The following is a 72,089-nucleotide window of genomic DNA, read 5'->3' on the forward strand; positions in this document are numbered from 1 at the left end:
CAGTGGGTTCGTCCTCTTTGTATTCTTGCTCTTTTCTAAGGGTAAAGGCTCTTCATTCAGTGGGGGACAGTAGTGCTCTTCTATGTCCACACTAGTTTACCTGTACTGGCAAAATGCTCCCAATATAGACGTGGCCTCAGCTGGAACATTGAGTAACTTCCCTCCTGTTTCAGAAGGGTTACATTAACTGCAAAGACTTAAGCTCTAGCGCAGGCAGAGACTTATCATAGAATATCGGGGTTGGAAGGGACCTCAGGAGGTCATTTAGTCCAACCCCCTGCTCAAAGCAGGACCAATCCCCAACTAAATCATCCCAGCCAGGGCTTTGTCAAGCCTGACCTTAAAAACCTCTAAGGAAGGAGATTCCACCACCTCCCTAGGTAACCCATTCCAGTGCTTCACCACCCTCCTAGTGAAAAAGTTTTTCTTAATATCCAACCTAAACCTCCCCCACTGCAACTGGAGACCATTACTCCTTGTTCTGTCATCAGCTACCACAGAGAACAGTCTAGAGCCATCCTCTTTGGAACCCCCTTTCAGGTAGTTGAAAGCAGCTATCAAATCCCCCCCTCCTTCTTCTCTTCTGCAGACTAAACAATCCCAGTTCCCTTAGCCTCTCCTCATAAGTCACATGTTCCAGTCCCCTAATCATTCTTGTTGCCCTCCGCTGGACATTTTCCAATTTTTTCACATCCTTCTTGTAGTGTGGGGCCCAAAACTGGACACAGTACTCCAGATGAGGCCTCACCAATGTCGAGTAGAGGGGAACGATCACGTCCCTCGATCTGCTGGCAATGCCCCTACTTATACATCCCAAAATGCCATTGGCCTTCTTGGCAACAAGGGCACACTGCTGACTCATATCCAGCTTCTCGTCCACTGTAACCCATAGGTCCTTTTCTGCAGAACTGCTGCCGAGCCTTTCTGTCCCTAGTCTGCAGCGGTGCATGGGATTCTTCCCTCCGAAGTGCAGGACTCTGCACTTGTCCTTGTTGAACCTTGTCAGATTTCTTTTGGCACAATCCTCCAACTTGTCTAGGTCCCTCTGTATCCTATCCCTACCCTCCAGCCTATCTACTTCTCCTCCCAGTTTAGTGTCATCTGCAAACTTGCAAACACGAATCCATGCCATCCTCCAGATCATTAATGAAGATACTGAACAAAACCGGCCCCAGGACCGACCCTTGGGGCACTCCACTTGATACTGGCTGCCAACTAGACATGGAGCCATTGATCACTACCCACTGAGCCCAACAATCTAGCCAGCTTTCTATCCACCTTATAGTCCGTTCATCCAGCCCATACTTCTTTAACTTGCTGGCAAGAATACTGTGGGACACCGTGTCAAAAGCTTTGCTAAAGTCAAGGAATAACACATCCGCTGCTTTCCCCTCATCCACAGAGCCAGTTATCTCATTATAGAAGGCAATTAGTTTAGTCAGGCATGACTTGCCCTTGGTGAATCCATGCTGACTGTTCCTGATCACTTTCCTCTCGTAAGCAGAATCGGGATGAGCTCCACCCTGACATCTGGTGGTGAGGTGTGGCAAGTTGTGGAAAAGAACTTCAGGGGCCGATCTCATTTGCATAGGCACACCCAGCCCGCCTAGAATGAGGCCATAGCTGCCCAAATGGTCACTTTGGCTGCTGTGGGATCCCCATTGCCTCTGTTATTGGGGCAGGAAGAATAAATTGTTATTACCCTGATTATGGGAATCAAGGACAATGGAACTGTACTTGGCCTTTTGTTATGATGGAGGGACTCTCCATCAACTAAGTTTCACTCGCTAGGCAAGGAACATGGGTTCCAAAACTCTGTGAAGGGAGAGAGGCTGGGGACAGGTATTAATACTTGGTGGTATGCCCCCCCCCCCCGCCTTTCGTGAGGGCCTTACATGCTAATTGCACTTCTTCCTCTTTCCACTATAATTTTGATTCCATTAGGAGTCTAGTTACAGGCTGCTGAGCTGAATTCACTTTGGGCTAATGGTGCACCCACACTGAGGCTCCCCTACTAGAAGCTGAAATCATGAAAGAGCTAAACTTACTAAGAGCTGAAATCACTGAGTGTTGTGTTAAGTAGTGGGGGAGGCTGAAGACATATGGTGGAGCAGTTGCGGGATGGCGAGCGGAGCAGAGCGGCTCGGGGAGCAGAGCAGTTTGTTGGATGCCGAGAGCAACTCATGGGGTGGCTGGCAAAGCAGAGCCCCATGGAGAGGTGGGGCCATCAGCTTTGGACCATGTAAGGTGCCCCTTAACCCCAGTCTCCACCCAGGTTGGGAGGTAAAACTCTGCAGATAAACTTTTGAACTCTGGGGCTGCCCTGACCAGGGACAGAGACTTTTGGGTCGTTGGACTTTCGGGACTTTGGGTGATTTTGAGTTGCTGAACTCAAGAACCAAAGGGAAAGGACATGCCCCAATTTGCTTGGGGTGGGGTTTTTGCTCATGGGTTGTGTTATGAATCCTGTTGGTGGTGTTTCCCCAACATAATGCCACATTGTTTCTCTCTGTTATTAAAAGGCTTTTTGCTACACTCAGACTCTGTGCTTGCGAGAGGGGAAATATTGCCTCATGGAGGCGCCCAGTGGGGGTGGTATATATTTGTCCCAGGTCACTGGGTGGGGGCTCGAGCCGGTTTTCCATTGTGTTATTGGAATGGAACCCCTAGATACTGACCCCGGCCCTTGTTGCTGCCAACTCTGACAGGCAGAACGTTTACACTTATGTTCTTAAGATACAAAGGCTGACTTTAGAGAACTGGCCTGGCGAGCAGGCCCCCGCCGCCCCAGCAGCAGAGCCCTTGCCCCACCCGCAGAGTTCATTCTCCACATCACAGCGTAGAGACCCACCTTGTGGGACTCAAACAGCTGCACCAATTTGGCTCAGACATTAGAAGAAAACCACTTGCCACCTTCAGGCGAACGCCAGGTGGCGAAGCTCCAGGCCCAAGGTGACAGCATGAAGCAGCGTTCAAATCAGAGTCCTGGTGTTACCGTAACACCGGCATGGCAGTCGGTGGCAGGCTGCCAAAGCTCAGGCTCCAGGCCCCACCCTGCCCTCACCCTCAAGCCCCCTTATCGGCCAGGAAGAGGCTACAGATAACGAGGGTGAGGGATCAATGAACTGCAGCCGCCCTCTATCCCACACAGGCTCACAGACGAGCCCGTGATGATGTTAACAGCCACCCAAGGGACAAAGGGTGTTGGATCAATGGGACGCAGATTCGTGCCAGGGCAGCCATCTCCTCTCACCCCAGATTCCTGCCAGGGCAGCCATCTCCTCTCACCCCAAAGCTCTGGCACAGAAGGAAAGGCTGCCTGGGAGAACCCCTTGGCAGGGAGCTTTGCTAAGGATGCAAGGGTCCCTCTGCCGGCTCTCATGCAGGATGCCCACTGAGGCATGGAGCAGAAGCAGTCATGTTAATCCAGCTCTTGATTGCCTTTGCACTGCAGCAACAGCCTCTGAAGACTGATCAGCAAGCGAGGCCACACCCTGATAACGGGGCTGGACAGACAGATGCTGTGTGGAAAGGCCAAGCAAAGTGCCCGTGGCCTTCCCCACCCCACCAGCCCAGCCTTCCCTGCCAGGCATCTGCCAATCCCAGCCTAGCCTTTGCGCCTCCTAGCCCACCGCCCATGCCCCCCATGTCTCAGCCCCCCAATTTTTCCCACCCAGCACCTGCTTCCCCCAACCCAGCCTCCCGCAACCAACACCCCCTCAACTTCCCACCCAGTGCCTGCCACCCTCCTTCCAGCACCTGCTGCTGCCACCGCCCCACCCCCTTCCCCACAAGCCTTCCCTGACACCCTCAGCCAGCCTTCCCTCCGTCGCCCAATCAGTCTTCCCCACTTGCCACCTCACTCTCTCCAGCCTGCCCTGCCCCACCCAGCATCCCACCCCACAACCCACCCTTTCCCACCCAGTGGCTCAGCTAAGCCTTGCAGCTCCCCTCATTAACACTGTCAGCTACTTCAGAGGACATCTCTGTGCTGGTTGTTGCTAGCGTACTTTGGAGCTAATAGGCACATAGAGCCCACCATCTATGCAGCGTCACCAGCTTCAGAGCTCAGAAGTGAGGCCCCCAAAATCATGGGATTACAAAACTGATCAGTTTGGATTCTTTATTCATCCCTCCATGGAGCTGCTGGACTGTGCTCCCCAGCCATGAGCGCTAGACACTGACTTCATTGGCTAAGCAAAAACTGGAATTCTCACAAATTCACATGACTCCAGGAGCTGAGACTTTAAGAAAGCCACCAGTTCTCCTGAGAGTCAGTGACCTTGGCTGTGCTCAGGGGAGGCTCAGCTCTGTTCCCAGGTGCCCAGCTGTGCCCTGCTTAGGAGCACTCTGTCACAAGTGTGATATTGGGGAGAAAGGAGCACACAAGGGGTAGAACAGCTTCCCGTAGGAGGGGAAATTAAAAAGACTGGGACTTTTCACAAGCTTGGAAAAATTGACAATGACGGGAGGTCTATAAAATCACAAGTGGTGTGAAAAGAACGAAGAAGGAAATGTTCGTTCTCTCTTCACGTGTCAGAAGAACCAGGGGGTCACCCAATGAAATTTATCGGCAGTGGGTTAAAACTACCATAAGGAAGTACTTCTTCACAGTGCACAGACAAGCTGTTGAACTCATTGGCAGGGGATGTTGTGAAGGCCAGAAATACAGCTGGGTTCAAAAAGAATGAGAGAAGTTCCTGGAGGACAGGTCCATCCATGACTATTAGCCAAGATGGTCAGGGATGCAACCCCGTGCTCTGGGTGTCCCTAAACCACCGAACACCAGAACCTGGGACTGGATGATGGGGACGGATCACTCGAAATTGCCTTCTTCTGGTCATTCTCTCTGAAGCGTCTGGCACTGGCCACTGCTGTAGGGGCATTGGCACCATTTTTATAGTGGAGGTGCTCAAAGCCACTGAACAAAACTAAATGCACTATATGAGGGAAACCACTTCAAGCAAGAGGGTTCTGCCACACCCCCAGCACTCCTAGTTCCAGCACCTTGGCACTGCTGGAAGACAGGATACGGGCTGGATGGACCTTTGGTCTGACCCTGTATGGCCGTTCTTAAGAGGTGTTGGGTCACGCTGTCTGAAGTTGAATGAATGGGTCATTAAGGACTGGTTGAAACTGACCCGTGTCAGTGGAGGATCTGAAAAGACAAGGGGAGGCCCAAAAGCCAGGGCAGTCACACCTAGCAACCGAGGAGGAGATTTCCCCCACCTCTCTGCAGGGAAGCAGAGCACAGGTCCCCCAGCCAGCAGTTTTATAGCCCCTCAGCCCAAGTCAGCTGACCCAGGCCAGCTGTGGGGTTCACTGCAGTGTAGACATAGCCCCCCCCTCCACCCACTCTCCCCGTCCGCTCCCAGAGCTCAGTGCAGAGTCTAACAAGTGCAGAACACCCACTCTCCTGAACCTGCTGCTGTCTAGGACCACAGGAACTGCCAGGTGGAATCAAAGCCAGGGTCCCTCTTGCCCAGCAGCTGGTGCGAGCCCCACGCTGATGGCATCTCTACAATCGTGGCCTGGCCTGGAGCTGCAGGGTCCAGGTCTTTGTTCACATTAGCGGCTGTGTCCACACACAACACATTAGCTGAGAAGGGCAATGCGAAAAAGAGACTCCAAGTGGGGAGCAGCGACCTGTGAAGAGAACTGCTCAGGGAGTGACCTCACCCCTGCACAGGATGGCAATGCCCGGTGGGAGGCAGTGAGGTGTCAACTTGCTCCTGTGCACGAGGTTTGTGCCTTCGGCTGCAAGCTAGATGCAAAGGAGGATGCTCCAGAAAGCCAACAGCCTTAGTGAGAGCTGGTGCCGGGCAAAGGAGGGAACTCAATGCCCCAATAAAGCAGCCCCCACACTGGGCAGATCAGCCACAAGACAACTGTGAGATGGACGCTGACTGCACCCCCAGAGGGGCTGACAGCTTGCATGCCGCTGTTCAGACAGAAGGGGGAGTTGGCCACAGACAGGCTTCTGAAGGCAGGAGATCTGCCACCCTCCTTAGCTGGAGTTGGGGGCCCAGGCTGGCATTCCCAGAAGCACTGGTATCCGGCTTGGCATTCATTCTGCCATTTTCTCTTTTCAATTCGTTGCCAAGTACACTTTGCCCTGGTGACTGGCCCCAGTAGAAAGGGCACTGCCAGATGCTCCCCATCAGGAACCAGCATCTGCCCTTCCAGCAGCAGCAGGAGCAGGCAATGCAGCTGCAGCAGGGTGTAAAGGCCGGGCTCCTGCTGAGAGCTGCGCAGGGCGTCTGGCATGGGAAGTGCCAGGCATGTCTCTCGCATAGCAAAGGAGGCAGCGTGTCCACACCAGCTGTGAGCAGCAGCCCGAATACCCAGGCTCTGCTCTCGCCTGGCCGTCAGTGCGTCCGCATTGCTGCCCATGCACTAGGACACAGGGGGCCTGGCACAGCCAAGCTGGGCTCCTCACACACAGCCGCCCCTAGGTTAGCTCCGCGGGCTGCACGAATGCCCGTTCCCGAGCACGTTTCCTGGCCCTGGACCCACAGCAGAGCTCGGCAGCAGCACTGGTGTGACGCTGGCAGTCAGGCAGCTCGCCGGTATGGTGGGCACCTGTTATTAATACTCGGCCTTTCATCGGAGACGCCACGGCCACCGCAAACCCGCTACTGGGTGCAGCTCTGCCAGACCTGGCCCAAAGCAACACGCTCAAGGGGGAGAGTTAGCAGTGGACACAGGGGAGCAGCCTCTCGACTCTCACCTCTCAGGCTCTGGCCTTCAATCCCCTTCTGCCCCACCATTACTCAGGGTAACAGATTCCCTCCCAGGCTCAGGGAATCCTGGCCTTTCATGCACATTGCCCCTACAAAGGCAGATGAACAGCCAGGCCTTCTCTGGAACCATGTAGGTCAAACCAGATAAGACACGGGGGGTTGTGGAGCACCATCTCCCCTGGTGGGCAGGGGACCAGGACTCCAGGTTGTCATGCTCAGCTCTGCCACCAACTCCCTCTGTGACTTTGGGAGAGTCATTTGGCCTCTCTGTGCCTCAGTTTCACAACCTACAAAACACGCCTAATACAAATCCGGGGAAGCGTGCTTTAAGGGTCAGCTCCCAGGCAGGAGAGGGGAGAGCTGCACTGAGAAGGCCGGAGGTTGTCGTTCTCTGCAGCAGAATCACAGGGCACAGCAGGGGCTTAGCGCTCTCTAGGCCTACAGGACTCAGACCGGGGGTCATGCTGGCGTGTCTGAGAGCTGACGATGATCAGGAGCCACATGGCTCAGAGAAGCACAGAGATCTCATGGACCAGTTTCCAACTGGCCAGGCTGCGCCTTCACTCTCAGAGCCATGAGCCAGGCCCACTGTGTCACTAAGGCAGGAGTGGGAAAACTTTTTGGCCCGAGGGCCACATGGGCTTGTAAAATGGTATGGAGGGCCGGGTAGGGAAGGCTGGGCCTCCCCAAATAGCATGGCCCCCACCCTTATCCACCCCCTCCCACTTCCCGCCCCCTGACTGCCCCCCTCAGAATCCCCGAACCATCCAACCCCCTGCTCCCTGTCCCCTGACCGCCCCCTCCAGAGACCCCCGCACCCTAACTGCCCCCGGGACCCCAAACCCCCCCACTCCCTGTCCCCTATCCACACCCCGGGGGAGGGGAGGCAGCGGGGGAGGGGCCGGGGATTGGACAGGACGGTCCTGCAGGCCAGACGTCGTTTGCCCACGTCCTGTCCGGCCGCCTGAGCTCCCAGCCGGGGAGCGAACCCCGGCCCCTCCCCCGCAGCCGCTCGCCCTCTGCCCGCTGCTCCTGCCATGGAGCGTTGCAGCGGCGGGACCGGCTCCGGCGAGCGGGGGCGGGATTGGATGAGGGGCAGGGGTTTGTGGACAGAGTCAGGGAGCCGGGGGCATTGGATGGGGCGGAGATGGGGGGAGGGCGGTCGGGGGAGGGGCCGGGGCTCGCCTCCTTGGCCGGGAGCTCAGGCGGGCCGGACAGGCCGGTCCCGCGGGCCCTAATTTGCGCGTGTTGGTCGCAGGCCGGGACTCAGAAGTGAGGGTTCCGGGTGCAGGGGGAATGGGACTGTGCAGGGGGTCCAGATGAAGGTGGTTGGGGGTCAGCAGGGGAGGCTGGGTGCTGAGGACTCAGCATGAGGGTCCAGGTGCTCGGGGGTTCAGTGGGATGGGGGGCTCATTTGGGATGGTCCAGGTGCAGGGGGCTAGTCAGAGCATGGGTCTGGATGCAGGGAGGGGGAGCTCAGCACAGATCCAGATGCAGGGGGGACTCTGTGGGGGTAGGTCTGGATGCAGGGGGTCTCCATCCCTGCTGAAGGCAGCACAGAAGTGAGGGTGTCAATCCTGCAATGCAGCCTTGCAACACTCCCCCATCCCCTTTTGGTTTGGGGCCCCCACTATTACAACAGCCTGAAATTTCAGGGGAAACTTCCGAAAATGTGAAATTGTCTTATTTTCAAATCCTATGGCCATGAAATTGACCAGAATGGACTGTGAATTTTGGTAGGGCCCTAGTAATAACAGAAAGTTTATCGCTGCTGTACTCAGTCTCATAGTGTGCTCCATCGCAAACGTGACAAAACCCAATACAAGAATACACCACCAATTATGGGTTTTGCTCACAAGAGTGAAACAAGCCTAATCGAGGAAAGCATACACTCATGCCCACACAGCAGTCTCAAATAGATAGATTACTCTGCGCTTCACCCCACATGTAGTGAAGGTTGCCAGACATGTTCCATCCAAGGCCTGGCTGCAATTCAGCAAAGGATAAAATAATACCATGTGTAAAGCACTGAAATCCTTCTGGATAAAAGGCACCAGATGATCATAAAGTGTTATCAAGAGTCACAACCACACATCTAATAACCAGAGGACTAAACCTACTAACCAGACTTTGCTTCAAATGATTCCTTTCCTACTCAGTGGAGTCCAAGGGCTGTGCTATGGTGGGAACGCCAAATCCCACCCCTTTTACTTCACTACTGGTGGAGGAGAAGGGCTTCCTGCTCAGGTGTTGTCCCTGAATGTTATTTGAGACTCACACATTTTTCTGTTAGACTTGGCTACAAAGTGCCTCTTTAATTTGATGGTTTCCCAGTCTGCTGAGAAAAATGGAAACCATCTTCTCTCCAAGACACAAACCCATCCCTGCTGTCTAGTTAGAGGGAACCAATACCATTCTCTCCATCCGTCCATCCCCATTCTCTCCCATCCCTATCAGCTGCTTCTTCCCTTCTCTCTGAGTTTTCTTTTTCAGGCTATAGATACATTACAGCTCAGTGCAGATGGGCAGAGTCCCTGCATGTTTCTGGAGAGGCTCAGCCCTGGCACTGTGTCAGGGTCGGGTGCAGCCTCACCTCTGAGTCCATGTCTCAGGGGAGGCGGGGGGCTTCAGGGTGATCTCCCACCTCCATACAGCCAGTGCGCGACTCTTGCCCCTGTTGCTGCACCCGCCCTGCAAAGGTGTGGGGATGACACAAACAGCTGTGGGGAAGCCGTGGGAGCCTTGGCCAGGACTGCCATTTAGGGAGGGTGGAGGGGCACCCCCATCTCGAGTTCCATACCAGAGGTCTGTTCGTGGCACATAGTTGGAGCTCTTACCTGCTGCGCCATGCAGGTGCCCTCCTCCAACTCCTGCGGTCTATTTCCTCCACTGCACTAGGGTGTCTGGGGGTGGGCAGGCAAGGAAGAGGTCAGTCGAGGGGTGGGAGTGGGGAAGCACAGGGGCCCTGGGGATGGGGGAGGGAGAGAAGCAGAGAGTCCCCAGTGGTGGGACAGCTTCAGAAAAATCTAGAGAAATTCTGCTCCTAGGTTTGATATCGTTTTATCATCTATTTAGTATGAACATTTAATTGCATGGCATGGCTTGGGCTTTTTGGCAAGCAGCATATGGAATGCTTAAACCTTGATTATGTATCTTAGATTATCCTTACAATTGGATGTCTCTGAAGACCTTAGATTGAACTGCTACTGTACATAAGAGAGCCATGATAAGTGCATCTTTTGCTCCACTTTCCACATTTTAAAATGTGTCTAGATTAGGAAAAATTGTCAGGGTTAGGTAAACCTCATGTAGATGCAAGGGTGTAGTTTGTGGGGTGGGAGGGTTGCCCCTCCTCCCCAAACTGCAGGCCTTGACAGTTGTAGAATTTGCGCATCCCCCTCCCCCCATGCAGAGTCCTGTTGGCCTGACTGAAGCTGGCCCCCCAAATGTAGAAGTCAAACTATGCCTATGTGTAGACCTTTTACCTCCAGTGAGCTGGTTGCGGTTGATTGCCGGGTACTCCTAGAATTAACCCACTAAAAATTCTACCAACGTTACCAGCAAACGAAAAGGATATCATTTCAATCCCATGGTATTCTTATATTCTAGCATTGATTAAATCCTTTTGTTTCAGATCAGCCCAAATGAAATTGAAAGATTTTCAGATTTCCCATTGTCAAACAAAACACTGAAAGGTAAGTACACCAACAGTTCTTCGGAAAGTATTTGAATCAAAGACCAATTTTCCTCAGTCTTCTTCATTGGCTGTTTCAGGAGTTTTTGTTTTTAAATATCAGAGTTCCAAGATAATGTTGCCACCTGCAGTATTTTTCCTTATGGGAAAATGTATCATTATCCAAGGCAAAAAGTAAGAATCTTTTTTTTTTCTCTCCCAAATACTAGGTTTGCAAGAAGCACAGTATCGCATGGTTACTGAGATACAGAGGCAGACCATAGGCTTATCATTGCAAGGTAAAGATGTACTTGGAGCTGCAAAGACTGGATCAGGCAAAACCTTGGCATTTATTATCCCAGCAAGTAATTGACCTTCTCATTGGAAGCTTAAGCTTACGTAAAGTGAAGGTATTGGACAGTTATCAGCATATTTTGGTTCACCTGGGCCAGGAGGAGACGTATAATTTGACTGTAATATTTGTTCACGTAAAGCTATGAGAGACTGACGAACGTATTGCTGTCTGAGGTTTTGTAAGATGGCCTGGGTATATTTTTGTCTCTAGAAATGTTTTGACACTTTGATATCTTGTTCTGACATTTTTATGAAGACTGATTTTTTTTCAAAAAAGTTTTTTCTTGAAAAGTCCTTTACCCATATAGTTGTCTGCTAAAATTATTTAAAACTGAATGTCTGTATGGAATAAGTGTAAAATTGATCAAGGAACCTCTTTACAATTAATCTTCACTAAATATGTAATACATTGTTCATTGTAGGTTAGGCTAGAGTTCATGAAAATGGTTTGCAAAATAGACTGAAAATTGGCTCACAACCAATATTCCTTATGGGATAAAAGTTCCTAGTGGTTCAGCTGGAAAGTTAGGCTTTGCATTTATTTTCTTTAGTATTCTAGAAAGGGATTTTTCAAGTTGGCATCTAAATTGTTTCCTCAATCAATGGTGATCAGGTTGGGAGGGCTTAATTTGGTTTTAAATTATGAGATTAAGTGATGAGCATTCAATGTAGATTATTAGTTTAGGGCCCAATCCACTTCCATTAAAGTCAATGACAAAAGAGTGGGAACAGAAATGGGTATTTAGGCAAGCTCTCAGAAACCGGAATGTGCTTTATGCTAGATCTCATTCATGCTGATTCGGAAATAAATGTCTAAGTTTTGGAAGGGGTGGGGGGAAACAATCTTCTGCATACTGTAGAAAGGAAAATGAGGTTGCTTAATTTATATCAGTAATTGAGAACTAGAGCTCTTGAAACAATTGTATGCATTTTGAGGTCCACGCATTTAAAGGGATTTGTAGAGAAGGGGCCTAGTGATAACTGGGACTTAGTGTCATATAGAAGGAGGTTAGAAAACAAGTTTTGTTCTCCTGTGTGGCTGTGGAAATCACCATGAGTAGGGGTATCACGTCAGCTCTGGTGAAATCCTTTTGTTGTACAGCTGAACACAGCAATTTGACAGCGTGTGAATCTGTAATAGCAGAAGTGGACCTGCATCATGGCTGCTGTACCTTTAGTTGGAGTGCTCTGTTTCAGCCATGGTACTGCCTTGTAGGTGTGCGCCCAGTACTGCTAAGGGCATTCTACACCCAAAAATGAAAAATTCTGCGCACAATATTTTAAAATTCTGCAAATTTTATTTGTTAATTAAATGTGGAGGCTCCAGCATGGCATTGGAGAGCACAAGCCACTGGCTGCACAGAGGTGGGAGATCATTGTGCAGCCGCCGCCTCCTCCCCCCCCCGCCCCCAGGGGACGCGGACTCACTGGTGAGGCTGTACCCAACCCTGACACAATGCAAGGATTGGGTCTGCCCCAGAAACACCCCACCATGCCAGGTGCACCAGGTGTGGACAGGGAGGCTCACAAGGCGGGATCCGAGTTGGAACGAATCCAACTGTGGGGTGAGGGAGTTCTGTGTGGGGCAATCTGGGAGCTGGCGGCTCAGTGGGTGATCTGGATGCCCAGGAGCTTGTTGGGGGTTCTGGCTGCAAAGGTAATGGGATTCTGCATTGGGGGTCCAGGTGAAGGTAGTTGGGGCTCAGTGGGGGGAGGGGGTTGAGTTGCGGGGAGATTGAGCTCAGCAGGGGGGTCTGACTGTGAGGGGATGTCCAGATGCTGGAGGAGTGGGGATCAGTGAGTTAGATACAATTGTTGTTATTGGGTCTCTGCATGAGAATAAAATATATGCATAGACTGTAACCCAGTTCTTCCTCTCCTTGAATTTGAGCCTGCTATGGTGTCATTATCCTGGGTTTGTGGCATCACACGATTGTCATGGAAAAGCAAATGGAGTAAATTCAGCATTATTGCGTAACGGCAGCTTCTAGCAGGACTCCAGAGAGTTTTCTCAGTATTAAGTGACTTGCCTGAAATGGGTCAGGCTGTGTGTGCCCGCCTTTTCCCCCACGAGTACGATGGGATGACTTGTCTCACACCGGTGCTCTTGGGAATGCTTCTAAAGCACTCTGGAGACTGAAGCAGCTGTACTAGTGTTCCTAAAAAGGGTAAAGGAAATGGGATTTAATTCGAATCCTGCTGAGAACACTTTCCGGTGCACAAAGGGGGCCTTGTCAGAGAGCCGCTTTTCAATGAGACGTTTTCTGCGGTCGGGTAGTGGTAGAGGTAGCGTGGACTTTTTAATAGGGTCGCCAGGGCTGGAGTTAGACTTGCCTGGGCCCAGGGCTGAAGCCCAAGCCTGAGCCCTGGGCAGCAGGGCTGAGACTTGGGCTTCAGCCCTGGGATCAGGTTACAGCTCCCCCCGCCCCCTGCCTGGGCCTGAAGCCCTTGGGTTTTGACTTTGGCCCCTTCTGGCCCGGGGGAGCTAGGGCTTGGGCGGGCTCAGGGTTTGGTTCTCCCTCCTGGGGTCGCGAAGTAATTTTTGTTGTCAGAAGGGGGTCGTGGTGCAATGAAGTTTGAGAACCCCTGTTATAGCAAGTTCTTATCTTTCTCTATTAGCGTTTGCCATCCTAATGCCATGTGGGAAGTGGTTTTGTTTTGCTGTATGGGGTGGCTTGCTGCATCAGGGCCTCTAGTGGTGGAGCACGTACGGGCTCTGGCTGGGAGTTCAGATGTGGGAGTTCAGTGGGGACACTGGGGCATGGCCACTAGGTAACTTGAGGGGATGGAAGACCACAAGTGTCGATGAGGCCCCCTCGCACTAGGTCCAGGTGTCCTTCCCCCCCTCCCCCCCGCCCGCCTGGAAGCACTCGCAGCAGCTCTGCATACTAGGCCCAAGTGTCCTTGGCCCCCGCGCCTGGAGGCACTCGCAGCAGTTATGCTGAGGATCTGCAACAATATGTTGCAGAGTCAGACTGCCTGAAACTAAACAAGGCCAAACAGGGCAGATATGGAAGAACAATGCTGACTAAAGCAGCTTTATGTATAGTTTAACAAATGATACAGAGAACAAGGGCACTAGCTGGGAACTGGATTGGCTGGCTATATGGATACTAAGGGCAGCTTGCTATTGGATAGGTATGCTGGGAAAAAGGATGTATAAAAGCCTGTGTAACTTCCTGCTCTGGGTGCAGGATTGGAGATTCTATTCTCCCTGTACCTTTTTGCAGCTGCAAATAAACTTTTCTGCTTCTCCACCCCGTTGTGATTATTGTTTATTATTATTATTATTATCTTTAGACGCCCATCAAATACATAAAAATCTGCATGAAAATAACAATTAGTAAGTTTGCAAAACTGAGCAATGGAAAGTTTGGAAATGCCAGGATTCAGGGAGTCTGAGTACTGTGCACGTGCATTTTGACACAGTCTTGAATTGCACAATGGTAGTATTTTTTTCCACAGGCCCCTCATTCAGTGACCATTGAAGTGTTGTTTGTTGTTTGCCTTCCGACACTGTGTACATACTTCTGCAACGTGAACACATCAAGTCAGGTTCCAGGTCGCAGTCCTTCTCTTCCAGGGGCTCAGTGGCCAGGGCCCAGTATATCTAAAATATCAGGTAAATCCCTGGGATTAGGGGTGTGGCTGACAGGGCCTATTTCTCAGGCACCATGAAGTGTTCTACTCTAAGGATGAGGCTTGTCTGTGCAGTAGATAGAGCTTTCTCAGGGGACAGTCTGTGACAGGAGAACAAACTCCCATGTCATTCCGAGGCTATTAGAGAGACAAGGTGGGTGAGGGATAGGGTGACCAGATAGTGAGTATGAAAAATCGTGATGGGGGTGGGGTGGGATTGATAGGCGCCTAAACCCCGAATATCTGGACTGTCCCTATAAACTTAGGACATCTGGTCACCCTAGCTGAGGTAATATCTTCTGTTGGACCAACTTCTGTTGGTGAAAGAAATAACCTTTCAAGGACCTGAAGGAGAACTCTGTGCACTCCTTTCACCAACAGAAGTTAGTCCAATAAAAGATATTACCATGACAGATGTGAGTCATATTATTAATGTACTAGAGGAAGCTACTCAGATACTTCATTGATGAGAACAGTAGAAAAACCTAGATAGAATAAAGTGAAGGAGAAAGAGAGAGCCTCTTTCTGAGATTATCCTTTTCCTTCTCCCTAATGATCCTATTTGCTAACAAAGATATACATTCTTAGTGCTGTTGTGGCTTTGTGCAGAAGTGTGAATTGTCTCAGTAGATTCTGATGTATTTTATCTTTCAGGCAAAGATATCGAAAACAGGGAATACAAACAACACATGTTATGCAAACCCGCACCACTAGGTGGAAGCAGATATTTTGAGTTGTCATTAATTGAGAAACCATTTCAAAAAGCAAAGTAATGTTCTTGGAATTCTGCTTTAAGCCACAAGGCACACAGCTAAGCAGAGTCATCTTTTGAGTGCTGGATCTTAAATTTTTTTTCCATACGAGAACCTGCTTAAAATCCCATTAATAAACTGTGTTCTCTTCACTCTCCTATTTGTCTGTGCTGTGACGGAAAAATATAATTGTCTGTCAATAATGGCTTTTATTTGAAGCAGAGAGTTAGCAAACATGTGTGTAAAATGCTTTGAAGAAGAAAATCTTCAAAAGATTGGAAAAAGGCTAATGTAGTGCCAATCTTTAAAAAAGGGAAGAAGGAGGATCCTGGGAACTACAGGCCAGTCAGCCTCACCTCAGTCCCTGGAAAAATAATGGAGCAGGTCCTCAAAGAATCAATCCTGAAGCACTTGCATGAGAGGAAAGTGATCAGGAACAGCCAGCATGGATTCACCAAGGGAAGGTCATGCCTGACTAATCTAATTGCCTTTTATGATGAGATTACAGGTTCTGTGGATGAAGGGAAAGCAGTGGATGTATTGTTTCTAGACTTTAGCAAAGCTTTTGACACGGTCTCCCACAGTATTCTTGTCAGCAAGTTAAGGAAGTATGGGCTGGATGAATGCACTATAAGGTGGGTAGAAAGCTGGCTAGATTGTCGGGCTCAACGGGTAGTGATCAATGGCTCCATGTCTAGTTGGCAGCCGGTGTCAAGTGGAGTGCTCCAGGGGTCGGTCCTGGGGCCGGTTTTGTTCAATATCTTCATAAATGATCTGGAGGATGGTGTGGATTGCACTCTCAGCAAATTTGCGGATGATACTAAATTGGGAGGAGTGGTGGATACGCTGGAGGGGAGGGATAGGATACAGAAGGACCTAGACAAATTGGAGGATTGGGCCAAAAGAAATCTGATGAGGTTCAATAAGGATAAGTGCAGGGTCCTGCACTTAGGACGAAAGAACCCAATGCACAGCTACAGACTAGGGACCGAATGGCTAGGCAGCAGTTCTGCGGAAAAGGACCTAGGGGTGACAGTGGACGAGAAGCTGGATATGAGTCAGCAGTGTGCCCTTGTTGCCAAGAAGGCCAATGGCATTTTGGGATGTATAAGTAGGGGCATAGCGAGCAGATCGAGGGACGTGATCGTTCCCCTCTATTCGACATTGGTGAGGCCTCATCTGGAGTACTGTGTCCAGTTTTGGGCCCCACACTTCAAGAAGGATGTGGATAAATTGGAGAGAGTCCAGCGAAGGGCAACAAAAATGATTAGGGGACTGGAACACATGAGTTATGAGGAGAGGCTGAGGGAGCTGGGATTGTTTAGCCTGCAGAAGAGAAGAATGAGGGGGGATTTGATAGCTGCTTTCAACTACCTGAAAGGGGGTTCCAAAGAGGATGGCTCTAGACTGTTCTCAATGGTAGCAGATGACAGAACGAGGAGTAATGGTCTCAAGTTGCAGTGGGGGAGGTTTAGATTGGATATTAGGAAAAACTTTTTCACTAAGAGGGTGGTGAAACAGTGGAATGCGTTACCTAGGGAGGTGGTAGAATCTCCTTCCTTAGAGGTTTTTAAGGTCAGGCTTGACAAAGCCCTGGCTGGGATGATTTAACTGGGAATTGGTCCTGCTTTGAGCAGGGGGTTGGACTAGATGACCTTCTGGGGTCCCTTCCAACCCTGATATTCTATGATTCTATCTCTCTAGAAATGCAAATCATTATTATTGTTGTTATTGGGTCAAATTCTACAGTAGGTATTTAGGCTCCTAGCTTCCACTGATTTCAGACAGACAGACACAGACACAGACCCTTTGTTTTTTCTCCCTCCTCCCAGCTTTTGAAAGTATCTTGTCCCCTCATTGGTCATTTTGGTCAAGTGCCAATGAGGTTACCTTGAGCTTCTAAACCCATTACAGGTGAGAGGATTTTTCCTCTGGCCAGGAGGGATTTTAAAGGGGTTTACCCTTCCCTTTATATTTATGACAAATGCATTTTCTGTATTTACCAGCTTTGTTTTCTTGCATCCTCAGTCATTTTGGGCCTTGTACATAATGTGTATAAATGGAATATTTATCATCCTCTCTGACTGTAATGTGTTTTAAGTGATGGTATATTGTCAAGCTGCATTCAGTATGGGTTAATCTGTTGATCCTCATTAGTGAGAGAAGTGTATGAATTACGAGCCCAAGCAGGATCCCGCTGCTCATTGCTGCAGCTCAACTTGCACTGCTACAGAACACTATTTGCGTGTGTGCACAAGGCTTGTGTTTTGAAAACCTTGCCCCCTGTAAATACACTCAAAGTCAACCTCTGATCCAGCTCTTGTCAAATGCAGCCAGTTAACATCACAGTGACCACGGGTGTAAAGCTGTGGCCTCCTCCTTTTGAGGGTCTACTGTTGCCCAAGTTCTAAGTCAAGCTGTGGCAGTGTTTGGGTGATGATGTGCTAATTTATGAGCTCCTTGATGCCTGCACAGTGTTTGTCATGGTTTTGCCACACATACTCTTGTTCTGTTCTTGATCTTAATTTGTTCTGTGGCATGACATAGTTCATGGTGTTACTTGTCACATGCTGAACACTCTTCCCATCACTGGTCCATCCGTAGTGGACTTATATGTGGATGCCTTGCCCGGATGTTAACAGCTGCAATGAGCAAGCATTCTTACAATTACTTGTGCTCCTACCTGATGCTGCATTTTTGAAAGTCCCGACTTTATGGAGCCAGGTGTAGACTGTGAGGGGTGCAGAACACCAGCACAGAGACAGGCAAACTCTCTGTGCTGACCATGCCCTTAGCTTCTTGCAGAGCGGCCTGCTGTTTATGTACTAAAAATGGAGTAGGCCTCAACTGTGTGCCACTGGATACTTTCCATCTTGTGCAAATGTACGAGTCCCCAGTTTACACAATGGCATGGAACAGGGGCTGAGTCACATCAGACCCTAACTCAGGAAGAAAGTTCCCGAAATAGGTAGCACTATATTAGTTATCTGCTGGTACCTGGTCAAAGGGGGCTTTTTGCTTGCTTTATTATCCTCTTGTCTGTTTGTTGTGCTGTTAAGATGTGTTAATTAATTAATGACAGTTAAGGACCATCTTGTTCTCTGTTTGTACAGGTCCTAGCGCAATGGGATCCTGCTGTGTGACTGGGACTGTGAGGCAGTACTGCAATACAAATAATCACATGCTGATCTCCAGAAATATTTTTATAGTGTGGCCATCCCCACTAGCTTAAGAGATTAGTCACGGTAAATGGAAGTATGTGAACCTGACATCTGCAGTTTAACTCAGTCCCCTTGTCTCCTGCACTGAGTGTTCTTTCTGCTCAATACACACTCAATGGTAGGCATGCCCACAGAATAGGGTTATGAAGATGGGTCTCTGGGAGGCTTTGACTTCCTCTACCATGGGATGCTATTGCAGGAAGGAGGTTTGCTGGGAAGAGATGGGGTCCGTCTGACCAAGAAGGAGAAGAACATCTTCATGCACTGACTCACCAACCTCAGGAGAAGAGCTTAAAACTAAGTTCAGAGGGGGCAGGTGAAAAAAGCCACCAGGTAAAAAAAGGTGGCCTTAATAGCTGTGTGGGGAGAAGTAGATGTGGAAAATTGCAGTAGAATTACAGGAGAAACAAGAGGGAAATCCATGGGGGCATCCGCTTAACATCTTAGATGTCTGTACACACAAGCAAGGAGTAATAATAATGGGGAATAAGCAGTAAGAACTGGGAGTTTTAGTACATGAATCTTAACTGAGCTTAACTGCATCACAGATACTTGATGGGATAAATCTCATGACTGGACTATTGGTATAGAGGGCTATAGCTTGTTGAGGAAGGACAGGCAGGAAAAAAAAGAGAGGACATATTGCATTGTAAACCTGTTCTGAGGTCCAGAAGGAGGTGAGAAGCAGACCAGTTGAAAGTCTCTGAGTAAAGATAAAAGAGGGACTAAACAGGGGTGAGGTCCTGGTAGGGGGTCTATTACAGACCACCAAATCAGGAAGAGGAGGGAGGCGAGGCATTTCTAGAATGAACAACAGCAATATGCAAAACACAAATCCTGATCGTAATGGGGGACTTTACCTACCCAGACATCTGCTGAAAAAGGAATATGGTAAAACTCAAAATTACCCAATAAGTTCCTGGAATGTACTGGGGACAATGCTTTGTTTCAGAAAATGGAGGAAGTAAGCGGGGGGACAGCCATTTTAGACTTGATTCTGACCAGCAGGGAGGTGCTGGTGGTGAATGTGAAGGTGGAAGGTGATTTGGGTGAAAGGGATCATGAAGGATAGGTTTCATGATTCTAAGGAAAGGAAGGAGTGAGAATGACAGGAGAAGGACTGCCAAAAGCAGACTTTAACATCCTCATAGAATTGGTAGGTAGCGACCCATGGGGAAAAAGTCTAAGGCATAAAGGAGTTCAGGAAAGCTGGCAGTTTAACCTCCAGGAGACAATATTAAAGGCACAACTGCCAATGCAAAGGAAAGAGAGGAAGAATAGTAAGAGGCCAATGGCTCCATCAGAAGTTTTGTAATGACCTGAAAATCAAAAAGAAATCCTACAAAATAGGGAAACATGGACGAATTACTAAGGAGGAGTACAAAAGAATAGCATGTCCGTGTAAGGGCAAAATCAGAAAGGGTAAGGCACAAAATCACTTATACATAGCAAAGGACACATGTCATTGGAATTCTTTTTCCATATGGTTTACTGCAAAGAGTGTCATCACTCTGAATGCTTTGAAGGCAACATCATCTCCAAAATCAAGTGTGGCCTCTACATATGGCCATACATATGACACCACACTGTATTAAACACAACAAAAAATAATTTAGTTGATTTGTTTGGCGGGACATGGAAATGAAGAATAAATTTCAATTCATTGTAAAACAATATAAAATCAATATTTGTAATACAGTCCAATAAGATTTCATCAAGCTTTTTAATCAACCGAATTAAAAAGCAAAGGAAACCAACCACCCACACTCAAGTGTCACTGTGCATTGCAACCAACCAATCACACTCAAGTGTCACTGTGCATTCTCCAAGGCAGTTTCTTCTCTTTCTTTGTTCGGTGCTTTTATTTTCTATCCATTCAACCAGGAGCAGATTTTCCAATAAAACCAATATTGGAAAGTGTGGCAAACTGAGAGAGGGACGGAACCAAAATTCAAAATGATTTAGAGCGAATGAGAAATTCTACACTGGAGCAAATTTAGCCACCTATTGGACTGCGTACATGGATGGGCCCAGATATTGAAATGTATTTAGGTTCCTCACATCTATTGATTTCAGTGCGAGTTAGGAGCCTAAATCCCTTTGAGGCTCTTGTCCATGTCATCACAGCACCTACCTGGTCAGCAGCAGTTTATGTGCTATGTCACAGTCACAGCGATGTCATAATAGTGCTTGCATAATCTGAACTGGCTATCCTGGACAGGACAGGACAGCCTGAGAGGCCAGCTGCCTATCAGTACTGGAGCTCTTTGGAGAAAGGACTGGAGGAAGTGTTGAGGAAAGATTAAAACATGAATAAATTTGTGAGTGATCAGGAGGTAACCGACAGAGGTAAGGGTCAGCATTGTATTCTCTATATCCATTCTATATTCACACACACATTTAGAAAGCATAAGGCATACAGATTAGCTGTAATGTTCTCCTTTTGTATGAGCAGAACCTCAGCTGCTGGAAACCAGTGTCCCTCTGTTGACTTCTTTGTAGCTGTGTTGATTTACACCAGTTGAGGAGTTGGCCTACAGCCTCTGGACCTGGAAACTTTCCTGAGAATCTGAGTTTCTAGGGAATGTTATGGGGGAGGTCTTCCTTCTTTTCTCCCAGTTGTTTTATGTTTGTTATGGGCCCTCATTTTGTGTCTTCTGCATCCATGGAGCCAACTCCATCAGAGAGAGGGGAAGTTAGAACAAAAAAGGCAGAAGGACTTCTCCTCTGGCTGTCTAAATGAAGCTCTGCTAATATCTTAAATGCAAGAGAACAAACCATGGGGGTCACATTTCTTAGCAACACTAGTGCTCCTCCTCCCACACGGATGGGCAGTGTAGGTTACAGTTATGATTCCGTTTGCATCTGGGTGTTACAACTGAAGGATGCAATTTGCATAACGGATGGGCAGTCTTTCCTGGGAAGGGGAAATCTTGTTAGTTCCTCCTTCATGCTTGGAATGCTGTTACAATGGAGACAGATAAATACGGCATTTCAGATTTCTTGTGAAATATTAAGTCTCCTGTAGAATTTCTGCCCAGAGCGAAGAGATACATGGGAGATCAAATCCTGGTTTTTTTCATACATTAGCTATTTCATTGTTTCCTAGAGTTTAAGGCCAGAAGGGACCATTAGATCATCTAGTCTGACTTCCTGTATTTCACAGGCCACTAAATTTCACCTAGCAACACTACCTGAACCCCAAAACTTGTCTTTAACCCCAAAACCCCAAAAACATTTCAGTCTGTAGGAGACAAAACTGTTGTGTGCCATCGGCAGAGGACAGGAGAGACTGAGGTTCCACCAATGCCTGAGGCCCTTGCAATGGTCGAGAATTGATTAGGTCAGATATACTCAGATTATCCTAGCAGGTGATCAGTGCCCCATCCTCCCACTCAAAGGTTCCTGCCAATCCGACCAGGGGGAAATTCCTTCCCACCCACAACTCTGGAGATCAGTTGGACCCTGAGCATGTGAACAGGACAGCTAAGGAAACAGATTCTCTGAACCATCTTAGAGCACTGGTCCACCCTACCAGGTGTCCCATCTCCTGCTATGGTCAATCCCTGACGCTTCAGATGAAGGTTGGAGGGACTCAGCCCACCCCACCCCACTCACAGCGTACACCTCGCCAATTGTGCATGCGGGTGGGGGGGGAGCGGGGGAATTCCTTTATGACCTCTACAGGCAACTGTACAGGGGGGAGGGATAGCTCAGTGGTTTCAACATTGGCCTGCTAAACCCAGGGTTGTGAGTTCAATCCTTGAGGGGGCCATTTAGGGATCTGGGGCAAAAGTTGGCGATTGGTCCTGCTTTGAGCAAGGGGTTGGACTAGATGACCTCCTGAGGTCCCTTCCAACCCTGATATTCTATGAACTGGATGAACTCTGTTCCATGAGTCTTCTCTGCAAGTATTTAAACTACCATAAAAGAAGATTAAAGGCTTTCTTCAAAACAAGGGGCCTAAAGTTAGGCTTCTAAATTCATACTGAGCTCTCCAACAGTGGCCTGATTTTCAAGAGATACCGAGCCCCAAAAGTTCCCAGCATAGCCAATAGGTACATCTGGGTGCTCAGGATTTTTGAAAATGGGGCCCTGACTAAGCAAAACTCTTAAGCAAGTGCTTAACTTTAGCTCTATTTCTTGGTTTAGAGTTAAATTATTACTCTGTATGCTATCAAAACTCATCAATTGACAGTAAAGAGGGAAAGGAAGATTATTTTACGGGGGGATCTACTTTAAAGGAGCAAATTTGCTTCATTATGATTTCCCCCCAAGCACACTGGGTAGTTCAGCAAACAAACCTGGTCATGAGGAGGAAGGAAGAGGATTTCCACGATTCCCAGGTCTACTTCTCACAGTGTTGGGGCTCCTGCAGAATCTTGACTGGATAGTGAATTAAAGAGGCCAGCACCAATTTCTGCTATCCTTTTATTTAATTTCAGGTGTTTATAATGAGGTTGTCTCCCTCCTGGCACATATGGATGATCAAGATAAGGGCAAAATTGCCCTCAGGATTGCCTTTATAGCCGAGACCAAGCTGGCTATTGTTCTGACAGTTCTGCTCGAGAAACTGCAAAAGGATGAGGTAGGGCAGTTTCATGAAATTACATCCGCTTTCCAGGTGTCCACACCAAATTCTGCCTGACTTCATGGGGGTACAGGGGACTGCACGGGGATAATTCAGTGTAGAACTTGGCTTGGCGCACCATCAGGAGAATCAGTATTCGCCCTTCTGTCCTCAGGCGTAAACTCATCATGCAAAATGCTGTTCTTACAGATCAGGATGATATAATGCTCTATAAAGAGAGCATTGTCCTTTTACACACAGTGGAGTACATGGGCTGTAGACAGTAAAAGTACACGATCGGACTAGCAGTAATCTCTTCTAATAATACTTTGCCCTTCTTTCGCATCTTCATCCAAAAATCTCAAAGCACTTCCCTAATACTAATGAATTAAGACTCACAGCCCCCTTGTGAGAATGGGAAGCATTATCCTCATGTACGGATGACTTGTCACAGGGAATTAAGTAACTTGCTCAACACCACTTAGCAAGTTAGTCAAAGAATGTGAATAAAATCCAAGTGAACTGACTCCCTGCTCTAAATCCTAGCCAACACTCCTTTATTATGATGACATATTATTGAGATTATAGCATTGAAGGGACCCTTATCTATATATTTTCTACGGGGGGAATTCTGCAAGAAAAAAATAAAAATGATGCGTACAATATTTTAGAAGTTCTGCAAAATTCTGCATATTTTGTTTGTCAAAATAATACAATATAATTACACCCGTTAAAATTATTTTTGGTTATTTATTTCAAAATACCTGTCAGCAAGTATGTCTGTTTGAATACAGACAACAAAAAGGATTCAGGAAATGTTTTTTTGACAAACTGATTCCTTACTATGCATGTTAATACAGAACTCAAAGTAATAATTCATTTAAACTCAATACAGAACCATATTTCTTGCACCCCTTAGGCGCAGTGCAAAGGCTTGGTAGAGTCAGGGGTAATGGAGGAGCTGAGGGAGAGGGAAGTAAATTGCTGGGAAGGAGCCTGGGTGTGAACTTGGAGCGTTGCTGGGTATGGGTGGGAAAAGTATGGAAGAGTTTTTTTGGGAGGGGCGGGAAGGAATTGTTAGGCAGCTCCCCCCATGCAGACCCTGTCTGACCCCTAACCTCTCCCATTCAGTAAGGCAATCTGCCCCTGTCTCCATGTGTTCCTGCACACCCGTGGGTCCTGGCACCCCCTGTCCACATGTGTCCCTCCACCCCCACTCAGAAACCCACTCCCGTGAAGATCTAACGGCAGAGCTCATTGCCCCTGGGAGCGGTTGAGGACTTACTGCAGGAGTTGGGTATTTTATATTCCACATTTACAAATTCTGCCTGGAGTGGCTAGAGCAAGGGCAAGGTGCTCATTTTTATTGTTTGTTCTGAATAAATGAAACTAGAGAAGGGGGCAGTGAAGGGCGCTTCCTCTGGCTCTTTTCTCTCCAGGAAGATTAAACGATGTCAGTTGCTCGGCTGCTTCTGAAGCGCTGCTCAATGCGGTGCTTGTGGAGGGCCGGGCACGTTTTACACCAATTAAGCCACCAATTAGGGCAGGGGCTTATTAGCCACATTACTGTCTGGTCGGCAAGAAAGAGTTTTCCCAATTCTTCTCTTTTATGTTTTGTCCCCAGCAAAACAGAGTAGACATTTACTGTGTCCTGGAGAAAGTCTTACAGCAGGACACCCAGGGCCTGGAGAGAAGGCTTCTGAAGAAAATAATTACACTAGCCTCAAACCACATGAGAGAGACTCAGGTAAGTTAGTTCTCTCGAGATACCAATCAAAGGATCCAAAGCTTTAACTCATTCAAACTCTCTTTTGGGGGGATAAACTATATACTGAAATGAAAATGTATTCTTCTGTTAGAGGCCCACACCTTCCTCCAGACCAAAGCCCAGGTCCTAGACAGCACTTGTGCACATGCATAAGATGGGACAACTCATATGCTGAAAGTTACACATGTGCTGAAGTGCTTTGCAGGATCAGGACCTGAGACACATGATCTCAGACCCAGAGACAGGCCTATGGTGTCTTAAGGAGCAAGTCTTTCCCGAAGTCTACTCAGGATTTCATTATTGATACTGATTTTATGGGGAAGGCGCTCTGATACTGTAGCGATAAGTGGCAGTATAAAGCCCCAAGACAGACAGAATCTGAGCTATCTCCAAAAGAAGCAGCATTGGATTTAGAATCTAGTTTGCCAGCAGGAAACCCCATGGAAAAATCCCTCTCTTGTTCCAAAGGAAGTCCGCCTTCTTTTGGGGGACAGTTTATTCCAGGAAAGCTCTCGGAATATCTTGAAGCTGCCCAGTCTGTGTCTCACTTACCGCCTCAGGGAAGGGCAGGGAAAATATCATGTGACTATGGTGACCAGTCACCCACCACAAGTAGCTAACAGTGAATAGACTAACGAAGCAGCTTGCAAGCAACTCGAAGGCTGAAAACTGTTTAGCCAAGTGAGTCAAGGAATATTTATGACGAATGACTCTACCCTCAGAAAGTTGGGTTGGTTCATTCACAACTTGTGCACAGAAATAAGGACTTGACTCATGTAAACAACTCTGGCTAGTGCAACCGGCTTCAGTCACCTCAGTCTCTCTCTTTTGGTTTTTGTTTTTAGGAAGCAAGAAATGAACTAAAAGTGGCAGCTAGCAACACCTTAGTGACTCTGGCACGCTGCTATTTCAGTGATGTCATATTAGAGCTGATATATCATCTGGAGCTGCCTGAGGAGTTTATTTTCATTACGTTGGGCAACCTGTCATCCGCCTATGGTATGGTCACTTCCCTCTTTTCTTTCAAAGTGATTGTTTTTCATTTAAGGACAGGGGATTATCTCTCTACCTAAAAATGTTACCGCTAAACAGAGCTCTGTTTGAGTGTGTGTGTAGAAACACAAGATTAACTGCTGTTGCTAGTTCTGGCCTCCAGATCATGAGCGATCCAGCCGGAGGTGCAAGCTCTAACTTATGCCCCTGAGTGAAGTACCTGAAGGATGGGAATGAGTGGAAGATCAGGTCTAGTGGAGCTCTTCTCCACCCCACTTCCCATCCCGCCCCAGTGCTCTCTCCCCTTACTCTGGGAGTGAGTTGGGCATTGGGCACAGCTGTACACTTGTGGAGGATTCCCCTCTTCAGGGTGACTCCCCCACTGGCTTTCAATGGCTGCTTTAAAGCCATTCTGCTCTGCTTACGCAGCGCCAATGGCCTCGGAGCCCATAGCATCCTGCCCCACAGTGTTTCTAAGTGTGTTGTAAGAAGGCAGAGAGCAGCTGATTGTCTGTCTTCCTTCTCTTCTGGTCTTTCTCTGCAGCACTTAAGTGTATCCCTTTTGTGGGAATGATCCTGAACGTCATGATCTCCATGTTGGAGTTAGTCGAGGACAGCAGGATGAGACAAGCATTTTGTGGTGGTAAGTGCCAGCACTTCCTGTAGGTGCTCCAAATGGATCATAGAATAGAATATCAGGGTTGGAAGGGACCCCAGAAGGTCATCTAGTCCAACCCCCTGCTCGAAGCAGGACCAATTCCCAGTTAAATCATCCCAGCCAGGATATTTAGGGGGTCTTGGTACAGATTTAAGTGACTGAGCAAGTCTGCAAACAGGCCCTGAACTGTGCTCCCTTCCCTGGATTGCACCAGGTGCTGCGTTACTTGGCTCCCGTGGCACTCAGTGAAGTTGAGAATGCTCCTTACTTTGCAGGAGGTGCTGAGCATTTGTAAGTTCAGGCCCTTTGTGACTCACGCATATCGTTTAAAATAAACAGACACAAAGGCTGAAGCTGCCCCTCTGCCAGGAGGCTCCTGGGGGAGGAGGTGAAGGGAGCAGATTTCATTACTGTACATTTAAAAATCCCCTGTTTCCCACTCCTCCACCCATTCTCTCTCCTTAGTTTCTTCATCATCAATCATCATCATCATCTCTTTTCACCCTCTTTCTCTGTCTTCTCTTCTTCTCCACTTCTCTCTTCCTTTGCTTTTCAGGTGATGCTCAGTAAGGGGTTAATCCTGTGCCCTTGAGGGAAATGGGAATTTTGCCATCCACTTCATAGAGAACAGGATTGGGCCCTAATTCCTCTTAGCAAGGACACTAGATACACCTACTTTTAGGGCAAAGTGCTCCCCACTACCTTCAAATCCCACTAAAGCCAATGGCAGTTAGGGGCACTGAACATCTTTCAGACAAACTGTAACTCAAGATGAAATCATACAGTGTTCGGGTTGAATAAACAACAACTGCAGAGGACGCGAGTCTTCAAATGATGGTAACTGAAAAAAGATGGAGAGATGTACAAAGCAAAAAGCCTTTTAAGAAACAAGAAATGGAATGGGGGAAAGAGAAATAGCTCCAAATTGATATGGGATTTCAGCATCTAGTCCTGATAGGAGCTGCCATGGAATTGGAGTAAACGATAGGCCTGGGTGTCTTCTCTGAGAAAGCAACTTCTCCTCATTATTACTATGTCCTTTTCACATTGCCTGTCTTCTCTCCTTCCGTGCAGTTCTGGAAAAATGCTCAAGGGCAGTGAATGGATATTTTATGAACTGGGAAAAGTGCTCATTCCCCAGAATGGGTGAATCACGATTCTGCAGTCAAATTCTTCCTTTATATTGTCATGTGACCAGCAACTGGCTGACCTGTGAGGAGCTGGAGGTGAGAATTGCTGACTTTCTAAAGCTTACATTCTGTTCTGATGTTACATTCTGTGTGTCTGGCACTCTTTGTGATGATGGCATTTAATGGTAGGTCCTTTTGGATGGAACAGAGTGTCATGTAAAACATCGAAAACCCATACGTTTATAATGTCACCACATCATGGAAATTCGGTCTGTACCTAGTGTACATGGATTCTAGTTTTGTGCACCTAATGTGCAGATGAACCCGGGATAGTGGGCTAAATTAATTCCTGGTCTAAGTCCATTCAGCCCCAGTGGAGTTACAGCAGGGATGAGTTGGCCTAGAATGCATATTAATCTGGGGAAATATTTTACCTGCTCTAGTTGTGAGGTGCATTAGAATATAATCCTGACACCAACCCTACGAGTCCTGGTTCTTTACCAGGAAATATTGGGATAGGACCGTTCCGACAGTGGAACAAGGGAAATTGCACTCATTAGAAGCAGAAAAGGTGTGCCTATTGGAAGATATTGAATGAATTCATAGGAACATAAATTCTGTGTCTCATCTATGCAGCTCAAGCAGGCCATCATCAAAGCCCTTGGTCCCATGATGGGCATCCTACTACACAAAAAGGAGCCACAAAATCCAATATTTAAGGAGATCTCATGGCTCCTTGAGCAATATAAGGAGGAAATTGATGTTTTTCACGTCACCAAGGTGAGGTACCACTCATTAAGGTAACTGTCTCTGTGTGTGCATGTGTGAACTGCAGGAGGAATTTGCTACCAGTGGGGTTTCCTGGTCTAGATAGTGACTTGTTAGATAATAAATATGCACACAAGTTCTGGCTTTATACACATGGTGACCCAGGCAACAAGATTTGTAGGTAACTGCCTCTGATGAAAAGCATCCTCTGTTTCCTGGGGAGGAGGAGAAGGAGATAAAAAAACAAAACACCTGCACAACAAGATACTCTCTCCTTGTGATTTCCCAAAACATCCTGTCAACTCTGTGTCTCTCTTTTAGATCATAAGCTCCTCAGAGCAGGGGCTGCCATATGTTGTCTCTGGTCGGTACCAAGTCAACTGTCAACGGTTGAAAATTAATAACAAGGAGGCTTGAGGGTCATTGCTTTGCACTGCAGAACTAGATAGATATAAACTCATTGCCTGTCTGTTTCATCTACCGTTCTATGCAGTGCTGTTGTAGCCATGTTGGTCCAAGATATTGGAGCGACAAGGTGGGTGTGATAATCTAATTGAAGATATTGTCTCACTCGCCTTGTCTCTCTATTTCATCCACCCTCAGTACCACATGAGCGAGAAGTAAGGGGCCATATTCTGTCTTCAGTGGGGCTACACAGTTGTAAATGAAGTCATGAGACAGCTATAACTTCTTGGTAGTGATATTTACTCACCGTCTATGTTGGTTGAAGCTTTCTAGTACGGAGTATGTGGTCACTTTGGGGGTTGAAATACCCATGATTTGGAGGGAACCAATGTATCATGGACTTGTTTGATAGCATCAGGTCACTACACAACTGTGTAAACATAGTAAAGTATGTAGATGGCATCCGAGACATTCTGGAAACTTCAAGCAGCAACGGAGAAAAGTGTGTTAGATGCAGGAAGGAATTAGATTTTCACCTTTTTTTTAATCAATAACCTGGCAGAGGACATAAAATCATCATCGATAAAGTTGGCAGATGAGATAAAAATGGGGGAGTGGTAAATAATGGAGAGGACAGCTCACAGATTCGGAGTGATCTAGATCACTTAGCAAACGGGGCACAAAGAAACAATATGCCTTTAAATACGGCTGAATGTAAATGTATGCGTCTAGGCACAAGGGATTTAGGCCACACATACATGATGGGGGATGCTGTCCTGGGAAGCAGTGACTCTGAAAAAGATTTTGGGGGTCATGGGGCATAATCAGCTGAACATGAACTCATGCTGTGGCCAAAAAAGCTAAAGCTGGGATGCATCAAAAGGGGAATCTCAAGGAGGAGCACAGTGGTTATTTTACCTCTAAATCTGGCACTTGTCTGACAACTGTTGGAATCCTGTGTCCAGTTCTAGTGCCCACAATTCAAAAAGGGTGTTGCTAAATTGACAGAAGAGCCACAGTGACGAAAGGATTAGAAAATATGCCTTACAGAGGGAGAATCAAGGAAGTCAATCTCTTTAGTTTAATACACAGAAAGTAAAAGGGTGTGTGATGGGGTTTACCTACCCCGCATTGGTTCAGCAGGGGTTAATCATGCTTTGTGGGCCGAGGAGGTCATGCCCCCTCATCTCTGCTCGGCATGCTTCAGCTGGACCCAGGATACAAAAGAGAGCCGCTCAGCTCAGGCTGGGATGGCTGCCAAAGGGAGCAGAGGCGCATTGCAGGCTCCTGCAGAGAGACTGCCAGTGCTCCAGGATTCAGAGGCCAGCCGGACTGTGGCTGCAGCTGACCCCCAGCCACCCAATGCCAGAGATGGAGGAGAGACCCCAGAATCCCTGAGACTCCCAGCTGCGGAAGAACGGGTGGGAAGCAGCCTAGGTGGACGAAGCATTGATCCACTTGAGGTAGCAGGCTTGACTCAGCATGCTTTGGAAGGATCCCCGCTGAGTTGGTGGCAGATACCCTGTGCCCTGGGCTGGGACCCTGTGGAATAGGTAGGACCCAGTGGAGAAGGGCTCACCACTAGGCAACACTACCCTGCCGCAAAAGGTGGTTCTATCGACTCTGGCCACTAGGCCGCATTGCCCTGCAGCCAAGGGTGGGTCTACTGACTTTGGCCACTAGGCCGCACTGCCATCCCGAGAAGGGCAGCCCAAGTGACTCAGGCTGTTGGGCCGCGGTCCCTCACCCAAGGGCTGCTGCACTGATCCCGACCATTAGGCGATGCTGCCCTAGGAGCCCGGACTGCTGTGGTGGCTAGGGAGACTAGGCCAGTTGGGCCGCTCCAGATCTACTTCAATTCCTCCTCAACCTGATACCACCCTGACGGGGTGGACCTATCCTGTGACAGGGTGACTTAATTACAGTCTATAATATCTTACATGAGGGACTCCTATTATCTAATGGGCTCTTCTGTCTAGCAGAGAAAGGTGTCACTTGATCCAATGGCTAGAAAGTGAAGCTAGACACTTTCAGACTGGAAATACGGCGTACATTTTTAATGGTGAGATAATTAACCATTAGAGCCATTTACCAAGGCCCGAGGCAGATTCTGAAGATTTTTCAATCAGGATTGGTATGTTTTTCTAAAAGCTCTGCTCTGGGAATTATTCTGGGCAAGGTCTCTGGCCTGTGTCATACCGACCGGAGGTCAGACTAGATGATGGCAAGAATCCGGTCTGGCCTTGGAATCTAGGAATCCCCTGAATCTGCTTCAGTCACTACATATGGCTCCTTTGTGTGCCCACCATCTGACTTTCGCCCTCTGTTGCAGAGTCTGAGCCAGCTCTTGGAGGTCTCTGTTGAATATAAGATCCCTCTACCTAAAGGGAAGTTTCAAGCCATCTGCAGTGCTCTGCACAACCAGGTGAGGGGTGGTTTTGCTTGGATCCCTTGAGCTTAGGCACAGCAGATCTGAAGCATATTAACACTAAAAAATCAATGGAATGATCGTGCAGAGCCTGGGGACCTCCTCATGCCTTACTGATTTCTGCAGGCTCAAGAGTAAGCAGGGAGCGCTCTCATTTTCTTAGCTACTATCCAGCTCAGTTTGTAAAGCAATTTCACCATAAGGCGATTACCAGCGGGAGTCAGAGTTGTAAAGTAAAAACTGTGGCTGTATCTTGATTAGGTCAGCTCTGCTGCTCAAAACACTTTAGCTTCTCTTATCTAATGTATTGGTCATTGTCTTTGAGTCTTGCTGTGCATGCAGGACCATCTCCCTGGGGTTCAGACCTCTAGTTGGACAAGCAGGAAGTGGAAGCTTAGAAATGAATTGAACATTTTTCTTTTCCCTTGCTTCTGATTAGTTTTTCTTTCACCATTTCCCTTCTTCCCACAGATCTGTTCTCCAGCTAAGCAGCTCAGCATAGAAAACCACCAAGAGCTGTTCCATTGTGTACTTCTGCTAGGTAAGGGGAAGAGACTCTGAGTGACACAGTGGTTTCTTTGTAACTTCCTTACCTTTGTGAGGTACGGTAAGAAGAAGAGTTCTGCAGACAGTGAGGATGTGATTTCTTCCCTTGCAGCCCGTTCTTCTCCTGATGATCTGCTAGCATTTCTACACGAGCAGCTGGAGATTGAGCATGAGGCCGTTCGTGTGGCGTCTTTAGATTTCCTGAGAGCTATTGTTGGTGCTGACTGTAAGTAACACAGGAGCAACTGTGCCAGCTGCCCTCTTGGCCGACATGCTGAGGGTTGAGTTGAGGACATCCAGAGCTAAAAGCTTGAGCTACTAGAGATTGAGCTAAAGAACCAAGGCTTTGTAGGCACGGCAGGGCTGCAGCAGACTCATCACCTCTGCAACTGGGGCACAGAGGCTCTAGAACACACAGTCACCAGTGGTTTGGAGATCCCCTAAGGGACCAAATGCTGCCCTAAGTTACTCCCATATGGCCACACAGAAATCAACAGGTTCAACTAAGTGCTGAATGTAGCCCAAGATATTTGTCAAGGTCTTTTTCAACTTCAAATACAGAAGTTAACTTGGGGCTAATGCATGTTAACAATAATCAGATAAAAATAGAATAATACTCCTGACTCGAGAATCCTAAGTATTATACACTCTAGACTAGATTCTGAGTCCTGTTATGCCGGTGTAAACACAGATTAACTTCAGTCACCTCAGTCTATCAAACTCCTTTATAATATTTCCATCATGGTAGTAGGATGGCACTATTTAGAGAAATGGAATTACTTTAGATTTACACTGGTGCAACTGAGACCAGAATCTGGTCCTATGTCTTCCCCACTGATTCTGTAGAGGAGAGAAGCTTGATAATCTTCTTAACTAGGGCCCTTTGAAATCCAGGATTAATTCCAATGTGGAAAGTGAGTGTGTGTGGAACAAAGAAGCACTGTACACCTCTCCTTATCTTTCAGTGCCTGAGACAAGAGTTAAAAAGCTTCTGATTGTGAAGGCAGTGAAATCCACTCTCCGTGATCAGAATGCTACGGTAAGATTGTGTGTGGAACAGTGAACTATTTCAACTTTTTCAGTGTTATGGGATGAATGGATATCTGGGTGGAGCTTTCATTCCGATCCAGATGAGAGACTGCAGAATAGAGAAGGCATGTCATTCTCCTGCCGGTGTTAAATGTATCCATGTTTCTAATCCAAGGAGACAAAATCAAAAGCATAAGGACTCTCATATCATACCCTAGCTCCTATTTCAGGCAGAAGGGCTAACAAGAAGTGCTGTGTGTAATCTCTACCCTTGCAGGTGAGGAAGGCAGCTCTTCATTTCATCAGGACGCTGCTCAGTTCAGGAAGTGTGGAGAATTGTGCAGCATGGGATCTGGTAGCATATGTTTTCAGCGAGTTCAGTGTGTCCGCCAGCAAACTGGTAAGGAGAGTTCTTAACACTTAGGACTCGGTCCTACCATTCTTGCATGCTGATTGCTCCCCTTGACTTCAGTGGGAGTTTTGACTCCAGGACAGCTGGACTGAATGAATAGAGCCAGAATCGGATCCGTTATATTGGTGTAAAGTCAAGGTAACTCCACTGACTTGAGTGGTGTTACTCTGGATTTATACTAGTGTAACAGAGACCAGAATCTCACACTGGGTATTTCCATCTAACAGAGTTATCTATGCTGCTCCAACCTCTGATGAGTCATTGAACATTCAGAAAACACCATTTTTCAGTGAAATGTTCCTGTACAAGGAAGCACATCTTTTTGTTTTAAATAGACTCTCCAAAAAACAGAACGATGCCCCGTTCTGTGGCTGTCAAAGCAGACCTAGTTTCAGAGTAACAGCCGTGTTAGTCTGTATTCGCAAAAAGAAAAAAAAGTTTAGGTCTGCTTTTTGCGAAAGCAGACCTAGACTATCAGCAAAACACTCAGGTTATGCAGGTTGCATAAAAAATCTCTTCAATCCGTATTTCTATCCATGGACACAGCCGCGGGCCCCAGACACTTTGTGCTCCATGACTGAATCCGGGATAGGTATGAACATAAACAGTTCAACTTGACAGTAAGTTGTGGAAGATCTTAGCTCTGCCTGGCCCCTTTTCTACAAAGTTGGAGCTTGTGGCAATACACACACACACATCTCTCTTAAAGAAGGCTGCTTTTTCTCATCAGGCCAGTTTTGGTCCCATTGATAGAATCACACTCACTACACACAGGATGACCAAGCTGGTTGGGGCATCAGAACAAAGAGATTGGATCCCCCTGGTTCTGCAAATTTATTTCCCCTGGGCAGAATCGGAATGTTTTTCCTCAGAGATCAAAAGATGAAACAGTTTTTCAAATTTTAAAAAATTGAACACTGTTGGGGGAACTCTTTTGTGTTCAGTGAATCATTCCCTTCATTTTAGGGTTTTCCTAAGCCTGGGATCTGAGCCACCAGTTCGGAGTTTCTATTATTCTCTTCCCTTCAGACGTTTGTGCACTTCCAGTGCAGTATAAAAGCAGGCAGAGGTCAATGCTCAAGATGGCTTTGTAAGAGAAGGACACTGGTTCTATTGCCAGTGTCTTACTGCTAGCGAATAAGTTCTATGTAGCTATCTCACAGCAGGGTACAACACTTCTCACCCAGGATGTTGAGGAAGAAAGCACGATCCAAACCCTGTGCATTGACATCCTGCAATGTCTGGACACCTCAGTCAATGGAATGACCCAAGTAAGTGACCTCTTGCTACTGCTTCTTGAAATAGGGACGTTCTTCCTTACGTTCCTTGTACCCCTCCACAAGGAAGCCTTCTGCACAGTCAGCATAATGGAGGATCAGCATGTCACATTCATGTCAGGGATGATGTGACCCCTTCATCATGGAGTAAGCGGTTCACAGTAGAGAAAAGATATAAAGCAACTTAACTGGAAGGAATCATGTTGCAGAGATCGTCTCTTAATTCTTTCCACTGTCTGAGTACAACTTCCCCTTAGATCCCCCATGAATACTTCTGAAACGTAGAGTTGGTGATCCTAGATTTGAAGAGATATTGGGGCTGGGACTGTGCCTTATATAGGTCTGTCAAGTTCTGGGTAAGCTTATGTTACGATCTAAATATCTCCATAATGCTCTAATGCTGGGAAAGAGGATTCATCTCTGGGTGCGAACCCAATTGCTCACTGTTAGGGGGCTTATTCCTTCACCCACTCACTTCCCTGGTCCTTCTCTCATGAACAGAGAGCAACAATACCCGAAGTCCAAAGGTGCAAACAATTCGATGTTTATTGGGGTGAACTTCCAGCAAGCATGATTCCAGTTTCCTTCCTTAGTATCCTCCTTCCCAGCTCTGACACCACAGAGCCTTACACCTGTGTCCCTGTTCCCATTCCTGCCCTTAGCCAAACATGATTCCAATTTCCTTACCCCCATTCCCTGTTCCCATTTCCCCCACCCCCCTACTTCCTGATTGACTGCAGACTATATAGTAAAACTTGAGTTCTGCTTTGCTCTACCTTAACCAATCATGTTCCTGAAATTTAACTAACCAATCCTAACATATTGTAAGATGATTATGTACCCAATGATATCCCACCACCTTAATTAGTTTACAGCCAGCAAAATTAATTATACAGCAGACAGGAACAAGCACAGAACCAGACAGAGATTATACAGACAAACAATAGCAAAGTGGGAACTATAATGGGGGGAGGGATAGCTCAGTGGTTTGAGCATTGGCCTGCTAAACCCAGGGTTGTGAGTTCAATCCTTGAGGGGGCCATTTAGGGATCTGGGGCAAAAATTGGGGATTGGTCCTGCTTTGAGCAGGGGGTTGGACTAGATGACCTCCTGAGGTCTCTTCCAACCCTGATATTCTATGATAATGACAAGACAATACAGAAGTGAGGATTTCACATCCCAGTATTGATAAGTGAGTTCTTGCCAGACAGGATGCTATCAAACTAAGTTTCCTTTTACATCTTCTAGGCCCTTCCCTTTCTCTGGAGGTGATAGGCACTATCAGGACAGGATTGTATTCCTAACAGCCCAATAGCACCTGATTTCATTGTGACTAGTTTGGAATGTGAGGATGTGACTGTTCGCTTCCTGGCTTATGGCTGCCTCTGCTGCTTAGCCAAAGGCCTTAGCCTAAGAAGAGGGCCTCAGACTGTCACAGTAAGAGAAGGCTCTTACACCAGCAGACAGTGATTTTGATTCTTTCTTTTATACCTCTATAACTAGCCAAGTGATAAGAATACACCTAAATTCTTAAAGTACAGGCCTTTGCAGACAGGCCTGAATATCTATATCCTAGCACTCACCAAACAAGATAGTGTCTTTAAAAGACAGAGTGAGGGGGCACCAGACAGGTAGAGTGAGCTAATGGGGAGAGAGAGATGAGGTGATAGGTTAGGGAAGGGTCCGTGAGGAATCAAAGGAGAAGCTACATGGCAGGGAGGGATTCAGGCAGCAGGATACTGGAGGTGGGGGAACGGAAATAGCTCCGTACTGAACAGTCTCGCTCTTCTCTGCAGGTGTTATGGCCAAGGCTGCTGGAGTATGTGGTGCCAGCTCAGTACACCGGTACTTTGAAGCCTCTTTGCAGATGCCTGAGGGAACTGGCTGAGAAAAAGCAGCGGGAAGGAGAAGCAGCTGCTTGCCTCGACTCCAGTGGACGAGGTTTATAAGAGAAACTCTTTCATTTCTTCTCTCCAGGCACTATGAAATGAACAGGTTCAGTCTGCTCCAGTTCTCTCATCTGCAATCAGGAGGCTAAAATGAATGAGGGATGGTCTTGTGATTACAACACGGCCATGGGAGGGAGCTAGGAAATGTGGGTTCTGTTCCCAGCTCGCCACCAAAATTCGGATGTGACCTTGGGGAAATCACTTGATCTTTCTCTCTCAGCTTCCCCACTTGTGAAATGAAGGAGTAATTCATGCCAACCTCACAGAGGTGCTATGAGGTGGAATTCATACATGTTTGTAGAGCATTCTGAGATGCTCAGACTGAAAGCACTATGGAAATGCAAATTATTATCAGCTGTATTCAACATTGGTGGGCATGTTGGAAATGGATAGGTGAAGAACATCAGCAGGACTCTCTGCAAAGCCTGGCATAATTAACGCTATTCTGTTTCTTTCCCTAGTGCAACTCCCTACACCCCAGGGGCTGCTGGCGCGACTCCTGGTGAGTAGACCATGAGAATAGGTTTTCTGTGGAATGGGACAGTTAACTATACAAATTGGTTTTGTAGCTAGATGCTTGACTTAGGCTGAGGAATGTGTATGACTGGGTCTCTCTCTCTCTCCGGCCTCTCCTGAGACACACTGTCCTGCATCCTCCTACTAGCTAGAATGCTTTCTTCTTCAGGAAGGCACTGCAGTAGAAGCAACAACTCTCTTGGATTGTCTCCACAATGAGTCTCTGAACTATTCCCTCCCTCAGGAACAAACTGGTATTGTGCTGACAAAACTTAGCCTGTTCTTTCTCTCTCATTGACAGGTAGTAGCCTCATCCCCTTATGAAAGAGAAGGACACGGATGTGCTGCCTTGCAGTTACTAAAGGCCCTGCACCAAACTGTCCATGCAGCAGTGGGTCAGATGTGGGTAGTAAAGATCCCATCTCTGCTGCAGTACATTGAAGGTAAAGTGTTAGTTAGGAGGAGTGTGGTCCATGGAGAATAGAAGGGAAGCCAGAAAATGCAGCTTCGTATTGACGTGTGTTGTGCCATTCCTGTTGCAGTACGTGGGAACAGTGGGGAATTGAAATGGGGCTTCTAGGCCCACACTTTTCCTTCCTCTGGATAACTGTGAACCACTGAGGCCAATTCAAACAGGGCAGAATCAGGCCAGGAAGGTTTCAGCTGAATGGAAATGTCACAGCACTTTCCCCCACACCTTTGCTAGGTTATTTTTTGGGAAGGTCAATACGCATGAAGCTGGAGGTTAGTGAAAGATTTTGGGGTTACATATAGAGTCTGATTTTGCAAATGGACTTTTTCTGAAAATTAAACCCCACGTTTACTTTCAAGGGGGATTCAATTAAAAAACCCATAAGAAACCTGTGCCATAAAAGCTAGGTTGGCCAAGTGGGTGCCCTAGGGAGAATCTAGGTATTGTGGGCCTAATAATGTCTTTCACCAATTTTACAGTGGTATGACTCTATTGACCTCCATGGAAAAAACCCTTCAGTCAGCGCAGGCTGCGTCTACACAATGGCGTTATGCCAGCAGAGCTCCAGTGACGTAGCTGCACCTGTCTAGTCTCTGTGGAGCAGGACAGACCCTAGGTGCAGCACAAGCCCGCTATGTTTCTCATGAACGTCGAACCCCCCAATGGACAAGCGGGTTTGATATTCCAAAAAAGATTTTAAAAAATGAGCTGTATCTTCCCTCCTTGCTGCGGCTGTACAGAGTCCCCAGCACTACACTGTGCCGCCATTAAAGAAGGCTAGGTTAGAGCTGGACACTCAGAAACAGGGCCAGATTCTCAGCTGATGTAAATCAGTATAATTCCATTGACTTCAGTGAAGCTACACCGATTTACATCCAGTTCAGATCAAGTCCAGAATCTCTGATTCTGCAGGAAAAGTTTGTATTCCTACTAAACCCAGTCTTCTGATGTGCTGAAGAGTTTTGTGAGGTGCTCAGCACCCTCAGCTCCCATTCAAGTCAAGAGGAATTGGGAGTGCTCAGCATTTCACTCCTGGTGGGTTGACGGACCCTGAATAAAAATGCCAGCAGGGTACGTAACATCTGACGAAGTGAGCTGTAGCTCACGAAAGCTTACGCTCCAATAAATTTCTTAGTCTCTAAGGTGCCACAAGTCCTCCTTTTCTTTTTGTGGATACAGGCTGAGACGGCTGCTACTCTGAAACAGGACATTTTCTGTTGGTCCAACAAAGAACGTTGGCGCAGGTCCCTGTGACGGCGCAACGACTCACCCCTGCAGCGCCTCCTGCTGGCCATCTGGGAATTAACTCTTTCCAGCACAGAGCACCCTCTGCAGGCCCGTGTCCCTCTCAGACCCCGGTGCCCTTTTTACCCAGGGTGCTGCACCCTGGCAGTACCCCCTCAGTCTCTATGGGTCTCCCTTCTCTGGGGAACGCCCAACCCTCTAATCCCCACCTTGCCTCAGTCTGGGCTACTGCGCATCATCATTATCAAGCCCCTGCACCTTGGGGCAGATTGCAGTGTAAGAGCCAGTCACCACAGGCAAGGGGGTTTGGGTCTGCTGCCTTTCCCTGCAACCCAGTACCCCTATGGGCTTTGGACCAGGCCCGATAGCCTGGGGAGTTGCCAGCCTAGAGCTTCCCTGCTCCTCTGGCCTTTCCCCAGCCCAGCCCACCCTCATTCCCAGTACCCTTTCTGCAGGCAGGCCCTACTCCCTTCAAAACTAGAGAGAAAGACCTTCTCCTACTGGCCCACGGCCCTCTTATAAGGGCCAGCTGGGCCCTGATTACCCTGGCTACAGCTATAGCTGCTTTCCCTGTCAGCCCAGCTCTTGTTAATCCCTTTCATAGATTCATAGATATCAAGGTCAGAAGGGACCATTATAATCATCTAGTCTGACCTCCTGCACAATGCAGGCCACAGAATCTCACCCACCCACTCCTGCGAAAAACCTCTCACCTCTTTCCCTCCTACAGCCCTCGCCCAGGGCTGTTTTAAGCCCCTCAGGACAGGAGCAGGGTGACTCTCCCAGAACCCAATAGGTACAGTCCCATTTCGCCTTGAAAGCCCAGGTATGTTACAGCTTGGCAGACCAGGAGTTTTAGAAGGACTGATTGCAAAGGAGATACCTGGGATGACTCTTCTTGCTAATCTAGGTGACATTATTGTTTTGCCTCCTGCTTTATAGGAAACACAGAGAATTCCCTGGACCATGCACGGTGGGAGCACATGCTGCTTCAGGTAGAGGATGGCTTTCAGATGTATTGTCACAGTCCTCTCTTCCCCCTCCAAATATATCAGCTGGGGAAAAAAATAATGATAAATTATTCATTATAAGCAGAGCTGGTCAAACCATTTCATTTGCAACTTTTGTTCAATTAAAAATGGCCTTTTTATTTTCATGGGACATTTTCAAATTTTTCAGGGTTCTTTTTTTTTTTTTTTTAAACACACACACAAAAAAAACCCAAAACAAAATAACCCCAACCCAAATAGAAAATGTTTAGTTTTTTGAAACTGAAGCTGATTTTTTTTCCAGTTGCTTTGCTGTTTGTCTCCTTCTCCCCCTCACCCCCCCCCCCGCTTTTCAATCACAAAGTGGAAGAGGGGGAAAAAAGCACGGGGATGAGGGATAAAGGGAAGGAAATGGGGAAAACAAAGAATTGAATAATGGTCATTTTTGATTTTGAAAAGCAAAATATTTTTGTGTTTTCACTTTTCATTTGTATGTTGAAAAATCAAGAAAACAAAAAAAATCCCACTTGTTTTGTGAAATGGCCTTACTATTGTTCAACCAGCTCTAGTTATAAATCCCTCTGTGTTACCCCTGGGAACAACACAAAACTTAACCAGAAACCCAGCATGCTAATGGTGCTAATGCATCACTGGGGGACGTCTAAAGGATTTTTTTTTTCTATTTGCCACTCAAAAGAAAACTTGCTCTGAGAAACCCAAAGAGGAAAAGAGACAAGACAAGGTTTGGTGTCTGTATCTCATGGAGAAGTCTTTGTGGTCAGAAAGAGCTCTTTACAGCCTCATGTAAATCCAGACAAGGAAGATTTTTATGGCGAGGGCTGAAAATGAAAGGAAAGGACCTAGTGACAAAGAAGCCCCAGAAGGTTTGGAGTTCCATTTGGGGTTGGATTACACTCTAAAATTTCCCATTCCAGATCCAGCCTCATTTGAAATTCTTTGGGCTCCAAAATCAACTAAGATTAGGTTCTCTTGTGAGGTTTCTGATATTTCCTGGCTGCTGTTCAAAAGTCGGGCCTGAAACAGCAAAGTGCTGAGAGTTACTAACCTCTGGCTGACTTCAATGGGAGTTGAGGGTGTGACCCCGGGTCCTTTGGGTACCCACTGGCAGAGGCCACAGGAGTGCATAGGGTTCCCAGGATTCCCTGGATCTGATCTCTATATCATCAAAGGGTGTCATGTAAAGCCTTTCCTGGATGCCTGTGCCACACTGCATAATCCTCATAATCATTGCACAGTGACTGGATGGATAATATCTAAGGCGTTATGGTTGTCTACTGAAATTGATGCTTTGAAGGTCTGTGCGTTGGGGCAGGTCACCAGAAGGTGATAAAGAAGTTTCTTTCAGGCAGAAGATGCTTAGCTGCTTGAATGGCTGTATGTAGACTGAGTAATTATTCACAGTGAATGCTAATCAATAGAGCAAAATTCTAATCAAGTGATTGCAAAGTCTCCAGAGGAGATTCGAGACAAGAAAAACAAACAAACAATAGGGGGTACCCTGTTTACAAGCAGACAATGGATGCTTGGAACTATATCTGGAGGTCCAGAGGTATCCTGCACCAGGTATCCTTCACCTATTGGACAAATTGCCAACTGGCTTGTCTTATGAATGGAGGATCACATTTGGTCTGGGTGTTTCCTGCTGGGAGAGAGATTTGGGGCAGCTATCCCTTGTGAGACAGGGGACTGTTTGGTTCTTTAAGTTGAAGCTCTAGAAGTGTGTTAGGATTTTATTTTTATGTAACCATTTGTGTACATTAATTATTCTTGCTGCTTCTCAAATCTCTGATCTTGGTGAATTAAACTCTACTTCTTTTCACTGTCAATGTATCGAAGTGTGTGAAATGGAGCAGTGATGCTGAGGTGAAACTGGTAAGGTGGTGTGTAGCAAACCTCTGAATTCTGTGAGTGTCCAGTGGAACAGGGGCTGGACATTCTGGGGATGTCCAGAGGACGAGCGGTTGGAGTGTACTGATTGCTTATCTGTGGAAGGACAGTGGATCCTGGACGGGGTGAGAAGGGTGTGCTTGTGTTTCCTGTGACTGGCAGAGTCAGGAGCTGACACTTGGCAGGTACAGAGAAGGCTTCCTCATGCTAAGGGCAGGTGGCAGTGAGGTCCCTCACAACCCTGGGTACCTTGGGAGGTGTCATAAAGGGTCCATAGCACTTCAGAAAAGGTGCCTGGTCCTTCGTAGTCCAGGGCCCTTTGTTCAAAGTTGACTAGAGCCATCGTCCCGGAAAATCACTCCTCGATGGTCAGATGTCTTGGCTCCATCTCATTCTCCAATTCACTGTCCATCTGGGTTTGGGGACTGAGAGGAATCCTCAGGCAAAGGTTCAAGAACAAGAGGCAGAGGAAGTCTGGGTTGTCAATGTTTATAGTTCTCAATAGGGAAATAATCTTCCCAGGACACCTGAATATTGGAAAGTTTACAACAGAACAAGGAAGCAAAAACCAACCAACCAAACAAAACCCCAAACCCCACAGCAGCCCCCACATTCTTGCAATTAACCATCTGCTTTAACTCTGGTTTTACACGCAGTTCCTAAGAACATCTCTGGAGATGATAGACGACAGTGCCTGGAGCAGCCAGATATCCCTTGAGTTGAGCTGGCAGATGGCCAGCTATGCCAGCCCCTCCAAAGAGAAGGTTTGTTCTCTGTTAAGGTTTAGTTTCTAGTTACTTTCCCCTGAAATTCTGATTGGAGGGCTGCATAAGGCTTCTCTCAAGGTTTCATTATTTGATATTTTATTCTGCGTATAAAATTTGTTTGTACTTATTCCCTGCTCTCTTGCCCCCCTGCCCTTCCAATATTTGCTTGGACAGGCTGCTTGTCTGTACTGTATTGTTGGTTCTCTGGCTGGGCTAGACGATGGGATGTTTCTGCAGCATGGGTGCTTGGACTTGGCTGTCTTGTTCCTTCCTGAGTGTTGCTGAGCTGGGTCTGTACTGACAGGCACGTTGTGTTTCTGATATCCCAGGGCTGGTCTCTTTCTTTCAGAGTTTCCTGTATAAGGCGCTAGGAACGTCCTTAGCAGCTTGTCAGGACCTGGTCCATGTTAAATCACAGATTCATACACTTCTGACGACAGCAGATTATATGGAAGCCCCTGAGAGACAGGTGAGGCCTCTGTCCCTCTCCCCATTTTACCAAGTAATCCCGGAATGCTCCCTGTGGGGCTCAGCTCTGAGTTGGCCTGGGACAGATGCCATTTTGCTTCCTATCCTCTTGATTGCTATTTCACTCAGCGCCCGCTCCCCATGTGTCTCAGGCCTGATTGGCACTTTACACCACTTTGGGTGAAAGGAATGGACTCGTGGGCTCTATCAGACACCTGGTTCGATCCTAACCTGTATTTCTCTTGGGTGACAGGGAGTCGTTTCCATCCTCGCAGTCTGTGCTGCGAGCCACTTGGACCTCACCTTGAAGGCACTTCAGGAGTTTGGGGCTGCAATGAGCCAGGTTAAGATTTCTGGGTTCGTCAGCCGCCTGAAGGTAAAGGAGCCAGGGGGTTCTCTCAAACTTCCTCTCCCTCTAAAGCAGGGGCAGCAGCCCCACGGTAGTGTCTGCTCCGGTCAGCTAGCATTGTCCCCCAGTGTATGCGTTCCACGTGATGCCTGCCGTTAAGCAGACAGGAGCACGATGTGGAGCTGGGGTTCTCTCAAATGATTTTTACCGTCTGATGTCTCATGGCTTGAGCGCCCCTCCCATGCACAATGTGTGGGAACTACATCAGTTGCTTGCATGGAAAAGCATTGAAGGTATTTTTAGCTGTTTTTTATTCCAGGTTAGTATTTGGAAATGAGGAGGTGTTGCAAGCAACATGTGGCTAACCAACCCGCTTTAGGTAGACCACCAGTGGTCTACGGATGACAATTAGGGAACCTCTGATTTAGAGCAGTGGTTCTCAACCTTTCCAGATCAGTGTCCCCCTTTCAGGAGTCTGATTTGTCTTGTGTCCCCCAAATTTCACCTCACTTAAAAACTACTTGCTTACAAAATCAGGCATAAAATTATAAAAGGGTCCTAGCACATTATTCCTGAAAAAAAGACTGCTTATTTTCCCATTTTTGCCCTAGAATTAGAAAATACATCAACTGGAATCTAAATATTGTACCTGCATTTCAGTGGGCAGTATATAGAGTAGTCTAAAGAAGCCATTGTATGAAATTTGAGTTAGTAACTTTGCAAGTGCTTTCTTTGTTGTCTGCTGTAAAACTAGGCAAATATCTAGATGAGTTGATATACCCCCTGGAAGACCCCTGCAGACCCTCAGGGGTACAGAAGTCCCCCTGGTTGAACACCACTGATCTAGAGGATAGGGCAGGAGACTAGGCCTCTGGGCTCCCATTGCTGGCTCTGCCATTTACTCACTGTGCAGCCTTAGGCAAGACATTTAGCGCCTGATCTTGTACCCACCAGTGTCAATGACTAAGCTCCCGTGTACTCCACTGCTGTCGGTTCAGCCTTTTTCGGCTCTCTGGGCCAGAGTTACCCAGTGGGAATGATGGCGATGGGGCGGCGAGTTCTATGGGCTCATGGTGCCCGGGCTCCAGCAGTATTCAAGGCTCGGGGGCCCAGCTCCACCAATGTTTGATTCATTCCAAGGCCAAATGAATCAGAAGAACTTGTCTCTAGTGATGTTTCCTATTGTCTAGGATTACCACCATGGGACAAGAGGCAAGACTCGCCGCACCCTGATGCTGACATACAGCAACGTGGCTGTCCATGCTCCAAAAGAGCAGCTTCTCTCCCGAGTAGAGGCAGACATCACAAGGAACATCATTCACCATTACAGAACCAGTTGTCAGGTAAGAGCCTTTGCATGATAACTGTGAGGGGCATTACCCTGAAGTTATAGAATTGCCTCTGAGTTTATAGAGAGAGGGCTTGTATTTTCTAAAACTCTCCTTTGAGCAATAATTTGTCATATAACTGAAATTTAAAACTGTAATGGATGGAGCGTGAGCTGTCACATGTTGTATCACTTTTGTTGCTCTTCTTTGTGTTTTCTCTAGTTTTTCTATAGTCTTCTGAAATTCTGTCGAGCACAGCTGCACAGTAATTCACATGGAGTCACACTCAGGCTATTCAGAATAACACTCTAACTCCCCTAATATGTATGTGTATCTAGCTCTATCTTTTTCTAGCCAAGAGAGAATGGTGCTAACTTGTATTTAGTTTCTTTGCTGTCACTCTGTTTCTTGGACTCACTACTTCCCTTCCCTCTTCTCTGTCGTCTTGTTTGTCTGTGTGCTCGTTATTTCTGTTTCCTAGGTGTCTGACTGCTGGTACTGACTCTCCTCTCAGTGCAACCTCGCCACGTCACTTTGCCATTCAATTCTGCCCTGTCTAAGTGAGAATCTCATTTAGCCTTTGTCAAAAAAGTTGATCACAGTTGAACCAAACGGATATCTTCCAGAAGTTCACAAATGCAAATATTCCATAGGATGGCCCCTGATCTTGACCTCTGCAAAACACCCCCTCTGGATACATTTCCTGCCTTTTGGAAGATTTAACAATCATGATTTCTCTCTGCTCCATATTCACCAGCCAGGCCATTTTGAGGATGTGTGTTATGTGGGACTATAGACATTGCTAATAGCTGTTTTGCATTTTGTTTTTCAGGTGCTGGGCATTGCTCTTACAAACAAGGTAAATTCTAAATAATCTGCCCTCAGCTCTTGCCTTTTCTATCCACAAGTTGCTTGTTTAAATTGCACAGAGCTTGATTTCCTTGCCACATCAAGCAGGAGTCCTGGCTGCTCTGGTGTAAGTGGCCCTGGATTTCTTTCATGAACCTGGCTTTTCTCTTTTTCTGAGGTGGGTGCAGAGCCAGGGTCCTCTGCCTTCTGGGGTCTGTGGACACCTCTCTCCTCTCCTGTGGCTAGATTTAATTCCTGATCTTTATCTTCTGGACTCTGGTTCTTCTCTCCGTTTCTCATCCACATCCTCTTGTTTCTCCTTCTGGATTATGTAGGACATGCACCTAAAATTAACCCTCATCCAGAATGTCACGGAGATTAGCTGTGCCATTTTGGAGACCAGAGACTCCCAGGAGTTCGAATTCTCTTACAAACTGGAGCTCCTTGGCTACATGCTGGTGAGTGATGAGGAGCTTTGAGGACTGAAGTACAAAGGAGTTTGTTGTAATGTCATCAGACTGGGTTTCCAGGTAGATGTTGTTTTATCCATTGGCTGTGACTGTACCACTGCAGTCTCATGAGCTACCTGCACGGCACCCAGAATGCTGCTGGGTCCACTCTGAGCTTGGCAGGGATGCCGACCTATTGTGGGCTGTAAGTGGCAGGAATGGCTTGTGTCTGGGGAGTTATCTTTCTGTCCTCCGTATAGCCTGCAGATGGCCCTACGGTCCATTTCTGAGGCAGAGAGCCTGCCGAGCACGGTGTCTGTTTATTACAGACCTGGCATATGGCCCTGTTTCAGGGTGTGAGAGGAAAGCCTCTCTGCCTTTCAAATCCATTTCCCATTTTTTTTAATTTCTCTATTCGTGCATTTCAGGACTTCATTAAAAAGGAACCACTGGATTCCCTGGCATCTCCAGTTCGCTACAAGGCAATTCTTGCCATTAGACATCTGAGGTAGGCTATTTTCTGCCATATTTCCTGGCACTGTGACGTCGTCTTTGTTAGTTCATGAGTGCCAGGTTGGGAGCAGTTTGATGCCTGCCGGGTTTGGCTCACATGCTGCTCACCAGCAGAACTTTAGTTCTTGAGGGTTTGAATGTGTCCATTTGGAGGTTTGTGCTTGAAAGACACAAACTTGGAGGTTGTGGGGCATGCAGTCCAATGCAGGAGAGTTCAGATGGGGAGGGAGGTGTCTGGCTTGCTGGTATGGGGAAGGAAGCTAGTGGGTTTCTCTAAAAAGGGGACTTGAAGCTTTAGCTTTACTTCTCAATGAGCCAATACTTAATAGAGGTGCAAAGAGGTGCTCAGCTGCAAAGTGAAGGGTTGTTTGCATTTAGGGTTTTAGATTGAGACAATCTCCAGTCATTGGACCCATTTCTTTTACTTGGAGCTGGTACTGAGTCTAATGCATGACTTTTCTCTCTCTCTCTTTCTTCTGCCAGCAAACTCAAACCATCTTTGACCTTGAAGGAAAACCGTGAGCTCCTTCACCAGTGTTTCAAAAGTTTGTTTCCCCTCCCTCCCCTGGAGAAGATGATGAAAGAGACAGCAAAGGATGCTCTGCCTATACAGGTACGTGACAACAATTCTCCTCAGGCACCATCCACTGTATTTCTGCCCAGCAGGCACTGGGTGATGGAAGTCACACATGGCCTCCCTGGCAAGGTTATGGTTAGCTTTCCCCAGCCCCCAGTCGTCGTCCCCCCCCACACACACAAATTATCTGTGCTGAGCCTCACTCCTTCTCTTCTGGTTTCAGTCACTGTACGTAGAGTCCTTGGAAGCCCTTGGCAAGCTAATGAAGACTTTGCTGGAGGAAGAACCAACCGCACAATGGTTCCAGGAAATGTTTCAAGTGAGTAGACCATTGAACCATGGTGAAGATTGTTTGTTTGTTTGTTTGTTTGTTTGTTTGTTGTTCTGTTACTGCAGGGAAGAGTCAGAGATTTAGGGAGTCAAGCTTCAGTTGTGGAGGAATTTTCCACAGTGGAGTGAATTGTCGGGGGGAAAAAGCACCAAATTCTTCCTGGGATAAGCAGGCATGTGCCCCGCTGAAATCCACAGAAGCTATGCCATTTTATGCCAGGGCTGGATTGGGACCAACTTCTTACAATGTAGTTGACACTACTTGGACCGGCAAGAAAATCACCACTGCAGTAGCCAAATCCAAGAGAACCAGTTGAAACTGATCACTTCTTCAAAGAGGAATTCATTCATATTGAGTTAAGCCCTGTGTATGGAAACTCATCCAGAGGAGACTTCCTGTTCCTCAGACATGAACAGAATATCTTGAAGAGCTGGGGAGTTTGATGCACCTTCAGTATAAAAATGAAGTTCTAAAAGGAGCTGGGCTGTGGGGGGGGACTTCTCTGCTCTTCTTCAAATTAATAAAAAGAAACGCTCCTCTCTGTCATTTGGCCACTCAACGTGGGAGAAGTTGCCCAGGAAACAACACAGCAGCAGACATCAAACAGCATGCAATGTGGTAGACAGCTCCCATCAGACAGTCTACAGGAGACATCACGTACACAGGCCCAGGTTCATCTCTCATGTAACTCCTTTGTCTTCAATCACTCAGAGGTGAATCTGGTCCCTGGCACTTCCATTAGACATGTAATTCCTTCGCTCCATGGAGGTCCGGTGCTTTGGAGAGGGATTTTAGTGACAATTAAACCTGTTTAAGAGGAACTTTTGGGAGGGATTTTCTGGTACTAACTCTGTCCATTCCCCTGCTCTACCAACAGCTACTAGAGACATGGCTCCATTCAGAGAAGGAGTGGGAGAGAGAAAGGGCCTTGCAGGCCACCATTCAGCTGCTGACTGCCTATCAAGAGACAGTTCATAGCACAGTGAGTATAGCCTTCCTCTTCCTTGAGCTGACTTCCCTGCTTATATCCGATCTGACACTCAACGCAAATGCATGAAAAAAGCTTCCAGGGCAGCAGCTGGGATCTCAAAGTGACTAAGATCCCTCTGCTTCCATAAGAGAGAGGTTTACACAACAATGCTGTGACCACACTCCGGGCAGACTGCAAGAAGTAGAGGACAGACAATCCCCCAAACTGATGGCTTATTCTAGAATTACATGCACCAACTCAACAGCAAAAGAGCTTCCACCCTAGTTTACAAAATGCCAAACACGGTCCCTTTTGCCATTCCAGACCTAGGCTCCCATCTAAACAGCCCAGTCTAATATAGTGAGGGGTTACTGAAAACCTGATTCACCATATGTGAGGTTCACCCATCATAAAGGACCAGATGCTTATCCCCAGGTCAAGGTGAATCTCAGGTCTTTCCCAAATAGCATGCTGCCAGCCAATCCTTAATAACGAAATTGAAGATTTCTTCTTAAAAGAAAGAAGAGAGTTACAAATGGTTAAAAGATCAATATCCATACAAGTGACTGTCAATGTTCATAGTTCAGGATCACAACAGTGATGGAATAAACTGCTGGCTTGTACAAGTCTCTCTGGAATCTTCCCAACAGATCAGAATCCAAAGGTAGCTTAGATGTAAAGACTGTTAGTTTTTCCATGCATTTTCCAGGTTCTTTCAAATGATGATTTGGAAGCTCTCTGTCCTATGGCTTACACTTTCCCTGTTCAAAGTTTCAGCAGACTAAAGATGACAGGATGAGGCCCGAGCCTTCTCTTTTCTAGCTATTCTAGCAGGCTGACAAGCCTACCTCACAAAAATGGTTACAGCAGGACCTTCCCCCGAGAAAGACTAGGCAATGCAGATCGCCTCCTGTACTTTGCTTTGAAGCTAATCTTCTATTTCCTGTGCATACACAGTAAACTAGTTACTCATTCGCATAAGGTGATTAGCCGTTCTTCCATTATAACACAGAGAGTTAAGCTGAAAACAATGTAGAAATTATTAGTTTCCTGCAGTATCTTACATCTTTGATTTTAAGGTTAACTGAACACCTTGCATACATAATGAAGACCTGAAAGGGAATGAGCATCGACAAGCTAATTTGGTTACATTGTGAAACTTCTAACCGCGTATAGATCAACACAGACAAATAGACTTAGCATCTATTGTTCATTTTTGAATGAGTTGAGGATTGCTAGTCTAATCCATCTCTTTGAAATTCACATGCAAGTGAACTGTCTTGATACAGTGGAAGTGCCTCTTGTTAAGTTATTATGGGTCATACCCAGGTTGCCTGGTCTGCCAGTGTCACAAATGCATTCTTGGTTCTTATGCTCCCAGGGTGGTAAAGGAAAATTTCTATTTAACCAGCTAAGAACATAAAACATAAGAATGGCTAACCTGCCTCCCGCAAAAGAATGGTTCATCTGGCCCAGTATCCTGTCTTCTGACTGCATTGTGTGAAGATATGCTTCCTTTAGTTTGTTTTAAACCTGCTGCCTATTAATTTCATTGGGGGACCCCTCAGTCTTGTGTTAGGTGAAGGGCTAAATAACACTTCCTTATTGACTTTCTCTACACCAGTCATGATTTTATAGACCTCTAGCATATTCCCTCTGAGTCGTCTCTTTTCCAAGCTGAAAAGTCGCTCTTTTTTTAATCTCCCTTGGATGAGAAGTTATCCCATAGGCCTAATTTTTGTTGCTCTTCTCCGTATTTCTTCCCATTCTAACACATCTTTTTTGAGATGAGATGACCTAAACTGCACGCAGTATTCAAGGTGTGGGGGTCCTGTAGATTCCTATCGTGGCATAATGATATTTGCTGTCTTCTTATCGATCCCTTTCCGAAGGGTTCCTAACATGTTGTTAGCTTTTTTGACTGCATGTTGAGCGGATGCTTTCAGAGAACTGTACACAATGACTCTGAGGTCTCTTTCTTGAGTGATAACAGCTAATTTAGACCCCATCCATTTCTATGTACAATTGGGATTATGTTTTCCAATGTGCATTACCCAGTACAGTACAGGAATCAGGGGCACAATGTTACCAGATGTGCCTGTTACTTTGGGGTAGGCTCATTGATTAGGGTTACTCTTCTTGGGGAGGGTGTCTGTAATTCTATTAATGTGCTGCTTATGTCACTTGTGTGTTCATAGGGAGCTCTACTCCTTCCTTCTGCAAGTGCCCTCCCAATGGAGCTACCCTGCAGGCCCTCGGTTCCCCAGGGCTGGGTTCCTCCAGCCCTAGAACTAGATAAACACGCACGCACGTACGCTCACACTAGCAGAGCAAGTCTGAGCGGACCAGGTCCATCAGCCCTCTCCAGCTGATCCTCTCATATGGCCCTGTACTCAATGGGCTGGGTTAAGCAGCACTTTCAGCTGCTCCCCTCTTATGTGCCCCAAGTTTAACACATCCCTATCCCACTTCCACATTACAATTGTACTGGTAGTAACCCACTTCATGAGCAAACCCCACAGTATTTTTGGGCGCTACCGGGACCTTTAGCTTAGGTAAAAGAAGGGTTGCTGCAGAGTAAATGGGGAAAGTAGAAAATACAGAGTAAAATTTGGAGAGCGAGAGAGAGGGAGAGAGAAGCAACCAGCTGAACCATAAAAGTTATTTATTGAATCATAGTGATAACTACACAAGGAGGGCTAAACAAACATAATGGTTACATTTGAAAGGTTAATACCTGAGGAAGAAAAGAAAACGGAGGGGCGAGGGGGGGGGGAATCTCATCCACTCCATGAGGCTTGAACTGGGTGGGGTTCCCAGGTAATGGTGGTAGCTCAGGGTCCTGAGTGCTGGAGACAGGCAGAGCCCCCATCACAATCAGTCAGGAGATGGAATCCCTTACTTGGGCATAGGAATCCCCTTACTTGGGCATAGATGGAATCCCCTTACTTAGGCATAGGTAGGGGGTTTTGTAGAGAAAATACAATGGTTCAAGGGAGAACACTAGATTTGTTTATGGGTAAACTAATGGGTTTTCAAGGGTTTTCTTTAGGCTAGACAATAGGAGCTGATCACTCTTGGCTATGGGTGGTGGATTTTTCCAGGGAGCTCACAAGGCAACTAGGCTGCTTCAGTATTTTAGGATAATAAAGATTTATTACTAGAATTGGTCTGATAATTGCTGAGCTAGGTGTGTGCAGGCATAGGTTCATTAGCATCTGGAGCAGGGATTCCCATGATGCAATGCGTCTCTGCTTTTCTGGTCCCAGAGTTCAGTGCGGTTCTCTGTTCCTCATTCTTCATGCTAATTCCTATCCCATCTTTCATGCAGATGAGGCTAGGGGAGTTGTCTCTGTTCTTCACTCTGTATTCAAATGGAGATGTCTTAATCTTGTCACCCTTCTCAGGAGGGGTGTAGGTGTGTCTCCCAACACCCTTCATTGTTCTCTGCAAGCCTTTTCTCTGATGGGTTTTGGTTCAAACAGAGACTGGTGGGGGCGGAGGGTGTCTTTCATGAGTCAGACAGGCTAGATACTGTGCCCTGGTTCCCCAAAAAACACAGAGCTGACTGGTCTGAACAATAAGGATGGCAAGTGAAGTCTAGTCCAACTGGAGACCATTCATTCTTCGTTCTTTGTTCTTTTTTCATTAGACTCAGGGAACTTTTGATCAGTTTGGATCTCTGATTGGACTAATAGCACCATACAGCTGTGATTCGCTGGCCACGTCCCGTCAGTGGGTGGTTGACAGTATCCGCTGCCTTCTCTGTATACAAGGTGAGGAGACCATAAGCAGGTATAAGGAATTCTTCACCTTCTTTCACTGTTGTAATGTCCATTTGTCTGCCTATCTAGTTCTTTCTGTCCTGTCTATTGTCGCTTAGATAACAGAATGGTGGGCATCTTGTAAATACCTCATTAGAAGAGTAGATTCTGATGTGTAAAGAGCCTAGCACACTTTTGGGAACTGTACAACTAATAAATGGTCTGCATATAGGTAGATAAGGGCTAAATTCCTTAGGGCTTGTCTACACAGGGACAGTAAGGAAAGTTAATCCAAATGAACTAAAGGTGTACATTTCAAGTGCATGAGGTAAATGGCATTAAACACATGTGTGGATGCTCTGATTCTGAATTAAAATGGGCCTTATTAATTGGAGTGAATTCCATGAATGAAACTAACCTGAATGAAGGCCACTTTAATTCTAAATAAGTGTGTCCCCACAGGTGTTGAATGAAGTTTAACTAATGCATTTTGAAAATGAATGGGGATTAGCTTTCTTGAATATCTCCATGGAGACAAGCCCTTGGTACTAAACATTTTCATTCTCTTTACCCTGCCACTGGCTGGATTGGAGGGGTTTCCTGGAATAATTCCGTAAACAAAAAGTTCTTCCAGCAGCCCTCTGGCATGAGCCTTCCGAGCTACTGGAGTAAGTAGAGGCCATTTTTCCCCTTTGTGAAAGAGTAGGATATTCTTTTCACCTAATGGTTAGATGTTAAGGGATAGAGCTTGGTTATCGTTTAAGGCCATTTCCAATGAGGGTGACCAGACAGCAAATGTGAAACCTCGGGACAGGGGGTGGGGGGGTAAGAGGAGTCTATCTAAGAAAAAGACCCCAAAATGGGGACTGTCCCTATAAAATCGGGACCCCTGGTCATCCTATTTCCAATGATTCTTAATCAGTCCTAAAAACAGTGTTGGTGATTCAGAAACAGAATAAGGGACTCCAACCTTTGAATGTACAACATAGTAATCCCAGCATTGTTTAGAAGTGACTGATGATGAGCCTGGGTTTCTTGCCAAAGTTTTTTGTCTATCCCCGTCTCTTTTACAAGGAGAGTTTGGTGGAGGGATTCACCTCTAAACTGGAACCTCTGATCTACCTGCATGAGTTGTACTTGAATAGGAGCTTAGATGTAAATAGTGAGAGCAGAGAGACTACTGAAACCAGACACACACACAAAGCTGCTCCAAGCTGAATACAGTGCTTGTTCAATCCTGGATCATTCACAATAACATACCACTACTGTTAACGTTCAGACATTTTCGGGTGTAATCCCGACTCCATTCCAGTCAACAGGAGTTTTGCCATTGACTTCAGTGGGACCAAGATTTTACACTATGCTGATGACAACATAGCACATGGATCCTCCCGTATGAAGATCCATGCAGTAGGGATTCAGTTTCCTTAATCGTTACAGTACTTTTTCTCCTTTTCTCCACTCCAGGCCAGTCCATAAACCTGGGCTCAGCAGAGGAGGAGCTGAGATGTCTCCGTGAAGCACTAAGAGCTCCAGACCCCGAGGCTCTGTTTCAGGCATCTTCCAAAATGGCCAGGGTAACTGACTCAAAAAGCTTGTGCGGATGTGCGAGTGACCGGGCACCGTTCATTTGACATTTGCTCTTTCATGATGCCTTTCCATACTCGGAGCGAGCTGTGGGAGCGGGGCGTTGGCTGCTAGTAACCAGCAAGATGCTTTTCATAGATGTGTGCTCTGAATGCCACGTAAAAACCAGATTCCACAGAACGTTGCACGCCCATGAAAATGTGCACGCGGATGCACACGCATGTACCTATCCAGCAGGGTCGGCTCTTGTTTTTTCACTGATCCAGAGCAGTGAAGCACAAAAAATAATGAAATAAAAGAGCCCCCATGCCGCCCTAAGATTGGCCGGAACACCGCCCCTTGCAATCTGCCGCCCCAAGCATGAGCTTCCTCGGCGGGTGCCTGGAGCCGGCCCTGCCATCCAGCCATCCAGGAGAAAAACTGTGTTAGTGGAACATCAAGCTGAGAAACCACCCAGGATTCATTCCGTCACCTTGTGGGTTTGCCTTCGCCGATATTTGTGTGCATGCCTCTCTTGACTGCCTTCTATATGCTGTAAAAAGATGCAGTGTATGTAAGAGACTACAAAGGGAAACTTACCTCCTGCCTATCCAGTACAATGTTGTGCTAACTATGCAACAGAGTCTTTGCCTCTAACCTGATATCATTAGTGTAGAAGACAAAAATGTAGTCTATAGACTAGAGAGAGAATTGTAATCCCAAATGGCGAGCTAGACAGGAGGCTAATTCACCATTTGCTGATGCAGGTATATCTTTTTTTCCATTTTTAAAAGTGCTGGAGCCAAACATCATTGCGGTCTCTCCTGTTTTTGATTTGTTCCCAGGTTGTTAGTGAATACTTTCCCTCCGAACAGGCCACAGACTTTATTGCGGCCACATTGGGTGGTCTGCTGTCTGCTAGCCCCACCTGTGCCACGGCAGCTGGACTATGGATGAAGATCATCCTGAAGGAGTGTGGAGATGCCATGCTGGACAAGGTAAAACTGGGAACTGGAGAGCTTTTCTACCTAAACTCTAGGCTTTTTGATCTTTGCCCTCATGTGTAAGGAAGAAAAATCTTGCTGTTTCTCCCCCTCGGACATAGAGTCGATTCCATCTCTGTTCCTACCCTAAGATAGGCAATGGCAGAATCAATAGCAGTAGACCGAGATAATCCAAGGGAAAAGGAAGATGGTTGGTTCTTTATTGGTCTAGCTTGTTGCCACAGTATTCAGCCAAGAAAGGCTTGAGAAAACAGACTCTAGGGAAAATACAAGAAGACAGAATGACTGGCACTTGGAGGCCTCCAGGTATTAGGAGGCCTATGGCTAAGGGCTACATGGATTAAAAAGAGCACTGGGCTATTGCCACCCTCTTGCCAGGTTTCTGAGCCTGGCCTCCAGCCCGAGCAGGAACAGCTCCACTTTTAGCCCCATCGTGCAAGCCCCACAGACCCCGGTTGACCTGAGCTCTGAAACTCACTGCTGTGGGATTTTTTTGCTGTGTAGACCTACCCTTTAAGAAGAGAAGGAAGGAGGGAGAAAACTCTAGTGTCTTTGGGATCCACTATTTATATGCCTTATTCTGGAGCCCAGTACATCAGGGCTAGATGAAAGGAGCACTCCACAAATCTTCTAACAAGGCTGGTGAAAGGCCTCAGGACAGGGAACCCTCGCAGCAGAACTGCCATGTTTGCACAGTGTTTTGAAGATGTGAAGGGCTAGGAATGAATATGAGAGGTAGTCACCTGTTCATAGTCCCAGGCATTTACACACTGTCTTTAAAGCACTTGCATATTTTGTGCTTGTGGTTGTTGATGAGCTCTGCATTCTTCGAGGCAAATGGTCAGATTTGGCTGCTTAAATGACACCTGCAAAATCTGGGCAAGCAAAGCCACCTTTTGTGCATGTGAACTGGTTTATGTAATGCATAGCTGCACCACCACATTGAATTACCTGGTATGTCTATGTGTGTGTCAGTGTTAATTTTTACAGCCGTGTGTGGGCAATTTGTGTGGGTTCAAGTTACGCAGACGTATTTGAACATTTGCTTCTTGAAGTGAGGCATTTCTAAAAAAGCAGCAAATGGCTAAATAAAGGTTTTGATTCTGTAGAGTGAATGGAGAGAAAGAAAAAGGGACATTTCTTTCTGGTTTTGTTCCTTCCAGGTGCCAGATATCCTGGCTATACTATATCGCCACATGCCTACTATCCAGGAGGGCAGCTTGAGGCAGTTCCTGGTGGAGGCAGTGTCCATTCTAGCTCACCATCACCAAGAGGCAGTGATCTCCAGCCTCCTCAGCAAACGTCTGCCGATGGACAGGTATATACCGCTACCTATTGCATTCATCTTGGTAAAACCTGGATCCCACAGCTTTACTAGGAGATGTGGGGCTTCATTTAAGCCGCAAACAGTTTGGGATCATTCCTAAGGGTTAATAGCCTGACTCTTTCTGCAGGAAGGTCCAAGAACATGTTAAGGTGGGGTGCGGAGAGAAATTAAGTGTCATTCTGTTTCCATTCATGAATAGCTCCTTTGACATCCTAAAGATCTATCTTTACGGGTATAACTGGAGTGTATTGTTGGAAACATCTACCTCTCTAGACTCCAGAATTGAGCTCACTCTGGAAATGAGCAGTGGCTGTTGGTTTCCTGGTAGCATGACAGCTTCAGGTGCAAATCCCTGGCTGATTGCAAAGACTAGGGCCAATATTATCATCAGACCTCTGCTTGGTATCAGTGAGGGTGTGGCTGCTAGAGCAGAGTTGCCATCCTTGGTACTTAAAAGTGGACTGGAAGCAGATCCATCATTTCATTTCAAGATCCCTAACTGAGGTATCAGTTATCAGTGCTGGAATCTAAGACCATAAGAACAGCCATACTGGGTCAGACCAAAAGGCCATCTAGCCCAGTAGTCTGTCTTGCGACCGTGACCAGTGCCACATGCCCCAGAGGAAATGAACACAACAGGTCATTGTCAAGTGATCCATCCCCTGTTGCCCAGTCCCAGCTTCTGGCAAACAGAGGGTAGGGACGCCATTTGTGAAGGGGACCTAGGATGGCCATGAACATTCGTTCTCATAGTTGTATGTCCATCTAGTAGGAATCTGGCTTTTCTTTCATCCACTTGCCTTCCAAACCCTAGCTCTTTGGGAGCCACATGCTCATGATTCCATATTGACTGGGAAGTGGAGAAAAGAGGAAGTGAGGTTGGCGCTCTGTGTCCTGTCCTTCTGAAGTCTAGTATTAATGGTTAGGCTGCAGGAGGACTAGGTCACTTAACTTAGTTCTGTAACTGGAAACTCAATATTTAAACATGAGGAGCATTAAAGGAGGACAGGACTCCTAACTCTCTCATCATAGGCAAGGAGAACATTTGGTCTTTGCTAAAATATGACACATTCAGGGTGAGCCACAAAAGTGTCCAGGGCTCACCTGTAACTTCTGTTAAACTGCAGTGACACCGCTGAGCAGTGGAGATCTCTGGGGGGAGACCCCTTGCTTGCCACTCAAGTCCTACGAGCCCTAATCGAGAAGATAAAGACTCCAACAAGAACAGAAGGCAGCATCACCTCAGAGACCGAAATTGACAGGCATTTGGCAGCTGCTGAACCTCTCTTAGTAAGTTAGATGGCAGACACGTCTTTCAGGCTTTCCTGTGCCCTGCGATAATCCTGCTGATGGAAAGCTGGAAGTGTGGTATAATATTGCTGTGTGGGCACTTCTCCTCTGATGGACTGTTTCCCTGAGTCCAGCTCTGCTGCCTGTGGAACACATACGGCAGTTTTAGATACGTTACTGATTTACTTCATACTATCTGGCCATTAGAAAGTCTTTGGAGCAGGTTTCTTTGCAAATCTTCCTTTGGACTCACAGCATGCCTTGGGAGGTCATACACATTTGTACAGATGTGGGAAAGTGAGCCACGAGTTAAGCAAGTTGCTCGCTGTCATTCAAGTTACTGGCAGAAGGGAGAATTTCGTACAGCAGATATCAGACGGGGAGAGAGGGTGTGATGGTGTTGGGAAGAGATCTCCTTTTTTACCATGCTCTCCTTTCAGGCAACATGTGCCATCTTTGAGGTGGTGTCAGCCCTGCAGTCGAGCAAAGCTGTGCGGGAACTGCTCCCAGAGTTGTTTCCTCTTCTCCTGCAGCAGGTCAGCCAAACCCTCGGACAAAAGCTGCCTTTGCCAACGAGAAGCAGCCCGAGAGAAATCCGAAAAGGGCTACAACTTACTGAGGGCAACCCTTGCCGGTAATTAGAAGGAAGGGAGAGAAACCAAGAGAATTCCAGGAGAGTTGTGTGACGCTCCCCAGGAGTTCCCAGGGTTATGAGGCACCTTACCACCACGTGCCCTTCGAGTGAGGAAGTCTTGTGTGTGCCTGCTGTGGGTCAGTTCCCTGAAACGACCAGGCTCTGGCAAAACAAACACTGCCACCCAGGCCTCCTCAGACCTCAGTCTCTTTGTACAGGTTAATGACAGGCACACACCCACCCCCGAGTCCTCTGACAATTCCGTATAGTGTCCAGCCCTTTATCCACTGAACTCCCACAGAATTGTCAGGCCTGCTGTTCCCAATGGAACAGTACACACCCGTTTATTACTTCTACTTTAGACTCTGTACTCGATACTTAGACTCTGTACTGCAAAACACACAGCACTAAGATATATTTCTAGTGAAAACAAGAAGGGAGATTATCAAAGAACAGAGATTCCAGTGACCGTCAGTAAGAATGCAAGCAAAAAATGGTTACATTTCAAATGAAATCATAACTTGCTCCTAGAAACTAAACTTAACCAACAGGTTAACCTCCTGTCTAAAGATGTTTCTCACCCAAAGTTCTCAACCAAGCCTGATCGCGACCCCTCTTTCATGAAGCAAACTCGCGGTCCATCTACTTCCTAAGTGAAAGATGTCCCCAAATAGACTAGAGCAAACCTTTGATGTGTACCCCCAAATTGGGTCCCCACCCCCTGTCTACTTCCTGCTACTTTTCTTTCTTTAAAGTTCTCACAGTCCTTCTCAACTGAATGTACATTAAGCATGTAGGGTTCACATGTAAACAAACAGATGGATAAACATTTCTTGCCTGAAAGAAAACCATTTTGTCACCTTTCCTGGTGACTAGTCCCGAGACACAGATCCTAAGAATGTAATTTTCAATGCATATCCATGACTCTTTACACAGCATCTGTACATGCGTTTCACAATGATATTGGTGACATGGGCTTTTATTTGAGACTCATGGGGCAATCTTTTAGTGAACTAGAATGTACGTACCAGGTCCCTCGGCACCCACTCTGTGCCCCTCGCCAGTTAACACTAAGATTCCTGAGTCCTCAGTTGACTTCAGCTCTGGTAGCACATTAATGTACATTTCCCACCAATCTCACAACATGATTAGTTTGTCTTCTTGTTGTGTTTCTTTATTCCATGCCAACAAGGTGCTCAAATTACAGACTTCATGGTTTTATAATGTCTCTGAATTTTCCTAGGAAACCAGGATCTCAGCTCTCTTCACGGATGGGCAGCAGGTATCAAATAAACATAAGGAAGTACTACTTCACACAACACACGGTCAACCTGTGGAACTCATTGCCAAGGGATGTTGTGAAGGCCAAAAGTATAACTGGGCTTTTTTAAAAAAAAGAATTAGATAAGTTCATGGAGAACAGGTCCATCAATGGCTATTAGGCAAGATGGTCAGGGATGCAACCCCAAGCTCTGGGTGTCCCTAGGCCTCTGACCGCCAGAAACTGAGACTGGACAACAGGGATTGGATCATTTCATGATTGCCCTGTTCTGTTCATTCCTGCTGAAGAAGCTGGCATTGACCACTGTTGGAAGAGAGTGTACTGGACTAGATGGACCATTGGACTGGCCCAGTAAGGCTGATCTTAGGTTGTGGCCACAGTGGGTCAGGTTTTCAAGATGGGTGCCTCAGTTTTGTCCACAAAACTTGAATTTGTTCAGATGGATGGGTACCTAGCTATGTGATTGCTGGCGCTGCAGACACGAGTATAGATTCTGCTCATGCTGTTGGCCCATGTGCAGGCCCATTTTAGGTACCTATATGTGACGGGGTGGTAGGCTGTGCCCCGGCCTCTTCCATGGACACAGACTGCTCCGAGTCCCTCCAAAGTGTTCTAGGGATGCCTGCTCCTGAGATCCTGGTGGTAAGGGCTCTGATGACTGTTTGACCCCAACGGATGATCTTAAGTCACCTTTACGCTTGACCTTTCTTTTCTTTCTCCTCCCTCTTGTCTATACTTTCGTGTCTAGTTTTCTCCAGACCCTTTACATATATTTCCTCTTTACCTGGCCCTTCAGGTTTTATTTCCACCCTCCTGGGCCTCCATACCTGCCTTGGTGTTCCTGTTAGAAAGGGATTCCAGTCCATGCCCAGTAGAAGGCAGTGGGGCAATCCATCCACTACCGCTACATGTTTCTGCCTAAACTTCCCCTTAATTTTCAGAGTCCTTAAAATTGGGCAGAATTTCTTGTCCCATGGACACTGGGCAGAATTTCTTGTCCCCATGGACCTGGTATTCAGTTTTGATCCTACCTCTCGGAAGTATCCAGTGGGGTTTCACTAACTCCTGCCTGATTAGCAAACAAGATGAAGCTGTGTCCATTAGTCCCTTTGGTGGCTCCTCCCTACCCAGACCGATACGGTAGGTACTTTCTTTTTTCTTTCCTGCCTGGGAGTCTTGTCCCAACCACAAAACTGGGCAAACCCACAGTCCATTTTAGGACAGTCTCTTTTTAGATGTCCTTCACGTCCATGTCGGAAGCACACTGTAGGCCAAGCTCCCACTACAGTTCCTTGAGGCTCCTCCCTCTTCTTCTTGCTGCCCTTCCCAGCTGTAGGCACTCTGGTCCTTCTCAGATCTAGTCCCTTAAACCACTGACTCACTCTGGGAATGTCCGCCTCTGTAAATTCCTCTCACTTTAACTGTGGGGTCCAGATGAACTGGCTGGCGCCACAGAACCCATCCTCGGATATGCTCAGGGAGACTCTGAAGAAACTTCCAGAATCATGCAGTCCATGATCTCCCCCACAGTCTGAGTATCTGGCCTTACCAATGAGTGGCCCAATCTTTTAATTCCTGTCCAAATGCACAGAGGCATAATCCCTCAATCCATCTTTCAACTCTACATTTCTGGCAGTACTTTTCTGTGGACAGGCCCCACCTCGTCCAGCATGGCTGCCTTAATCATGTCATAATCTCTTGCCTGCTCATCACTAAAAGCCCTGTATGTGCTTCCCCGGTTAAATAGGGTGTCAGTTGAAGGGCCCACATTGTTCTGTCCCTAGGAGGTCTCACTGCTGCTCCTTGAAGAGTAACCAAAAACACATCGGGGTTGTTCGCAGGTCCCATTTTACAGTCTGATCTCCTGTTCCTGGTTTCCATTTCCTGTCACAGGACTCACCAAACTTTGGAGGAGTTGTTGCCAGACCTGGGCTTGCTCCCGTATAAATTCCTGACGGCTCTTTTGCTGTTAAACCTACCAGGCAAGGAAAGGCTGTTTTTCTGCCTGGTGGGATTGTTGGAAGGTCTGTCGGGTCTTCTACACCAGTGGTCTCCAAACTGGGGTGCGTGGGATGATCCCAGGGGGAGCGTGGCATTAGTAGCGCCGCCGGACAGCACTCTGCCGTTTTTTTCCCTTCGGCGGCAGCTCTGCACAGGGAATAGGCACCTGTATAAGATAAAGCCCCAAATATCAGGACATCTGGTCACCCAAGTTTCTTTCTCTGTCTGTTCCCCTCAAAGGGCTCCTGCCCATGTCCTTTTACACAGTTTCCCTGTTAATGGAATGATTGGTTCCTTGACTCACTAGCCCTAATCTGACCTTGTAATCAGGTACACCTCTATCCAATTAGGCCTTCTGTGAGGAACAGAATTAGTAGGAATAGTGACCAGAGTGCTGACTCAAGTGCAAACCCTCAGCACTCTGTCACCTCATATCTGGAGATATGACCCCAGAATGTCCATTAGTGATCACCACACTCGATGCCCCCTGTTTATGGGTCCTGATCATGTACCTTTTCCATATCACTTTACTCTGCTAGTGCCCATAGTCCTTGCAGAAAGAGAAAAAGGACTGCAAAATTTTGTCCCTAGCAAAACTAGTCCTATGAGATGTATGAGACTGAAACTTACCTCCCAGCATCAAGTCCTTCTAGGGACACTTGTGTCCAGGACATTGCCAATGGATGAACTGCCGATTGAACAGCAGACCTGAGAAGTAGCCGGGGCTTCCTGACTCTCTGTTCAAGCTGCACCTTCCTCCTGATTGCTGCAGTTCTGTGCCTCTCTTTCCCCAGGCTTTCTATCAAAGCATTCGAGTCTGTGCTTTTCAAGGGTGGGAATGAGAGACTGGTGAGAGCGCTCAGGAAGCAGAGCACTTGGATTCTTCTGGAAAACCCCAAGACTCACCATGAGGGAGTGTGTCTGCTGGTGAGGTAAGAGATCTAGGAGGCATCATTTTATCCTTGGGAATCAGTAGCCAATAGAGTGGCTGAGAGGGAACCTCCCGTTTATAGCTTTGTGGGTGGGTGGGGGGGTGTCCTGGGTGGAAACACACAGCTCCCACTCCTAGATATCAGAGCTGTCTGCTCAGAGCAGCTGAGTTTTTTTGAAGTGTGCAATCTAGCCCATGAGCGGTTTCTTTTGTCTTCCAGGCTTCTGCTAAGATCTGGACTCATAACACCTGAGATCATACAGAGCCTCCTCCCCTGGGTGAATTCCCCCACAGAAAACCACCGAGTCACCAGCACAGCTTTCCTTGCCCAGGTAAGACACAGGGCTCTGAAGAGTAGTTTCACCATTAGACTGTTGTCTGCCTTTCTTTCGGGAGTTGTACAGTTCTGTTCATAGGAGTAATTGTCATTTTAGACTGTAGAATAGGTCCTTCTTTATATGGAAACCTCACCAGGAACTTCACAATACCTTTCTGAGTCCTTCTCTCTCTGTGGTTTTTATTGCCGTCATTGCCTATACTAGCTACACAACCACAGGTGCTGGCTGAGAGAGATACGGACAGAGTTTGGATGACTGGACCTCTTCTGCCAAGTGCTAGTGCTGATCCTAACCAACAGCTCCTGATTTTGGTTTCGCTCAGCAGATCTTCTGAATGAACCTAGTGTCCTAATACTACCAACCAAGCAACCTACAACTACATTAATGTCTCTCTTAGGTTCTCATTACTCTAGTATCTGAGTACCTCCAAACTCTTTAATGTCTGTATCCCCACCACACTCCTGTGAAGTAGGGAAGGACTATGTTTCCTATTTTACAGGCAGGGAACTGATGCACAGAAGGGCTAAGTGACTTGCCCAAGGTCACACAGGAAGGCTTTGAGGGAGCAGGAAATGGAACCTGGGTCTCCTAAGTCCTAGGCTAGTGTGATACCTGCCGCAGCATCCTCCCTTTCCACAGCCTTCCTCCAACATCTGCATCATATTTCCCACTTATGCTAAGCAACTATCTTCGGGGCTCATCCGCTTCTAAGAAAAACAACCTCTCTTTGCCTGTGATGGGCTGTACCTGAGCTTTGAGGCTCCTTACAAGAGGCCCCGTGGTCCTACTACACCCTGCCCCAGGAAAAGAGCCCCCAATCTGCGTCTGTCTAGAGAGGCTTCATGAAAGCAGCCAATCCGAGCCCATGAGGCTCAGCTAAAAGGAGCTGAAGGGCCTTAGCAGGTCAGTTCCTGACAGGAACTGGAGGGGCAAGAAAGGGCGCTGCTCTCTGGCCACAGAAATTCAGGGGACAGCCAGAGTTTGATTCTGGCAGCCTTTACTTAAGCTGGGTTTTCAGGAAGAGAGTCCCGAAGAACTTTAACCCTGAGGTGAGGGTGAAGCTAAAAGTGGCCGGTAGGAAGAAGCGACAATGAACTGAAATCAAGCAGTGCCTAGCTCCTGTTTATAGGATCCATGGTTTGGAACCCAGAGTTAGGGGCAGGCCCAGGTTCCCCTTCCACCAACAGTGGCATAAGCCCCATGGAGGGGACAATGCTAATGGAGAGCTTGAACAAAGGGCAGAATGTAAAGGACCCAGAGTTGGGGCTGGAGACCCAAGTGAGGGCAATGGGACTGTTCTGGACTACCCCAGAAGGGGTTCATTTGGACTTTGGGACTCAGCCAGAGGCCTGAGCCACAGAAGGCTCACTGAGGACGGCTGGCAGGGTGCACCAGGGGTGAGAAAAGGACTGTGATACCATACCCAGCCACTAAGAGGCTCTCAAGAGGTGAGTGGATCCCTATTCTAGTGCCCAAAAGGAAAGCTCCATGTTTTGTAGACCTTTCTCATTTGTGTGGAATACTAAAGTTACAGTGTATTATGTGCCAAGTATCAGAGGGGTAGCCATATTTGTCTGTATCCTCAAGACTGGGGCTGTAGGAGGACTCCTTGTTGTTTTTAGCGTATGACATGTCTGCTCAAATTCTATTCCCAATCTTAATGATCCTATTGGGGCTAATGGACAGGTTGATTTTCTTTCAGCTAATGAGTGATCCCATGCTCAGGGAGAAGAAGTTCCTTAAGCCAGTCTTACACATCTTGGAAGAAAGGTCACAGGATAGGAACAGCATTGTCCGGCAGATGGCTGTAAGAGGCCTGGGAAATTTAGTCTTTGGGGCACCTGAGAAGGTAAGAGAGAATACTGACTAGAATGCAGCATAACTAGAGAAACCAAGGGAAATAGTTCTTCGGAGTTTACAGAGGCTGCACACAATGCACTAGGCCAAATTCTGCTCTCTCACATACCCGAGTAACCTCTTTGCAGTCAATACAGGGCAAGCTAGATCCTTTGCTAAGCTGGGCATAAGCAAACAATCTGTGCACTTTAATATGACCATGTGTAAATGTCTCCATCTAGGAATAAAAAATGCAGGCCTTACTTACAGGATGAGAGACTCTATCCCAAGAAGCAATGATGCTGAAAACCACTTGAGTCATGGCAGAGAATCAGTTGAACATAAGGTGTCCCAATGCGAAGTTGTGGCCAAAAGGGCTGAAATGATCCTTAGAGGCATAAAGAGAGGAATCTTGAATAAGAGTAAAGAAGTTCTTTTCCCTCTGAATATGATGCTCATGTGAGCACTGCTGGAATGCTGTGTCCAGATCAGGTCTCCACAATTCAAGAAGGATGCTGATAAATTAGAGAGGATTCAGAGAAGAGTCACAAGAATTTTCAAAGGATTGGAAAAGATACCTCTAGTGATAGACTCAAGGAGCTCAATCTATTTAGCCTTACAAAGAGAAGGTTAAGGAGTGACTTGAGGACAGTCTATAATTACTCACATGGGGAACACATTTTGAGAATGGGTTCTTCCCATTAGCAAACAAAGGTATAAGAAGATTCAATGGGGGAAAATGAAACTAGACTAATTCAGACTGGTAATAAGGCATTGATTTGTAATGGTAATTTTAATTAACCATTGGAACAATTTACCAAGGGTTGTAGTGGATTCTCTGTCACTAGCAATTTTAAAATCAAGATTGGACGTTTTTCTAAAAGATACACTCTAGTTCCAACAGAGACTATTTTAGGGAAGTTCTATGTTATGCAGGAGGTCAGGCCGGATAATCACAAGGGTTCCTTTTGGCCTTGGAATCTAAGTAACTAGGAATCTAATGATAGGATGACACAGGTGTATTATGGCACCAAGTTTGGCTCATTGTAGCTCGAACCTGGTCTGAAATATAGCTATAGGTCTCCGGGGGTGGGAGGGGGAGATGAAATTCCCACAGCTTCATAACTGCTAAAGAGAACGTATTAGAAGTGTGATCAGTGATCAGTGTTCTTTAATGTCATGTTTTTGTCCAGGTGAAAAAGCACAAGAAATTTCTTATGGTCATACTGATCAGGGCCTTAAGTGACCCTTTCAGTTCTGAAGTCATTGGCGAGAGCATGAAAGCAGTGGCCAAAGTCCTGAAGGAGCTGAAAGAGAAGGACATAGGTTCTTCCTTCAGAGACCTCACCCAACAGATCCGGACCTACTTTGACAACGTATGTGACCAGAACTCTCCAGCCCCAGTTCAACCGATCTTGATTAGACTCCATTTACTCCCTGGGCATTGCTCATGTCAGAGTGAAGAGATGTTTCGGCCCCAGGGAAGAGAGGTGTTTTACGGAGGAGGAGAACATTAGGAGGATGGGGATGACATCCCTGCTCCCACAGTCTCCCCCTTCTGTTCTTCTTTCTTGCCACTGAGAACCTCAAAGAAAGTCTGAATACTAGATTAGATAGCTAGATAACCATGAAAAGGGGGTTCCAAGGTACAATAGAGAGTGTTGGGCCTGCTCTATACCATTTTTATGTGAGAGGGTTGGAATGATTCCGTTTCTGCAGAGAATTTTGAGATTTCAAATTTGGTTTTGTTCCTAGTTGTGGGACTCCCTCTCCCCAAACTTCAAAACTCTTTGTGAAACGGAATTACTATTCTCAACCGAGCTCTATTGAAAGCCTTGGGTCCGGGCAGTCTGCTCTCGGTGCTGGGAACCCAGGTGCTGGGAACCCAGGAAACTGTGGGAGCTAGAAGTGCCAGGGAGTTGCAAATTTGAGAGCCAGGGTCCCAGACGCTGTGGGTTTGGAAGCCCACGATCCCAGTCAGCCTGCTAGATCGGCTTCCAAGGAGCTGAATGGGTGCACTGTCAAGACAGCAGGCAGGTTTCTAAGGACCCCTGCCTGGCTTCTGGAGGAATTTCATCAAAATGGAACTGTCACTAAAATAGTTTGATGAATCAGCAAATTCAAATCAAAAATTCGTTCATGAAAGTGTTTCCGACTAGCTGTAGTTGGAATCCCTCAACTTTAGCATAGAAGAGATGGCTGTGCGAGGTACGTGATGTGATTGTCCCTTAGTTACTAACTTGTGGGGCTTTCTTGGCTGTAGGAGGACGATGCTCTTCGTTTATTGTCCTTTGTCCTATTTGGCATCCTGGCCCGCCTGACCAAAAGAAAATGGAAGGGCTATTTCGCCGAGCAGGTTAGACAGAGCTGGGTCACACTTCTGCTGCACCTGCAAGACCCGAACCCCAGGGTTTCAGTGGTAAGACCGAGAGTGACTTATTTAACTAAGCCAAAAGAATCTTCCTCCCAATGCCAGGGGAGCTCTGCTATTCCTGCCTGCTGTGGAGGCCCAAATTCTCCCCTTAGTTCATTGCCCTCCTGCTGAGTCAGTTCCCGCCAGGTTGCTCCATGGCTGCCTCACCAGAATCCAGGATAGGTCATGGGTCTGAGCCCAACAGCTCTCTATTCCTGTCTGTCTCTGCACCCCAGGCCCCTGCCTCCCCAGAACAGAAGAGAGACCTGGTGAAGCAGCTTTCATAGGTAGATCTGTTCCAAAAAGACATTGATGCTACCTCCAGGTTGCAGTGGAAGCTCTCCCCTCTATTAGTCATTCCTGCATGTTTTCTGCCAATTACATCCAGATGAATCCCTTTTTATCCTGGAATAGATGAGCAGGCAAGCAGATAAGTTCCCTTTGAATGACCATAGCACTCAGTAGGGAACAATTAAATGGTGTGACACGCTTTCTTTTTTTCAGGAATGCAGAGCTACGTTTCACCTCTGTGTCCCGTTTTTGGGACTGAAGAGGCTCCAAACTGCAGTGAATGAACACCTTGATAGCACAGCTGAGCTGAAGCCTGAGGAGCTCCAGGTGGACATTTGCAGACACCTTGTGAGTGAGCTGTTGAAGTGTCTGAGATTCTTGACTGGAGTGGCGTGTGGTGGTGTAGAGATGTGTGATGGATAATGGAAATAACGGTCAGAGTGGGATATATGACTGAGGGTGATGGAAAATGTAAATCTGCCACAGATCCCCATTTTTCCCACGTCCACCCAGTCACCTGTTCTTTTTCTGATTTACCTGTGGCTCGTAAAAGCATGTGCTGGCAGTCAAAGGGCACTTCTAGCCAGAGAGAGCTCATGTGTCCCTGATTTCCTCTAGGCCAAAGAGAATGCCGAGCTGCTGGAGAACTTGTACAAAAGCACCATCACGTACTTCTGTAGCAGCTGGGAAGAGATGCGGGCAGTTGCAGCCAAGTTAGCTGGTGAGAGATGATGCCCAGTGTCCCTTTTGGTATTCCCATTGAGGGAGAGAGAAGAAAATCCCACTGTGCAGCACTGAGCTGCCATTAATCTCTCTGTGCCTCAGCTTCCCATACATAAACGGGGATGTTAATATCCCTACCTCTCCAGTGTGGTGGTCGGAGGAAATCATGACTTGCTATAAAGTGCTTTGGGATTGTTGCAGGGAAAGCATGGTGCAGTCATTTAGTAGTAAAGGCTGGGACACTGTCTCGTAGGGCATGTTTACACTTGGAGCTGCGGGTCTAATTCCCAGCTTGATGAGACATACCCGCACTAGCCCTGAGTGCTAAAAATAGAGAGTAGCTGCGATGGCAGGAGCAGCAGGAAGTTTAAGCACCCCAAGTATGATCCCATCCAAACCCCAAAGTCGATTCTCAAGGTGGCTAGCTCCTCCCACTGCTCGTGCTGCTTTAGCTACATTCTAATTTTAGCATGCGAGCGCTGTCCGAGCTAGAGTGGGCCTGTCCCATTGAACTGGGAGTGATCTCCCTCGCTCAAAGTGCAGACCCACCCACAGTGTTGCTCAGTGCTCTTCACTACTACTTCATCACTGGGAGGCATGCAGCCCACCTGCCCTCAGCGCCTGCTGTTTCAGGTTGCTGGCCACACCACCTTGTCAAGGAGGCAAAAGGTTCCTCCGCTTTGGCCCTGTGCCCTCTTCTCCCAAGCATACCCAGGTGAGACAGGCAGGCGTTGTGCCCTAAGTCTCACCTATCAGTCACCTTGTGGGATCCCTGCTTAGAACTCACTTATTCCTGGCCCCAGTCCTTTGCTCAGACCACTAGACCAAGACACTAGCTTAGTATGTCTCCAATAACTGACAGCAGTGGCAAGAGGAACACAGACTCTTTAAAGCAAATGGGTTTTGTGTAAACATTCTTAAAAAAAAGTCTTTCTCATTCTCTTCAGTGTGGACTCTAAACTGCACTAGCATCCTCTTGCCCACTGCTCACCCTTAGGCCCACAGTAGGAGAGGCCAAAGACCTGTCTAGGGGCTGCTAATATCACTTTGCACTCAACAAGGGAAGGTTTTATTGTTGTTGTTTGTTTTCCATTGTGTATTTAGGCATCATCCTGGAACACACAGACAGGCAGCGTATGAAATGGCTGGATCTGGAACATCTGCTGATGTGTAAGTAATAAATACAGCTGAAGTTCTGCTCATCCGTGAGTTCTAAAGGAATTTAGCTGACAAGCAGCTGTAACCGATAGCACTGGTGCAAAGTGCATCAGCCATACGTCAAAGGACAAATTCACTCTTGCCCAGTAGAAAGTCAGCTTTAATTTCCCCTGAAGGAGGAAGCTGCAGAGGGTGTGATGTGAGTCCGTGCATCTCCTGGTTGTCCTGGCAAGGCCCCCTCCGCAGCCAGTGCTATCCACTCTTTGGGCTTTATTGGCTCTCTGTGGACTCCCCAGGTGAGGAGAAATTGTAGCCACTTTCTGCGACCCCAAATTTCCCACCAGCAATTTTTCTTCCAGTAGGTGCCCTGCATCCTGCACAAAGCAGCTTGGACCTGGCCTCTGTTCAATTCCAGGGTTATTGGAGCTCAGACAGTGGCTCCTGAATGGAGATGGAAAATAAACTTAAAAGTGGAAGCCATTGAAACAATGGACCTTCTTCCATTTACAGCAGAGTGGATGACTTTCTGGTCGAGTCAGGGTCTCCCCGCTTGTTGGGAGCATGGAAGGGAGCCAATGGAGGAAGCTAAAGCTTTCTTTGTATTGGAGAGCTTCTGTAGCGTGGTATTCAGAGGTAGTAAGTCTACAGCTATTTCCGGCACGGGTGACAATATGAAAAGTGAGGCATATTCATCTCTCATGTGTCTTCCACCCCAATAGAAGGACTGAGCCTAGTTTCACATTTTACCATGTGATCATTCTTCTCTGGTACTTCAAGATTCTGTGATCACGCTTAGCTGTGATTTGACAGTCTGTATACTAACATGTTGTCCTGTGTCATTTCAGCTCTCCAAGTCCTCAAGAAAGACCCAAGTCCCTCTGTCCAGCTGGTGGCAACAGAGGTCATAAGTGACATCTGTCCTGGCCGAGTGCTTGGGGACTGAAGCGGAACGGAGACAAACAGAAGAAGGCGCTCCAGTAGTATAAGTGCCCTACTGTCAATCAAACGTTAACCCCACCCTTGGCCCTCGTAAGCCTTGCCCACCGGTCACTGGAAGTCCCAAGCCATGAGGTATTACTTCCAGGGTCAAGGCGGACAAATTACCGGAAGCAAGGTGTGTCATGTGACCCCTCTAAGAACTCCTCCCATTGTCCTCTACCAATCGGGATGGGTTTTGCCCTGATAGGAACGCCCCAAGAGAAGATTTGACCAATCAGGGGGAGTTCCGGGGCAGGATGACCTGTCTGGAAGTGGTTCGTGTGACCCCTCTAAGAATTCCTCCCACCGCTGTCTACCAATCAGGAGGGGTTTCAGCCACTGGAAACCACCCCGAGAGGAGGTTTGACCAATAATGGGGAGTTCCGGGGTGGGGTGATCTGTCTGGAAGTGGTTTGTGTGACCCCTCTAAGAATTCCTCCCACCACCCTCTTCCAATCAGGAGGGGTTTCAGCCACTGGAAACCACCCCGAGAGGAGGTTTGACCAATCATGGGGAGTTCCGGGGTGGGGTGATCTGTCTGGAAGTGGTTTGTGTGACCCCTCTAAGAATTCCTCCCACCGCCTTCTACCAATCAGGAGGGGTTTCAGCCACTGGGGACCACCCCGAGAGGAGATTTGACCAACTGGGGGGAGTTCCGGGGTGGGGTGACCCGTCTGGAAGTGCTTCGTGTGACCCCTCTAAGAACTCCTCCCACCACCTTCTACCAATCGCGATGGGTTTTGGCTGCAGAGGACCGCCCCGAGAAGAGATTTGACCAAAATGGGGCAGGTTCTCGGATTGGGTGAACCGTCCAGAAGAGGGTCATGTGACCCCTCTAAGAACTCCTCCCAACGCCCTCTGCCAATCAGAGTGCAGCACCATCACCCCATAAGTCCCAGCGCTGGGCAGAGGAAGCCATCTCTTACCAAGAAGACATGTTTTAGAAATTGTGGAAAGGCTGAGAGGAAACATGGACTCCTTTACCAACCCCGTGAGACCTTCAGATTTTGTTTTAGCTCCGAGGACCTTTGGAGTTGTGTGGAGAAAGCGCTACGGCAGTGACAGTTCCGAGGAGGGCCCTTTGACTCAACCGTTGATGGCTACGTCGGAACCTGACCCCAAAATCCAAACCTTTGTGAGGCACCCCAGTGAGTGTGAGAGCCTCTCATTGTCCATGCCCTAAAGTTGGAAGGCGATTGTGGCTTGGGGGAGTCACAAGGTGAACGGGAAAGATGGCGCTCAGGTAAATGAATGATTAAGAAGCGACTGTCGATCATGGGGGTGTAATGGGGTTCGGAATCGACCTGGCATTGCATAAATCTAAAAACAGGCAGTGGGGTGCTTACACTGTTTTTTGTCTGAAAATCTCTCAACAGCTCGACGATGCCTTTCTAGAGGCCTTTGAGAAGTTGCACATCGGTAGCCCTGTGGGAGTAAATCCATCGCGCATCAGCTGTTTTTGCTCCTGTCTGAGACCCAGATCTCAAGAGGAAAACCCAGAAAAGGACAAAAATGGAAGAATGAACCATCTCAGACTCCCTCATGGTAGGGGTCATGACGTCCTTTGTTTCAGGCGGCTGTAAAAGATTGTGTTAAACCAGGCGATTAATAAAACTTATTTAAATGTGTCAGAATGAACGTGTCCCCCTCCATACTTGTGTTCGTAAAAGACGGTCCCAGGAAGAGTCATGTCTCCACAGACGGCTCTGTTAAAGAAAATCTGTTAAACCCCCAGGAAAGTTGGGGGCTTTGACGGGGTCAGTCTTCTTTTTCAAGTGGCCAAAAAGCATCATAAAACTTTAAATAGAAGACAGGTAGGAGCTTGGCTTTCACACCAGGATGCTTACACTTTACACAAACCAGCTCGAATACATTTTAAAAGAACCAAGACCATTCTTTCAGATGTGGACGTGCAATGGCAGGCAGATTTGGTCCGTATGCACTGGTTCTCCAAACACAACAGCGGTTTTAAGTACATCTTAACAGTGATAGACGTTCTATCCAAATATGCCTGTGCCTTAGGCCTAAAAGACAAGATGAGTGGTGAGGTATCCAAGGCCTTTAAAGCTATTTTTAGCCAAGGTCGCGTGCCTCAAAAATGACAAACTAATCAGTGGAAAGAATTTTGAAACAGACCTTTTAGCAGATTGTTGAAACGGCACAGCGTTAACGCTTTTTGTTACTGATAATGAAGTCAAAGCAGGGGTTGTGGAGCGATTTAACAGAACTTGAAAAAGATGCGGAGGATGTGGCGATATTTTACAGCCCATAACGCCTTTCGCCACCTTGACCTGTTACCTGACTTTATGAAGAGTTACAACCAGAGCTTTTACAGAATTCTACGTACCAGACCCGCTGATGTTAACCCTTCCAATTCTCTGAAGATATGGAAACTGGTTGATAGAGATGGTTTTAAAATAAAACCGGTTGTTGCCCCCTTTAGAAAAGGCGACCACGTGAGACTCTCTAAAACCAAAGGAGCTTTTGAAAAAGGTTGTGAACAGACG

This window comes from Lepidochelys kempii, chromosome 20, assembly GCF_965140285.1.
Source record: "Lepidochelys kempii isolate rLepKem1 chromosome 20, rLepKem1.hap1, whole genome shotgun sequence".
NCBI classification, from domain to species: Eukaryota; Metazoa; Chordata; order Testudines; family Cheloniidae; genus Lepidochelys; species Lepidochelys kempii.